The following is a 72,089-nucleotide window of genomic DNA, read 5'->3' on the forward strand; positions in this document are numbered from 1 at the left end:
CAGACTTTGATAGATCCCTGTTCTTTAAATAAAACAGGGTACCCACTCACACCTGATTGTCATCCCATTGATTGAAAACACCTGACTCTAACTTCACCTTCAAATTAACTGCTAGTCCTAGAGGTTCACATACTTTTGCCACTCACAGACATGTAATATTGGATAATTTTCCTCAATAAATAAATGACCAAGTATAATATTTTTGTCTCATTTGTTTAACTGGATTCTCTTTATCTACTTTTAGGACTTGTGTGAAAATCTGATGATGTTTTCGGTCATATTTATGCAGAAATATAAAAAATTCTAAAGGATTCACAAACTTTCAAGCACCACTGTAACCTACTATTTTACTTAACATACCTACTTAATACTACTGTTATATTTCAAGTAACTTTCTTTGGCGGATCCTAATATTGTAGGTGATGTCAACACTTGTCAAATAGAACTTTGTGTCATTTTTATGAACTATTTAATATTAATACACTTGATTTGTAAAATTTACATCAATAATTCTGGTATTACTGATACAATGTATATTAAATAATTAAGTTTATAGTTCAGTAATTCTCTTTAGTAGATAATTGTTTACTTGACTGTCCATATAGTCCTTTTTAATTCAGTTTTCTCTCGGATCTAAAATTTCTTTTTATTCAGTACATGCTTATTTGATCCCTTTCACTTGATGCAGTGTGATAAATATGCCTATTACAATAGGAGTGAATAATGTGGAATAAAACAATCGGTGCTTTGGATTATATATTGGATTTTTTTCTCATGTATAAGGGCTCATGGGTGTATGTAAGGGAAAAGTACAGATTTTATAAGGGCATGGGTAACTAAAGGTTGACATGTCCAGTGGCATGCAAAAGTTTGGGCACCCTTACTGAAAATGTCTGTTACTTTGAATGGTTAAGTGAGCAGAAGATTAACTGATCACCAAAAGGCATAAAGGTAAAGACGACACATTTCTTTTCAGCGTTTTCTGCAAGATTTGTGTATTATTTTTGTTTTGTACAATTGGAGAGTGAAAAAAAGAAAAGGAACACCATGCGAAAGTTTAGGCACCCCAATACATTTGAGTTCTCAGGTAACTTTTACCAAGGTTCCAGACCTTAATTAGCTTATTGAGCTGTGGCTTGTTCAAATTCTTCGTTAGGAAAGGTCAGATGATGCAGATTTCAAAGCTGTATAAATTCTCTGACTCCTCAAACTTGTCCCTAAAATCAACAGCCATGGGCTCCTCTAAGCAACTCCCTCGCATTCTGAATAATAAAATAATTGACGCTCACAAAGCAGGAGAAGGCTACAAGAATGTAGCAAAGTGTTTTCAGGTAGCTGTTTCCTCAGATTGTAATGTTATCAAGAAATGGCAGTTCACACAAACAGTGGCGATCAAGGTGAGGTCTGGAAGATGAAGAAAACTTTCTGAAAGAACTGCTTGTTGGATTGCTAGAAAGGCAAATAAAAACCCCTGTTTGACTGCAAAAGACCTTCAGAAAGATTTAGCAGACCCTGGAGTGGTGGTGCACTGTTCTACTATGCAGCAACACCTGAACAAATATGACCTTCGTGGAAGAGTCATCAGAAGAAAATCTTTCCTGCATCCTAGCCACAAAATTCAGCGTCTGAAGTCTGCAAATGAACATCTACTGTAAATAAGCCTGATGCATTTTGGAAACAAGTCCTGTGGACTGATGAAATCAAAATAGAACTTTTTGGCCACAATGTGCAAAGGTATGTTTGGAGAAAAAAGGGGGCCAAATTCCAGGAAAAGAACACCGCTCCAACTCTGAAGCAGGGGTGTGGATCGATCATGCTTTGAGGTTGTGTTGTAGCCAGTGGCACAGGGCACATTTCATTGGTCGAGGGAAGAACGGATTCGAATAAATATCAGCAAACTCTGGAAGCAAACATCACACCATCTGTAAAAAAGTTGAAGTTAAAAAGAGGATGGGTCCTACAATAAGACGATGATCCAAAACACACCTCAAAAACTACAATGGAATACCTCAAGAGGCACAAGCTGAAGGTTTTGCCTGGGCCCTCACAGTCCCCTGACCTAAACATCATTGAAAATCTGTGGATAGATTTCAAAAGAGCAGTGCATGCAAGACAGCCCAATAAGAAACTTGTAGAACTGGAAGCCTTTTGCAAGGACGAATGTGCAAAAATCCCCCAGGTAAGAACTGAAAGATTATTAGCTGGCTACGAAAAGTGTTTACAAGCTGTGATACTTGCCAAAGTCAAGTCAAGTCTATTTGTATAGAGCTTTTCACAATAAGCATTGACGCAAAGCAGCTTTACAGATTTTGAACGACTTAAAACACGAGCTAATTTTATCCCTAATCTATCCCCAATGAGCAAGTCTGTGGCGATGGTGGCAAGGAAAAACTCCCTCAGACGACATGAGGAAGAAACCTCGAGAGGAACCAGACTCAAAAGGGAACCCATCCTCATTTGGGCAACAACAGACAACATGACTATAACATTAACAGTTTTAACATGAAGTCAGTTTCGTTGATGTTATAAACTCTTCATTGATGGAAACTTGAGTGCAAAACTGTTTATGACAACTGCAGTCCTAAAGTTAGCAAGTCAACTGCAGTCCTCAGCCATAAAAGCATTACTGTAAGGGCCTCTGCATGCTTTTGCGACAAGGCTTTCACAGATAGCTTTTCGCAGACAGTTGTAATTTATCGTTGAGCGGGGAGTATAGGCGTGTATAGGCGTGCACGATGTTATTCACCACCACAACACAAGGGGGCGCGAAGTCGCGAAATCGCGAGGAGTAGTTGGTGGGTGTGGTTAGTGGAGTGTTTATCCTCCGGTTACTTATAATTACGCTTACAATGACTAGAACTGGAGTCGTATAGATGTACGTACTTCCTCACTTCCTTGATCAACCGCTCTTCGTGCTGCTCCATCTTCACTCGTGTTTTTAAAAATGGTGGTCATGAAAACAAACCAAACTGGGAAAGTAAGGAAGCGGAAGTGCGTGTACAGCGGATGTAGAGTGGACCAATCAGAGCCCTCTTGTCTGCGATGCTGTCTGCGGTGGTCACAATTTTTGGGAGGTGCGTGCAGAGCGTCTGCGAAGGGGGGGAGGCTTCGCAGACGCTATCTGCGACGCCATCTGCGAGGACTGGGTTGTCAGCATAAATTGGCCTTAAGAGTCCAGAGTGTCCTCCAGGTCTGACTTTCAACTGTCCTCATGGGGCCGTCCTCCACAGGAGCGATGCGATGAGACTCCAACCAGACACAGGGCACCAGGATGGATCAAGCAGGTCCGAGGAGCAGAAGAAGTCAGCATCTCGATCCCAGGACCGACATGTAACTCAGAATGACAGATTTGGGAGGGAGAGAAAACACAGGTTGTTAGGTATGCCCAATGTCACCTCAATAAGTAGGAACAGTATACGTATTGCACTGAGTGCAAGCAGGGACTCCGGCAACTAACTATGACAGCATAACTAAAAGGGGAGAGCCAGAAGGTAACACAGGCATGACGGCACCCAGGGACATAAAGCAGCCAGCCACTACACCGTCAACAAACTCGAGTGAGCAAGCGAGTGGGGGACTGACAGCATCCATACATCCCAGTTTACCAAAACATTACGTCTGAGGACCCTCCAGATCTACACCTTTACCTCATAAACACAAGGCTTGACTAAACAGGTATGTTTTCAGCCAAGACATAAACGCTGAGACTGTGTCCCATTCCCAAGCATTACTTGGAAGACTGTTCCATAACTATGGGGCTTTGTAAGAAAAGGGCAAGGGCAAGGGCAAGTTTATTTGTATAGCGCATTTCATACACACAGGCAATTCAATGTGCTTCACAAAAAATAAAAGCATAAGAACAGTAACAAAGAATTAAAGTAAAAGTGAAATCATTAAAATCCAAAATTAAAAAGAAATTAAAATAAAGAATTAAAGTAAAATCATTAAAATCAAAATTAAAAGAAATTATGTTAAAGGAAATTAATTACACTTTAGGTAAAAATTAATCAAGTGAAAGCATCTGAAAACAGCTTTGTCTTGAGCCTGGATTTAAAACTAACAACAGTAGGAGCATTTTTGATCTCATCTGGAAGTTGGTTCCAAAGCTTAGCAGCATAGCAACTAAAGGCTGCTTCACCACACTTTATTTTGACAGCTGGTATTACTAGCAAGTTTTTCTCCTGTGATCTTAGAGACCTAGTTGGTGCATATAACTGAAACATATCCAGTAGGTAGCTGGGTCCCATCCCATTTAATGTTTTAAATAGAATAAGTAATGCCTTAAAGTCAATTCTATAGCTCACTGGGAGCCAGTGCAGAGACCTTAGGATTGGAGTGATATGGACTACCCTTTTTGTTCTTGTAAGAACCCTTGCTGCTGCATTTTGGATTAGTTGAAGCTCTATTGCCGCTTTTCCACTACCAACGCGGCTGAGCCGTGCCGTGCTGAGTCGAGCTGAGTGGGGCTGTTGGAGTTGCATTTCGACTACAACCGCGCTGAACCGTGCTGGCTGGAAGTGGGTGGACACATTGGGTGGAGTTATCGAAAGTGGGTGGACGTCAGGTGATGTCGTTAGGCGGCGCAAACAGTGACATCAGTGATCTTTTAAGCGGTAGTCTCACAACCCGGAGAGTAAACAATAAACATGGAGGACATGGAGTCGTTAGTGTCGCTGGTCTTGGTGCTGTGGCTTGTTGTCACCGACAACGCCAACAGATACTGGCAAGAGCATATAGATGAGGCGAGGCGCATAAGGCTTCATAATTCTCGTAATTCGTAATTCTCCTTCTTCCGGGTTTGCGGTGTTTACAGATCCCAGCGTGCTCGCGGGGCGTGTGTGGGCATGTAAGGACACTCCTCCTCACCAATCAGTGCACAGGGGAGTGTCTCCTCACGCCCCCAGCCTCACTCGGCTCGGTTTGGCTCGCTTCAGCCCCACTCCAAAACGGTGCGAGTTTTGGGTGCTAAGCAGGGCTGAAGCGAGCTGAGTCGTGCTGTTTTTAGATAGTCGAAACGCGAGCCGTGTCAGGCTGAAGTGAGCTGAAGCGAGCTGAAGCGAGCTGAAAAAGGGTAGTGGAAAAGGGCCATTTGATGGTCTTTTTTGGAAGACCTGTGAAAAGGCTATTGCAGTAATCAACCCTACTGGAGATGAAAGCATGAATAAGTTTTTCTAGATCATGCTTTGACATGAGACCCCTGAGTTTAGAAATGTTTTTTAGGTGATAGAATGCAGACTTTTTACCACTTTCATATGACTGTTGAAGTTAAGTTCACTGTCAATAAGGACACCAAGGTTTTTGACAGTATCCTTTGCTTTAAGCCCCTTATGGCCCTTTTCCACTACCCTTTTTCAGCTCACTTCAGCTTGCTTCAGCTCACTTCAGCCCGACACGGCTCGCGTTTCGACTAAGAACAGCACGACTCAGCTCGCTTCAGCCCTGCTTAGCACCGAAAACTCGCACGGTTTTGGAGTGGGGCTGAAGCGAGCTAAACCGAGCTGAGTGAGGCTAGGGGCGTGAGCAGACACTCCCCTGTGCACTGATTGGTGAGGAGGAGTGTCCTCACACGCCCACACATGCCCCGCGAGCACGCTGGGATCTGTAAACACCGTAAACCCGGAAGAAGGAGAATTACGAGAATTATGAAGCCTTATGCGCCTCGCCTCATCTATACGCTCTTGCCAGTATCTGTTGGCGTTGTCGGTGACAACAAGCCACAGCACCAAGACCAGCAACACTAAAGACTCCATGTCCTCCATGTTTATTGTTTACTCTCCGGGTCGTGAGACTACCACTTAAAAGCTCACTGATGTCACTGTTTGCGCCGCCTAACGACATCACCTGACGTCCACCCACTTTCGCTAACTCCACCCAATGCATCCACCCACTTCCAGCCAGCACGGTTCAGCGCGGATGTAGTCGAAATGCAACTCCAACAGCCCCACTCAGCTCGACTCAGCACGGCACAGCTCAGCCCGACTCAGCCGCGTTGGTAGTGGAAAAGCGGCATAAGTTTCAAGAACAGTGGCAATCCTAAGCCTTTCCTCCTTTTTGCCAAATATAATTACTTCAGTTTTATCTGCGTTCAGCTGAAGAAAATTGTGAGACATCCATTTGTTAATTTGGTCAATGCATCTATGAAGAGACTCAAGAGGGGCATAGTCATTAGGTGGCATAGCTAAGTAAAGCTGAGTGTCATCTGCATAGCTATGGAAGTTTATTGAGTTATTCTTAATAATTTGTCCACGTGGGAGCATATAAAGGTTGAATAGTAATGGTCCCAGGATTGAGCCCTGGGGAACCCCACAGTTCAAAGACACGGGTGATGAACTGTGGCCTCCAATGGCCACATAAAAAAATCTTTGTTGTAGGTAAGATTTTAACCAGTTGATTACTATACCAGTAAATCCAACCCAATGCTCCAGTCAATGTAACAGTATGAAATAATCTACCGTGTCAAATGCAGCACTTAAGTCTAAAAGCACCAAGACTGATGTTTTACCAGCATCAGAATTAAGACGTAGGTCATCCATGACTTTAGTAAGAGCTGTTTCAGTGCTATGATTGGCACGAAAACCTGACTGAAACTTATCAAAACATCTGTTTGATGTCAGGAAGGCAGTTAATTGATTAAAAACAATTTTTTTCAATTATTTTACCAACGAATGGCAAATTGGATATGGGCCTGTAGTTGTTGAGTACTGAAACATCCAGGTTATTCTTTTTCAGTAGGGGTTTTACAACCGCTTTTTTCAGAGATGAAGGAAACATGCCAGTTTGTAAGGAGGTGTTGATAATCTGAAGTACCTCGTCTGATATTAGGTGAAGAACAGATTTGAAAAAGACTGTAGGTAAAATGTCCAGTTCAGATGTGGAGGAGCTGAGACTTTGTACTGTTTTTCTCAGAGTCTCAACATCAATTAAACTAAATGTTGACATTGTATTACGACCCCCTCTCTTGTTATCCAATGGTTCCAGATTTTGAAGTGTTTGCACCTGTGTGGCTATATTCATACATATTTTATCAATCTTTCCTTTGAAAAAAGATGCAAAGTCATTGCATGTATTAACTGAGAGAAATTCAGAAGGCATTTGTCTTGATGGGTTTGTTAGCTTTTCAACTGTAGAAAATAGCACACGGGCATTGTTGATATTCCTATTCATAATGTCAGCAAAAAAAGACTGTCTTGCTTTAGAAATTTCTAAGTTGTGTTTACATAACATCCCTTTGTAGATTTGATAATGAATCTGGAGTTTAGATTTACGCCATTTTCTTTCAGACTTTCTACATTCCCTCTTTAACATTTTAACTGCTGGATTTAGTTTCCAGGGTGCTTTTCCTTTGTCTATGACTCTTTTGGTTTTAAAAGGAGCAATAGCATCCATAATATGATTCATTCTTGAATTAAAAATTTCCATTAGATCATCTGCACAATCTAAAGATTGACATGGGAGTTCTGAGAGTGCCTGCTCAAAAAGAGCTGCTGTGCCATTGGTAATTACCGTCTTTTTTACAGTCACAGACTTGTTTTGAAAGTGATGGGAAATGGAAACATCAAAGAAAACACAGAAATGATCAGATATACCCAGGTCCATGACACTAGTAGATACATTAAGACCCTTAGTGATGACAAGGTCGAGGGTGTGGCCATGGGAGTGTGTTGGCCCTTGTACATGTTGTGTTAGGTTGAAGGCATCAATCAGTGTAAGAAATTCATTTGCATACGTGTTATCTAGATTATCAACATGGAAGTTAAAATCCCCAGAAATAATAAGATTGTCAAACTCTAAACAAATATTTGACAACAGTTCCCCAAACTCCTCTAGGAACAGTGGTGCAGAAAGTCTTGGTGGTCTGTAAATAGTCAACACTAATATGTTAGAAGAACATTTTAGGATTGCACTTAGGTATTCAAAAGATGTAAAGTCACCAAGAGTTGTCTGTTTGTACTGAAAACATGCCTTGTATATATTTGCTATTCCTCCTCCCCGTTTATTGGCTCTTCCAACACTCATAAAATCAAAGAGTGGGGGAGTTGCTTCAATAAGAGTAATAGAGCTGCTTGACTGTTCAAGCCAAGTTTCAGTAAGAAGCATAAAATCCAGTTTGTGTGTACCGATGAAGTCATTAATTAAAAAAGGCTTATTAAGTGATCTTACATTCTGAAGAGCTAGTTTTACAGTGAATGTGGGGGTAATTTCCACAGAAGCGTTCTGTGGTTGTTTTGGAACTGGAAGGAGATTTGACGAGTTTACCCCATTGATAGGATGTATAAGAACACCTCTCCTTCTTGTTAGCACAGGAATAGAAAAATACGTCGTGGGTCCCAGCTTATTTTCAAAACTACCATCTGGACCCAGATTATATCAGTTCGTTCCAACATGAAGGTCATCACTGCTGCCGGTGAACTGTAGCTGTGCACATGGTCCTTGAGTCTTATCTGTAGTCACAGGGGGAGGTGGTGCCCTCCGTTTCTTGGGTGCTGTAGCAGTTGGATATGTCATTAAAGATGTTGGGGTACACAAGGCCTGACCATGAGACAGCTCTGTGTACGGTACTTGATTTGAGTGTCCTCTTGGGCTTGCCAAAGACACTTGGCTAAAAGACAATAGTCTCTCCATTTTCTCAGGAAAACGCAGTCTGGGGGGTGAAGGAGATACAGAGGGGCTTGGGGTTACATCCACTGTTGTTGGTGGTGATTGCCTATTGCCAGTCTCAGGAGGTTGTGGTGATGCTTGTTTATCTGGTTGTCTTTCTGATAGTTCTGCCAGCTTACCCGTTAGCTCAGATATCATGTTGCTAGCCTTGGAAAGTGACGGGGATGTGTGTGGTGATAGATCCACCCTCTGATCATTTTCCTGAATTGTATTGGGGGCAGATGATTCAGCATGATCCTCTGTAGTTGCTGGGGGCTTAGTTGCCTTCGTTGGTGACAAGGAGTTTTGCTTGACTCCACTGAGAATGGGAACTGAGATTGGACATTTCCCGGAATGTTGTGAATCATCTGTGTGTTTGATGTTGTTTATCATTTTTTCAGTTTGTAATCCATCAGAGTGAGCGTTAGTCCTGCTTCTTTCTGCCTGCAGATTCACTGTTACAGAGTGTTTCGTGTCATAAGCCACTGCTTGAGTTTGAACCTCAACAGTGTGTTTCCGTACTGTTTTTGAGTCTTTGTTGATGTCCCTGAGAGGTTCAGTTTGTACCCAAACAGAGTTCGTATCACTGTTGTTAACTCCTTTCAGTGCAGCTACAGAGCGCTTATCAGAGAGTGTACCCAAGGTCGGCATGGAATGGTGGACAGAGTATTGATAATGGTCTGCCAAGACTTTGGCACCAGTCCAGCTGAGTTCTGTGCTATTTGGGCTGAAAAAGGCTTTGCGTTTCCAGAAAAGGTTGAAGTTGTCAATAAAATTAATGCCAGAGGAAAAACATGTCTTTGCAAGCCAGGTGTTGAGATTGAGCAGTCGGGAAAACCCGTAATTGCCGATCACAGATCCTGGTAATGGACCACTGATAAAAAAAGACATTCCAAGTCCGTTTAGGGCAGAAAAAAGGTCTTTGAAAGATTTCCTCACAGTGAGCTGTTCCCTGAAAACATCATTTGCTCCAACATGCACAATAATGCGTTTAATTGATTTGTAGTTTGACAGCATTTTTGAAATGTTGTCTGTAGTCTCTGAGATGGAAGTGTGAGGAAAACAGCACACAACCATGGACTCTCCTCCAATATTTTTCACAGTGAAATCACCCACAACAAGGGTTGTAGGATTAACAGGTGTTGGCGGCTGCTTTCTACCTCTACTGCGAGCTTTATTTTTGTTATTCAAATTCTGCCACTTTCTAGGAACTACTGGTTCCATGTCTGTAAGGCACTGAAATCTGTTCTGGAGTGTAATGGGCTGTGTATATCTGTAGTTTTCAGCCCGGTGGTATTCGTAGACTGTAGGTCTGATGGCATCAGACCACAATGGAGTTTTTGGGTCTAGCACCTTGTCTTTTCCAGCAATCAGTACTCACATTTTGCTTTGTGAAGTCAACCGATTCATCCAAATTCCCATCATTCAGATGCTGAACATTCCCCGCATTCCCCTTAGCGGTATCGGCTGCTGGACTCCCTTCAATCCTTAATAGACGGGCATCAATCATAGATTCCAGGCTAGAAATTCTTTTTTCAAGCTCAGTCCATTTGTTCCTAGAGTTCCTTGGTTTCCCCATTTTACAATAATCCAGTCTTCTGTGTCAGTTGCTTTGTCTAACTTCTAGGTTATTTTGTATAAATGGGAGAAAACATCTGTCCCTTGCTAAACTTCTTGAATGTAAGTAAAAAGAAAGCAAATAAGAAAAAATAGAGAAATAGTGAAAAAAGCGGAAAAGAGGAGTTCAAGCAGGAGCAAAGCAAAAAGCATCCTACTCGCTTGAGTAGGAGGAGCAGAAAAGGCTGATGTAGCCTTCACTATACGAGGTACAAGCAGATAGCCTGCACCTTTTGATCTAAGTAGGCGTGGCAGGTCATAAAGGACCAGAAATTCACTCAGGTACTGTGGTGCGAGCCCATTTAGTGCTTAAAGGCCCGGTCCCACTGCACTTACGGATGCAAAGAGGATGTAAAATGTAAAAAAATCTTTGCCATCCGTTGGAAAACGCTATGCATCCGTTGTGTACTCATTGCATACGTGCTTCATACGCTCTATCCATTGAGCATCCGTCCACTGTGATTTCATCCGCGCAAAAAGTTTTGAGCTGCACAAAACTTTTAGAACGGATGAACTTTCCGCCGTGTACGATGTAAATCCGCGACATATATGAGCAACAAACGTTCTATGTCCGTTATCATCCATTAAACGTCTGCTGTATCCTCTCTGCATCCTCTGGGCATCCTCGCAACTCACATCCGCTGCAGCTGAAAACGGAAAGAGGGAGGAAAGATAAGGTACATGAAACGTCTATTCATCGTTAGTAGCACGGAAATAGAAAGGATGTAAGCGTATGCATCTCGTATATAAAGTATTCAAAACGGACAAAGCGTTTATATCTGGGATGTATCTCATATATTTAGGATGTCTGGAGTATGTCTAGAGTATGTAGAAGGACACCTAGCGGACAATCGATATTTTGTATAAAAAGGGGGAGAAAATCATCTGGATCTCTCGATGTAGCCGCCAGCACGTCTTTCCGCTTTATGCTGACGGCGTGCGTGCTGCATCCCTTTATATCCGCGGAGCAGACGCAATTCATACCCCCCGCATGCGCAGTGAACGGTCTGCATCCGATACACAACCGCGCAACATCCCCTTTGTTTCCGTTAGGCGTACGTGATGCGTCCCCTTCATCCGCTATGCATCCGCTCTTTCTGCTATGCGTCCGCTTCTCAGTTATCACCGGTAACCCCTTCGGAGCTGTCGTCCACTTCCATCCGCTTTCATCCGCTAGGCTTCCTATGAACATGCGTTTAACATCCCCGCTATATACTACCCACGTCCGTTCTTTTCCGTTCTGTTTTCGCAAATTTTCGCCAATTTTGTCCATTTCTGGAGCGGATGAAAACGGATAGAGCCACCCCCGAAATTTTGCTCGTCCGCTGTGTCCTTTTTGCATACGTTTTGTGTCCATCGGCCAGTGGGACCGGGCCTTAACCAAAGAGTTACTAGGTACGAACCATGCAGGGTGCACAAGCTTCGGGCCCTTTTCCTTTTTTGTCATTTTGACAATGTAAAACATGAAAATTTTTCTAAAAAATATATAAAGGTAACGAGGGCGGCACGGTGGTGTAGTGGTTAGCGCTGTCGTCTCACAGCAAGAAGGTCCAGGTTCGAGCCCCGTGGCCGACGAGGGCCTTTCTGTGCGGAGTTTGCATGTTCTCCGTGTGGGTTTCCCCCACAGTCCAAAGACATGCAGGTTAGGTTAACTCAGGGGTTTTCAAAGTGTGGGAGAGTCAGCCCTAGCCTGGGAAATCCCATGCTGCTTTGCACAATCGTTCCGATCTGAAAAGACAGCATGGAAACTATGGTCTAAAGGCTCGCCTGAGTTAGGGAGCCAATCAGAGAGTGGGGAGGGGTGGAAAGACGGTGACGCGTACTACTCGACAAACGGAAGCTTGTAGTTTATTTGGGACTGTTTACGGATCACATTTAACATGGCGGCAAGCGATACGAACCAAACTTTCGATCAAGCTTTGTCTTGCACAAACGGCAGTAATCGTTCGGTGCCATTGTTTTCCTATTTTTGTTTTGCCTTCTCTTTCTCTTTCCTTCTCTTCTTCGCCTCTTCGTCTTCTTCGTCGCTCTAACTACGTCACCGGGTACAACTGCCATGATTGGCCATGGGCTACGTATACGCCAAATGATAGACATTCGCAACGTCCAATAAACGGCCGTTGACAATCGTAAACCACACCTCCCCTACAAGAAATTCAATAGGCGGATTCCAGACCATATTTCACTTCCGATATGGTCTGGTGTTAACCAGACTAAGTCAGCCCCCCCTCAGAGAGCAAATAAACAACAGTACCCCCCTTACAATTTTTGTTGTTGCTATACTTAATGTTCCATTCGTATTTAAAAAAAATGGTTGTTGTAGACATTTTTATTTTTTTCTTTTACACATTTTAAAAATCTGTGCTTTTTTAAAACATCTTTTTTTTTTACGCATTTTAAACATCTGTGCTTTTTTTTCCAACATCTTGTTTTACACATTTTAAACATCTCATAGCATCATTAGCTAGCACCTCTTGGCAGACAACACACTGTGGCAGTGGAGCATCTTCAGATCCAGTCCATGAAAATCCAAACTTTAAATAATCCTGGTCAGACTTCCTTCTTTTTTTTGCTTGGCCCAGACTCTGTCTCCTCACTCACTGTAGCTTTAGGTACTAAAAATCGATCCATTTTGTCTCTGGCAAAGGCTAGCTGAAGTTTGCTAAATGTCCGCAATAGTAACTTATTCTGGTTTATTTTTCCTCACGTTGCGCCCCCCTGAAGAACTCTGGCGCCCCCTAGGGGAGGCGCTTCCCACACTTTGAAAAGCCCTGGGTTAACTGGTGACTCTAAATTGACCGTAGGTGTGAATGTGTGTGTGAATGGTTGTCTGTGCCAGCCCTGTGAAGACTTGGCGACTTGTCCAGGGTGTACAGGGTGTCCGCCTTTTGCCCGTAGTCAGCTGGGATAGGCTCCAGCTTGCCTGTGACCCTGTAGAAGGATAAAGCGGCTAGAGATAATGAGATGAACACATGCAGCCACACCAGAGCGCCGTCAGGGGTCAGGTACCTTGCTCAAGGGCACCTCAGCCCAAGGCCGCTCCACGTCAACCTAACTGCACGTCTTTGGATTGTGGTAGGAGAACATGCAAACTCCACATGCAAGTTCCAATGAACTCCAGATCATTTCATCTTCGACTTGTTCACAGGAACAGCAATTTTGACCAGACTTTTGCATCCCACTGGATGTTCCCAAGAATAAAGAAATAAAGCTGTGTTCACATATATACCGGTACGATAGTGGTATAACTGTATCGATACAAAGTATACCGGTACAGTTTAGTGCATCTGTCCACACTAGCGAGAAATGTTTGTGGTTTTCTTTCACGGTAGTTGAAATGCGCGTGCACGAAATGTTTCCGTGGTTACCGAGTAACTTCCTTCCGAGAATATGGCGGATGAACCAACGTGTGTGCTTTTTGTTGTCAATGTACAGTCTGTATTTCTGGTGGTCATTTATTCAGTCGAATCGTATAAAATGCGCGAGGCAGTTGAGAAAGAAACAAAGAAAACGAATCTCCTGTTCCAACTGTTCCTGGCATCGCTCGTCTCCCCAAAGCTCCAACAAACACATAACTTCGTCTTTGCTCCATGTAGCTCCACGGTCGTTTTGAGCCATTTTTACCCCTTTTCCACCAAATCAGTTCCAGGGCTGGTTCGGGGCCAGTGCTGGTGCTGGTTCACAACTCGTTCAACTTGCGAGCCAGCTGAGAACCAGTTTCCTTTTCCATAGCTCGCGGTGCTAAGGGAAGCCACGTCATTACGCCGCTGTATACGTCAGTTACGTCGCTACGTTTGCATAAACCTTGGCGCGAATATCGAAGCAAAAACAACACAGAAGAAGCAGCAGCAGCAACAATAATAATAATAATAATAATAATAATGGATGACTTCGTGTTTGTACAGCTGCTGCTTCTCGTCGCTTAAAAATGGCGATCTTTCGTGGTCTTGTTATTGTTGTTGGTCTTAACAACTCCGCCCCCCCCGCTGACATAAGCGGTTCTTTCCTCTGGCCCAGCAAAGAGTTGGTGCTACCCTGGAACCGGTTTTTCTAGCCCCAGAGCCAGTTCTTTGTCAGTGGAAACAGAAAACCCGGTTCCAAACTAAGCACTGGCCCCGACCAGCCCTGGAACTGCTTTGGTGGAAAAGGGGCATCTGACGTTTTATTTACAGCTGGAAAGCAGGTGCGTATTGTATTGTATGTATAACCCGGAAGAAGTAGGAATGGTTCATTGCGCATGCGCATTATATTTGTATCAATACAGAACCGCTTCATCTGTCCACACTACAGCGAAGTGCTACAGTACCGATACTGTACCGGTATGAAACCCATATACCCTGTCCACACTAGGGATTTTGTACCGATACGATACTACTTTCGTACCGCAACACCTGTCCACACTAGCAACTATACCGGTACTGTAGCGGTATAACTGTATTAGTACGAAAGCCACAAATGTATGGGTTTCATACCGGTACAGTATCGGTACTGTAGCGCTTCGCTGTAGTGTGGGCAGATGAAGCGGTTCTGTATCGATACAAATATAATACGCATGCGCAAAGTCACACACCTCAATTGATGTCTTCGCTGAATAAAATAGCGAAGAATGGAGATTCGTTTTCTTTGTTTCTTTCCTGTTTCTGCCTTGCGCGTTTTATACGATTTGACTGAATAAATGACCACCAGAAATACAGACTGTACACTGACAACAAAAAGCACACACGTTGTTTCATCCACCATATTCTCAGAAGGAAGTTACTCGGTAACCACGGAAACATTTCGCGCACACACATTTTAACTACCGTGAAAGAAAACCGCAAACATTTCTCGCTAGTGTGGACAGATGCACTAAACTGTACCGGTATACTTTGTATCGATACAGTTATACCACTATCGTACCGGTATATATGTGAACACAGTGGTACATTTGTGGGTTTCATACCGATACAGTTATACCGCTACAGTACCGGTATAGTTGCTAGTGTGGACAGGTGTTGCGGTACGAAAGTAGTATTGTATCGGTACAAAATCCCTAGTGTGGACAGGGGATAAAGCTGTGTTCACATATACACCGGTACGATAGTGGTATAACTGTATCGATACAAAGTATACTGGTACAGTTTAGTGCATCTGTCCACACTAGCGAGAAATGTTTGCGGTTTTCTTTCATGGTAGTTGAAATGCACGTGTGTGAAATGTTTCCGTGGTTACCGAGTAACGATACAGAACCGCTTCATCTGTCCACACTACAGCGAAGCGCTACAGTACCGATACTGTACTGGTACGAAACCCATACATTTGTGGGTTTCGTACCAATACAGTTATACCACTACAGTACCGGTATAGTTACTAGTGTGGACAGGTGTTGCGGTACGAAAGTAGTATCGTATCGGTACAAAATCCCTAGTGTGGACAGGGTATGTATGGTACAGTATTGGTACTGTAGCGCTTCGCTGTAGTGTGGACAGATGAAGCGGTTCTGTATCGATACAAATATAATGCGCATGCGCAAAGTCACACACCTCAATCAATGTCTTCGCTGAGTAAAATAGTGAAGAACGGAGATTCGTTTGTTTCTTTCTCAACTGCCTCGCGCGTTTTATACGATTCGACTGAATAAATGACCACCAGAAATACAGACTGTACATTGACAACAAAAAGCACACACACGTTGTTTCATCCGCCATAGTCTCGGAAGGAAGTTACTCGGTAACCACGGAAACATTTCACGCACACGCATTTCAACTACCGTGAAAGAAAACCGCAAACATTTCTCGCTAGTGTGGACAGATGCACTAAACTGTACCAGTATACTTTGTATCGATACAGTTATACCACTATTACCCTGTCCACACTAGGGATTTTGTACCGATACAAAACTACTTTCGTACCGCAACACCTGTCCACACTAGCAACTATACCGATACTGTGGCGGTATAACGTGTGTGTGAATAAATGACCACCAGAAATACAGACTGTACATTGACAACAAAAAGCCCACACGTTGTTTCATCCGCCATATTCTCGGAAGGAAGTTACTCGGTAACCACGGAAGCATTTCGCGCACGCGCATTTCAACTACAGTGAAAGAAAACCGCAAACATTTCTCGCTAGTGTGGACAGATGCACTAAACTGTACCGGTATACTTTGTACCGATACAGTTATACCACTTTCGTACCGGTATAAGTGTGAACACAGCATTACATTTGTGGGTTTCGTACCGATACAGTTATACCGCTACAGTACCGGTATAGTTGCTAGTGTGGACAGGTGTTGCGGTACGAAAGTAGTATCGTATCGGTACAAAATCCCTAGTGTGGACACGGTATGTATGGTACAGTATTGGTACTGTAGCGCTTCGCTGTAGTGTAGACAGATGAAGCGGTTCTGTATCGATACAAATATAATGCGCATGCACAAAGTCACACGCCTCAATCGATGTCTTCGCTGAATAAAATAGTGAAAAACGGAGATTCATTTTCTTTGTTCCTTTCTCAACTGCCTCGCGCGTTTTATACGATTTGACTGAATAAATGACCACCAGAAATACAGACTGTACATTGACAACAAAAAGCACACACGTTGTTTCATCCGCCATATTCTCGGAAGGAAGTTACTCGGTAACCACGGAAGCATTTCGCGCACGCGCATTTCAACTACAGTGAAAGAAAACCGCAAACATTTCTCGCTAGTGTGGACAGATGCACTAAACTGTACCGGTATACTTTGTACCGATACAGTTATACCACTTTCGTACCGGTATAAGACTACGTTCAGACTGCACCCTGAAACGACCCATATCCGATTTTTTTGCCCATATGCGACCTGTATCCGATTTGTTATTGACAATCTGAACGACACAGATCCGATTTTTTCACATGCGACCCAGGCCGCTTGGATATGTGGTCCTAAATCTGATGCATATCTGATATTTTCACATGCGACTGCAGTCTGACCGGACAGGTCACATTCATGCGACCTACACGTCATCAACAAGAGACAAACGTCACTATTCTGCGTTGGCTAATCCCACCTCTTTGGTGGAAAACAACAACATTTGTACAGTTTTCAGAATTTAAATAGACTTTTATAGAATTGATCAAGCTAATGGTGGATTTGGTAGGGACCTGGATGTTGATCTGTTAGCCTGATTAAATAAAACAGTTTCTATAACTGATTTATAATTTAAACCATCCTGTATTACAAGATTATAAGATTGTTCTGGAAATTTCCAGTAATTTGACACCTTCGGTCTCATTACTCTGCTGCCCACATTAATCAGATTATTGTGTGAGTTCCGCCGCCACCACAAAAACCACATGGCCAGGTCTCGCCTCATCTCCGTAGCAAACTGCACTGGTGTTTCTGCACCTTGAGCCAGCGCTGAGAGAAGTTGCAGAATTCAGCTGGCTATAAATAATCTAAATAAATATTTATAAAAATGTAGAAAAAGTTTATTAATATGACGAAATAAATATGTGCAAATTATTAAGCCTGAATTAAGAGTTTGGTAATACAGCGGCCGTATCCCAAATGACTGCCTACTGAAGCTCGAGTGCACTATATAGAGTTTAAAAATCCATTACTTCCTAGTAACATGTAGTGCACTTATATAGAAATTAGAGAGACATTTAGGAGTCAACCCTCGTTACCAGGCTACACGTTTTCATTTCAGTTCAGAAACAAAAACACACACGAGACCTCACACTTTAACCAGATAATTAAACAAACAAACAAAAAAAAAGAAATCATTAAACTTGAAGAGTGCGCTTTTTTTTTTTGTTTACGTATTACGTAGATGTGCTTATTACGTGTCAACCTGCGCATCCGGGACACTTTTGGGTCGTTTTCCGTTCATATTGGAGATCGCATACAAGTCTCATATAATTGGTAATGTGAACGGCCTAACAAAAAAATCAGATTTCACAACAAATCGGATATGGGTTGTTTCAGGTTGCAGTCTGAACGTAGTGTAAATGACCACCAGAAATACAGACTGTACATTGACAACAAAAAGCGCACACACGTTGTTTCATCCGCCATATTCTCGGAAGGAAGTTACTCGGTAACCACGGAAACATTTCGCGCATGCGCATTTCAACTACCGTGAAAGAAAACCGCAAACATTTCTCGCTAGTGTGGACAGATGCACTAAACTGTACCGGTATACTTTGTATCGATACAGTTATACCACTATCGTACCGGTGTATATGTGAACACAGCTTTATACCCTGTCCACACTAGGGATTTTGTACCGATACGATACTACTTTCGTACCGCAACACCTGTTCATACTAGCAACTATACCGGTACTGTAGCGGTACGAAACCCACAAATGTATGGGTTTCGTACCAGTACAGTATCGGTACTGTAGCGCTTCGCTGTAGTGTGGACAGATGAAGCGGTTCTGTATTGTTACTCGGTAACCACGGAAACATTTCGCGCACGCGCATTTCAACTACCGTGAAAGAAAACCGCAAACATTTCTCGCTAGTGTGGATAGATGCACTAAACTGTACCGGTATACTTTGTATCGATACAGTTATACCACTATCGTACCGGTGTATATGTGAACACAGCTTTATACCCTGTCAACACTGGGGATTTTGTACCGATACGATACTACTTTCGTACCGCAACACCTGTCCACACTAGCAACTATACCGGTACTGTAGCGGTATAACTGTATCGGTACGAAACCCACAAATGTATGGGTTTTGTACCAGTACAGTATCGGTACTGTAGCGCTTCGCTGTAGTGTGGACAGATGAAGCGGTTCTGTATCGTTACTCGGTAACCACGGAAACATTTCGCGCACGCGCATTTCAACTACCGTGAACGAAAACCGCAAACATTTCTCGCTAGTGTGGACAGATGCAGTAAACTGTACCGGTATACTTTGTATCGATCCAGTTATACCACTATCGTACCGGTGTATATGTGAACACAGCTTTATACCCTGTCAACACTAGGGATTTTGTACCGATACGATACTACTTTCGTACCGCAACACCTGTCCACACTAGCAACTATACCGGTACTGTAGCGGTATAACTGTATCGGTACAAAACCCACAAATGTATGGGTTTCGTACCAGTACAGTATCGGTACTGTAGCGCTTCGCCGGTAACCACGGAAACATTTCGCGCACGCGCATTTCAACTACCGTGAAAGAAAACCGCAAACATTTCTCGCTAGTGTGGACAGATGCACTAAACTGTACCGGTATACTTTGTATCGATACAGTTATACTACTTTCGTACCGGTATAAGTGTGAACATTTCGTACCGATACAGGTGTAGTATCGTATCGGTACAAAATCCCTCGTGTGGACAGGGTATAAATGACACTTAAACCACACCCAGTTTCAATGAACTGTTTTGAAGCGCCTGGGTAAATCCAAAATGGCTGCGTGTTGCACTCGGTAGTGAACAGGACGCTGTTGTTGTCACGTCCTATGTAGTCCGCTGACGTAGGGATTCCTGAGGCGTTCTGGATGCGGAATCGCTTTGGAATGAGCTGAACTGGGTCGAAAATAGATTTAAACACAACGTCCAGCGTGGAGAGAGTTCCACAAACCACGAATTGTACAATAACTATGGACGGTCAAGGTCGACTTCCGGGTTTGGGGTGATTGTGCGTGCGCGCGCGTGCTGACGCAGCTGAGGTCGGAGTTGCACAGTCATGCTGATGTGGATCGGGTTAATGGCACCGAGGTAAACAGCTGGACATGAAATGCACACTCGGGTTGTTTGGTTGGTTTTTTTTTTTTTCCTTTCTTAACTCCTCCTTCTGATACAGCAGTATTGAAGAAAGACTCACTTCCGGAAGTGCGCGTGCCCGAATCGGATTAAAAAGTAGCGAGTGTCGCGCGCGCAGTAAGTTGTTGGTTCTGGTTCACACTGTCGTGTCTGGGTTCTGCAGGAACGCTGGGGAATGAAGTCCTCTGGATATATTTTCTGGATTTTGGTGAGTTGTTATTATTTATTTATTTATTTTTTTAAAGAGTCGAGGAACTCCTTCACTACAGAAGTTTGGGTAAAGTATAATGCAGCATCAAAGGGCTTCCATTCCAGAAAAAACAACAAATACAGATTATTGCAAAAATAATAACAACCACATCCTGTATAAACTAGTATATAAATGCATATATACTACTGGGTTACTTTTTGCATGAATGCATTCTGTGCACAAGTTCACCATTTCAGAGCAATTCCAGCGTTACGGACGTGACACTTGAACTCAAAATGGCAACAAATGACCCAGTGCATGTTTTATTGTCTCCCAGTATTTAAACAGGTGTTGCATATTTTAAGGCTGTACCATACTGGAGAAGTGATAGAACAAGAACAATTCCCATAGTACATCTAGGGCATGCCGGAAAACGCTAATAAAAGATGCGTTATGGATGTGACAGAAAAAGTATCACTTTTCTTGGGTGACTGTACATTTTTATCAAACTCTGTGAAATCGTAAACCTAATGTTGAAATGGAGATATCCGTTTGATAGAGGGGTCCAAGGTGAATATTAAAAAAATCTTTGTTTAAAATATTTTGTATTTCATGCAGAGTTTCGGAAGGAAAAGTCAGCGTTATGGATGTGACAATTCCGTTATGGATGTGACGCGTCTGAAATAGACATGGCATATGTTTAGAAAATCAGCAATTTAACCACCATAACCCTTTGAAAAACTCTCTAAATATCAGCTAAAACTATCAAAGTTCTTAAATAATATTTAGGATGGCTATTGTTTTGTGGATTTTAGCATACATTTCTGTGGCTTGTGGGAATAATATAGAATTGTACATGATCAAAGTTGATTTTAGCTTGGGGTTTACATTATAAGTGACATATATTAAGGCGAAGGGAACGATTCTTGTGACAAATTGGTTCAACTTATTCACATCTGTAAAATACAGGCCTAGGTGATATCTTTGGGAGTGGTTTTGATGAATTACATGTTGCTTTAGTTTTGCATGGTGAGGTTGACATTTACATGGAATTGCCCTGTACCGATACGATACTACTTTCGTACCGCAACACCCGTATCGGTACTGTAGCGCTTCGCTGTAGTGTGGACAGATGAAGCGGTTCTGTATCGATACAGATATAATGCACATGCGCAATGAACCATTCCTACTTCTTCCGGGTTATTCATACAATACAATACGCACATGCTTTCCAGCTGTAAATAAAACGTCAAATACCCTGTCCACACTCGGGATTTTGTACCGATACGAAACTACTTTCGTACCGCAACACCTGTCCACACTAGCAACTATACCGGTACTGTAGCAGTATAACTGTATCGGTACGAAACCCACAAATATATGGGTTTTGTACCGGTACAGTATTGGTGCTGTAGTGTGGACAGATGAAGCGGCTCTGTATCGATACAAATATAATGAGCAAGCGCAATGAACTATTCCTACGTCTTCCAGGTTATTCATACAATACGCACGTGCTTTCCAGCTGTAAATAAAACGTCAAAATGGCTCAAAACGACCGTGGAGCTATATGGAGCAAGAGAAGGGGGGAGGGAGGGAGGGAGGGAGGAAGAGGGGGGAAAAAGGAGGGGAAGAGAAGGAAAGCGGGAGAAAGGGAGATTGGTTTTCTTTGTTTCTTTCTCAACTGCCTCGTGCGTTTTATACGATTCGACTGAATTTCGCGCACGTGCGTTTCAACTTCCGTGAAAGAAAACCGCAAACATTTCTCGCTAGTGTGGACAGATGCACTAAACTGTACCGGTATACTTTTGTATCGATACAGTTATACCACTTTCGTACCGGTATAAGTGTGAACACAGCAAAAAGGCTCAAAACGACCGTGGAGCTACATGGATCAAAGACGAAGTTATGTGTTTGTTGGAGCTTTGGGGAAACGAGCGATGCCAGGAACAGTTGGAACAGGAGATTCGTTTTCTTTGTTCCTTTCTCAACTGCCTCGCGTGTTTTATACAATTCGACTGAATAAATGACCACCAGAAATACAGACTGTACATTGATAACAAAAAGCACACGTGTTGTTTCATCCGCCATATTCTCAGAAGGAAGTTACCAGTCCAGTATCGGTACTGTAGCGCTTTGCCGGTAACCACGGAAACATTTCGCGCACGCGCATTTCAACTACCGTGAAAGAAAACTGCAAACATTTCTCGCTAGTGTGGACAGATGCACTAAACTGTACTGGTATACTTTGTATCGATACAGTTATACCATTATCGTACCGGTGTATATATGTGAACACAGCTTTAGTGTGCTTGCAAAAACACACTATTGTTCTTCTTAAGTTTTATTTTTATTATTCGTTTTCACCCGTTTTTTGGATCCACTCCTCCTCCTAGGGCTTTCGAGATAGACACCGTTCCAACGCTGAAACATAGGGCCCGATCTGGAATGGCGTGCTTGTTTTCAGCTTTTGGATCTGTTCTTTCGTTCGTCTTTTTTTTTTTTTTTCCCCCATAGAGAATGAATAGGGCTCACGAATCGGGCCAACTCCCCAGACACATATATGCATTCGGTTCTGACCCGCACTCATTATTTACTTTCTTTTCATGCCCCACTTTTTCATCCATTCACTTCCATTCATTTTTGGCCCCGTTGAAAATGAATGGCGTTTCGGGGGGAAAAAAAAGCTTTCACTCTCCGTCAAATTTTTTAACTGAGTGACCAAACTTCAAGAGACTTCATATGATGCCTCAGGGCAAGTCCCCACACATCCATCCCCTCATCTGAGTCTTTTTCTTGGTTTTCACACATCCTTTTTTTCCCTCCATAGGCTTCCATTGATTTTTGGCCCCATTCAAATGAATGGAGTTTTGCTCAGTAACACTTCACCACATATCCACTGGTGTAGTGTGCTTGGATCCAGCTTTTGGATCGACACACCCGTTCTGTCGTCCTTGTCATTTTTCTGTTGTTTTTTCCCCATAGAAAATGAACAGGACTCACAAATTGAGTCGTCCTACTCAGACACACTCCATTGGAGATGCACCAAACTTCATGTGATATTTCAGACCAACTCCCCTGACACATTCATGCAATCGTCTTTTCTTTTTTTTCCTTCTTTTTTTTCTTCTGTTCTGCTACAGCTCAGCAAGCACACTTTGCATTTTCTTTGCGGAAATGCAGTCTAGTTAACGTTTAAAAAAAGTTGCAAACGACATCCATCCATTATCTGTAGCCGCTTATCCTGTCCTACAGGGTCGCAGGCAAGCTGGTGCCCATCCCAGCTGACTATGGGCGAGAGCCGGGGTACACCCTGGACAAGTCGCCAGGTCATCACAGAGCTGACACACAACCATTCACGCTCATATTCGCACCTACGGTCAATTTAGAGCCATCAGTTATCCTCACCTGCATGCCTTTGGACTGTGGGGGGAAACCCACGCTGAGAACTCCACACAGAAAAGCCGTGGGCTCGAACCCAGGACCTTCTTGTTGTGAGGCGACAGTGCTAACCACGACACCACTGTGCCTGCAAGTAACCATTTATTCTTTTATTTGACGTTGTTTGCTTTGGCATGCACTTACAATACATGATTGCTTTTGCTGACTAAGGCCTGGTTTAGGCTTTTTACTTTGAACAACTAATCCTACCTGACAGGTTTCTATAAAGCAGTCATATTGGTTGTTTCCTTAGTTCCTTACCGCAAATAATGCTTTATTCCCTTTATGTTAATCATTATTTCCTTATTTGTCAAGTCTGTTTGTGTGTATTCTTTATTATCGACATTGCATTGGCTTCCAATCAGATTTTGTATTGGTGATAAAATGCTACTATTGGCCTAGAAAGCACTGACTGGTCTTGCACCGTTCAAGAAAAGGTGCAGGCTATCTGTTGGTATCTCATATAGTGAAAGCTACATCCAAGTCCCACGGTTCTGGAACAGCCTTCCAAGTAGCGTTCAGGATGCCGACACAGTCACAGTGTTTCATTCTAGCCTGAAATGTCTTTTTAGTCAAGTCTTTTTTTTTTAATAGCTTTTTATTAGGTAAAAGAGTCGATCTGGGTGGCACGGTGGTGTAGTGGTTAGCACTGTCGCCTCACAGCAAGAAGGTCCGGGCAGGGATGAGAATTTTCCGCCGATCGGCGGATTTCCGACTTTTTCAGACCAAAATGATCGTTTTTGAGATTGATGTAAATCCGTTGAGAAATTTTCGGGGGGTATAGTTAACGATCTGTGGTCACTTTAAAACGTCTTGATTCTTGGTGGGCTCCGGGTAAACATACTCGAGTCTTTCGACATGTCGTAATTAACGTTCACTTTTGCGACAATGTTCGACTTATTTGCGGTAGAATTTTCGGGAAATCCCATCACCTGCAATGTATAAACACAAGTACACATGCTCTCCACGCGTGGCTTGCAATCGCCGTTCGCCAACCGTATACACTGTTTGACGATACGCATTGGTAACATCGGAAAGACGCACGTATTCAGGCGGGATATTTTAGCATATCGACAATGGCAAAAGTCCTAGATAAGAAAGAAGAGGATCGAGCGAGGGAGATTGATAAAGGTGCAGGAATAAAGAACTGTTTTCGATGGGCTTGGTTAGAAAGAACACTGAATGTCGAGATCGACAAGCAGACCGTCACAACGAAGCTCGGTGATCACATACGGAAAATAGACGTCCCAGGAAAAGTACTTTGCTCATTGTGTTCTGACATGATAAACTACGCTAGTAGAGGGGCAAGGACTATCGAACTTCACATATACACCAAAAAACACAAAGGTAGGTCGAAATTATTTTGCCTGTTCAAAGATTCATTATATTATTTATCATGTACATCGCATGAATCAATGCCATTGTGTGTGTAATACATGTCATATATAAGTGTGTATCTTTTATAAATGGGGTTAGCTTATCTAATACCCTGTCCACGCTAGGGATTTTGTACCGATACGAAACTACTTTCGTACCGCAACACCTGTCCACACTAGCAACTATACCGGTACTGTAGCGGTATAACTGTATCGGTACCGTAGCGCTTCGCTGTAGTGTGGACAGATGAAGCGGTTCTGTATCGATACAAATATAATGCGCATGCGCAAAGTCGCACACCTCAATCGATGTCTTCGCTGAGTAAAATAGTGAAGAACGGAGATTCGTTTGTTTCTTTCTCAACCGCCTCGCGCGTTTTATACGATTCGACTGAATAAATGACCACCAGAAATACAGACTGTACATTGACAACAAAAAGCACACACATGTTGTTTCATCCATACGGAAGCAGAGAGAGGCCCTTCATATAATCCTTTTTTTTTTTTTTTTTATTCACCTTGTTATCCCGAGATAACGACATAATTAATTCAGGATCTCGAGAAAACAACACAATTATTTCATGATCTCGAGTAAACAGCTGAGAAATGGTTCATTCAGGTGCGCCAAGAGACTTGTGATATGCTGACTTTGGGGCTATTTCTCATTCTGTATAGACGCAACTTTGGTCATTAGAATGTCTGGAATAATCGATCACCTAATAAGGCAATATTTTGATCAGGGGTTGACACAGGGAGAGATTGCATTAAGTCTTTTAATAAGGGATCATTTCAAAATTAGTCCGCGGCACCTCCGCAGAAGACTGGCCCGGCTTCGTCTCTACCGACGGAGATACAGTGATCCAGCTGAGATCGTGAAATAATTTTGTTTTCTCGAGATCTCGAAATAACGGATGCCATATATTCTCGGAAGGAAGTTACTCGGTAACCATTTCGCGCATGCGCATTTCAACTACCGTGAAAGAAAACCGCGAACATTTCTCGCTAGTGTGGACAGATGCACTAAACTGTACCGGTATACTTTGTATCGATACAGTTATACCACTTTCGTACCGGTATAAGTGTGAACACAGCATACTGTAGCATGTTGGAGAATCATAGTATCATATCAATATTTCTGATAAAATTTTAGGTATGATACCAAGTATAACTCTCCTACTTGTTGCTCATTTCATAGGGGGACGGGGGGACTTGCTGGCATGTGCCGCGCGGGAGCGTCTGCCCAAATTTTTTAAGCCGAGATGAACTTTTTTTTTTTTAAATCAAAAACTATTCCAATATGTAATGCCAATTGTACATGCCTGTTCTTTAATTCAAAATCACCATCTTGATCTTCAAATTGACCATATGGTATCTGTATTACATTATATTACACAACATCCTGTCCAGATAAAACCTCGTTAGTACACAACAGTTGTAAGGGAAGTGATGTTGAATGTTGCCTGCTTAATATGCAAGACCTCCTGCTACCATGATAACATCAGAAGAAAGCTTAAGAGAATTATATGATAGAACTTTTTTCTGGTTTGCACTTCATTTTAAAGGATGAGAGTACATCAACAAAGAACATAAATTTCATATGATACTGATGAGGTCATTTTAGACAGACTGAAACTTCTGAGGACAAACTACCAGTTACCAGCATCACTTCAGACTAGTGATAGTAGCAGTGCATCTCCTATACATCAACCACTGGTGAAAAGCACAGATGGCCACCACTGTAAAGCCTCTGAGATCAGTAGCTGATCGTGTGAATAATGCTCCGGTATTTTATTGATATATTGTAATGTAATGCTTATGAATGTTTGATATAAACTTTAATTTTGTATAGAAACTGTACAGAAACACAGAAAAGTATTGTAACCTTATCACTATTATGAAAAGAACTTCAGAGAAAGCAGCCCAGTCTCCATTTGGTAAGGTATTTTATATATTTAAAAAATTATATATATTCATTCATTTACATTGATATCCACATTAGGCTTGGCACGGTTATGGGAAAAAAACCGAACCGTACGATACTCCTGTTGCGGTGCAATACGCGTATAATACCCCTATTTAAGACATTCGCCAAAAAAAAAAAAAAGCCGAATGCCCGTATGAAACCACGTGGTTCTCTTTCGCGCGAACAGGGGTGATAGCGTTCCGGCGCTGCGCCGGATTTCCGGCATACCGCGGCGCCGGGAAAAAAAAAAAATCTAGTTCGCCCATTATCCTGTGTCATTCTGAGATGCGCAGATAGACAGTAAAGGGAATTCGGAATTCCCTTTACTGTCTATCTGCGCATCTCAGAATGACACAGGATAATGGGCGAACTAGATTTTTTTTTTTTTTTTTTTTTCCGGCGAGGGGAGGGGAGGTTTGTTTTAAACAGTGCAGTGATTGGTTTTATTGCAATATTTTATATTGGCCGTGTGTGTATTTTGTTATAAATCGTTCTAAGAATACAGTGGCACTTTAAGATTAGATAAGAAATCCAGCCACACGTTTCAAAACACCGCACTTTAATTTCAAGTGAAAAAATCCATCCTCACTCTCAGGGATTAGAAGAGTTTTTGATTCGGTTTTTGTATATAGGTGGTTGGTTGGTCGCCACATAAAAGTTTAAGTTTGAACACACACATCTGTTCAAAAGTAAGCTTTAAGAACTCATTTTTATTTCTTCCAATTATGAAAACTCTGTATGTGACAAAAGACACCTGGTTCCTCTAGATGCCACAACATGGCAGCAAACACTCCTGACACTTTGTATAAATACTGTAGTAAATAAAAAAGCTGTTGAAATCATCCATGTCTTCCCTCTTGCTGTTTCAAAATACTACCTGGCTTTTCATCAGAGATTGTTCATAAAATGTGCTTATGTCAACTCAAACTCAGTTTGTGCATGATTATTTCATTGTAACTATAATTTTAACCTCTCTTAAATGCTGTATCCTAAACTATGTTTACTTAAGGTAAATAGTAGGCTATATGCCCAAATACAGAGTACTTAAGATTTAAAAAAAAAAAAAAACGCAATACGTACCGAACCGCAGACCTCAAACCGCAATACGTACCGAACCGCGACTTTTGTGAACCGTGCCACCCCTAATCCACATGTTAACAAAGACATGAATAGCAAAAATGCAGAAATATAATACTGTAGAGCTCTTGTTTATATTAAAAGGTGCATTTTTTTTTTTTGAAATCTTCAAATGTGAATTGATTAAAAACAAGGCTCTTGTACCATATTAATCATTTTCACTTGGTAGTCCACCAAGAAGGGGAATTTATTTCCAAATACATTGCAACTTTTTGCTGATAAAATTAATGGTTTCTGCCCCGGGCCCTGCTGGGTGCCTGCGGCCCCCAAACCCCCGGCATTTTTCAGACTTTTTAAAATATTTTTCCTTCTCATCCCTGGGTCCGGGTTCGAGCCTCGTGTCCGGTGAGGGCCTTTCTGTGCGGAGTTTGCATGTTCTCCCCGTGTCCGCGTGGGTTTCCTCCGGGTGCTCCGTTTTCCCCCAGTCCAAAGACATGCAGGTTAGGTTAACTGGTGACTCTCTAAATTGACCGTAGGTGTGAATGTGAGTGTGAATAGTTGTGTGTGTCAGCCCTGTGATGACCTGGCGACTTGTCCAGGGTGTACCCCGCCTTTCGCCCGTAGTCAGCTGGGATAGGCTCCAGCTTGCCTGCGACCCTGTAGAACAGGATAAAGCGGCTAGAGATAATGAGATGAGATGAGATGCTGTTGCACCCCCACTCTCACTCATTCCTTGTTTGTCCCTGCAAGAACACAAAATAATGCTGGATACTTGCAGACTATAATCTCTTTAGGTTGTTTTTTATTATTATTATTATTAGTAGTAGTAGTCGTGTAATTTTGTTCAGTGCAACAAAAGTCACTGTTTCATCTCCAAGACGTATTTGTGAATAAATTTTTATTAGCTATAGGCTCTAAAAATCACATCGTTTGGAGGAAGGAAAAAAACCCCAAGACTTCTGAATAATCTCACATTTTTCTTGCTTTAAATATAAATAATTAAAAACAGCAAATTAGAAAACACAATGATCCCATGTGTAAAGATAATTTAAATGATTTCTAACTTGATTTCTACATGTAATAAGTTTTTTGTAGAGAGAGACCGTAATCCAGTTTTGTTTCTGTCGCAGTATACCACAATATTATTACTGACTTTTTCCCAATAAAGGTGTTTTTTTTTTTTTTTTTTAAATAAATAATGACGATGTACATTATTGTACCAAGAGTGTTGCTTTTATTTTCTGAGACTGAATGCATCACCTGGAAACTTTGTTCGAGGTCAGTATAACAGATGCGTTATCGGTTTTAAAAAAAAAAGGGGGGGGGGGGGGGGGCACAGTACATTTTACAAAAGCATTGGTGTGTGTGGTGTTTTTTTTTTTTTTTTAAATATAATATAATTCCAGCAGCATCATTACAGGATAAGGGCAATTCCATGTAAATGTCAACCTCACCATGCAAAAATAAAGCAACATGTAATACATCAAAACCACTCCCAGAGATCTCACCTAGGCCTGTATTTTACAGATGTGAATAAGTTGAACCAATTTGTCACAAGAATTGTTCCCTTCGCCTTAATATGTCAGTCTTTCTTTCTTATAATGTAAAACCCAAGCTAAAATCAACTTTGATCATGTACAATTCTATATTATTGCCACAAGCCACAGAAATGTATGCTAAAATCCACAAAACAGCAAAACAATAGCCATCCTAAATATTATTTAAGAACTTTGATAGTTTTAGCTGATATTTAGAGTTTTTCAAAGGGTTATGGTGGTTAAATTGCTGATTTTTCTAAACATATGCCATGTCTATTTCAGACGCGTCATATCCATAACGGAATTTCGTCACATCCATAACGCTGACTTTTCCTTCCGAAACTCTGCATGAAATACAAAATATTTTAAACAAAGATTTTTTAATATTCACCTCTCTATCAAACGGATATCTCCATTTCGACATTAGGTTTACAATTTCACAGAGTTTGATAAAAATGTACAGTCACCCAAGAAAAGTGATACTTTTTCTGTCACATCCATAACGCATCTTTTATTGGCATTTTCTGGCATGCCCTAGATGTACTATGGGAATTGTTCTTGTTCTATCACTTCTCCAGTATGGTACAGCCTTAAAATATGCAACACCTGTTTAAATACTGGGAGACAATAAAACATGCACTGGGTCATTTGTTGCCATTTTGAGTTCAAGTGTCACGTCCATAACGCTGGAATTGCTCATAAACAGAGAATAGAAAATGGAGAACTTCTAGATAAATTAAGTATTTACATGTACAAATGTATCAAAAAACGATATGAAAAAAGTCCAGCAGGAGAGGTATTGCACATTGTCCAGTATTTGTTTTAAAGGAATGGAAATTTGGGAGTCGCTGATTTTGCTAAATCATTAAAATGGTAAAAATCCATACAAGATGTGTGGGTTGTTGTTTTTTGCCTTTTTTCTTTCCGTGTTCATTTATTACAGAGTACATTTTCAATAAAAGATCCTCAAACTACCTGGTTTTATACAATTTCACTCCTGTTTTATTAGCAGGCCTAATGATCATGATGCATTTCATGTATTGCAATATATCTGGGAATGCAGCGAAACACAACACCCACAGTGACTTGACCTGGATGTTATCAGGTGATTTTAAAGTCATGACTGATTCTTAAAAAAATTAGATTCATAGACATCATTTCCCTGAAGGGGAGCAATTCATTCTTGATAACACAATGACCCATTATTCCAAGTTACTGTGACCAGAAATTCACTATGCTTGCTTGCTTGCTTGCTTGCTTGCCTTTCCTCAAGTCAGCTTGTAAGTTATAAATTAACTGTGCTGTTGGAATATTTCAGATGTTCATATAGGGTATAAACATATGTTGAAGCAATGTTGCATAGCTTTTCTTAAAGAAAGACGAAAACCGTGCACTCCTAATTCCATAATGACTGTTTTGTTTGTTTGGTTCTTGCAGAGACTTGCCAATGTTTTCTGAGTCAGCGATGATATGCTTTGGCATAACTGGTTTCTTGCTTATTGCTGCCATTGGAAGTGTACTTGGCTGTAAGCTATTCTGTTGTGTTTTTTTTTTTTTTTTTTTTCTTCCATAATTAACTTCTTATTCATCCAGGATTCCAGAAAGGAAAAATTGTCATGAACAGACTCTGCACTTCCTTTTAAAGATCCTCAAATGTATTAAGACTCTCTTTATTTGTAAATACAGTTCATGTGTACACATTATTATCGCGCTTAAATTGTTACGTAAAATGATAACCATTAAAATTTCAAGGCTATTTTTGTCTTTTATTTATTTAATTTTTTTAAGTTTTTATTTATTATTTTTTTTAATACCAAAGTTTGTCCCTGTTTCAAATAAATCCACTTTATGGCCAAATGTTTGTGGACAACTGACTACCACACCCACATGCGGTTCTTCCCCAAACTGTTGTCATGATGTTGGAGGGACACGGTTAAACAGAATGTTTGCTTTGTTTGCTGTAGCGTTACAATTTCCCTTCGCTGGAATGAAAAGGCCCAAACCTATTCCAGCATGACTGTGCCGCTGTGCACAAAGCAAGCTACATGAAGAAATGGTTTGCCAAGTTTGGAGCTTGACCACAACCGGACTTATCACCTTTGGTATGAACCGAAACACCGACTGCACCGTGACTGCCTGACCTCACGAATGCTCTTTTGGCTGAATGAGAACAAACACCCCCCCACCCCCCATGCTCCAACATCTAGTGGAAAGCCTTCCCAGAAGGGAGGAGTTGTGATTTATTATAAGAGCAAAGAGTGGATTAAATCTGGAATGGGATGTTCAAAAAGCACATGTGTAATGGTCAGATGTCCCCAAACATTTGGTTATATAGTGTATGCGGTGTATATAGTTTTATCTTACTTGTTTCATTATAGATGGTTTTAGATGTATATAAACCTGTTGCTGAATGACCAGACTTAGGATTGGTGTCAGGACTGAATAACAAATGTATGAATGGTTAAAAACCTCAAAATCTGGACGTTTTGCAATATTAAATTTTTGGTGCACCAAGTGTGACACAATAATCCAGTAAATCTTTTATACTTTCTGTTCCAAAAACAAGTGTAACCTCCAGGTAGTTAACAATAATCCCACCTTGCATATGCAGTGCGTATCACGTATCAATGTTGCCTTTTAACTTTTAAGCGCGTATGACGCAGCAAGGTCACACTTTTGCAGGAGGCCAGTGGTGTGTGGTGTCGTCTCATGATAAGCATGCTTCAAAATAAAAACTGCATTTGGAATGTTTGGTTCAGCAAACAAACCAGTTTATTGAAAAGCTGTACAGAAAAAAAAAATGTCACAACCATGACAGCAATGGCATCAGTTGTGCTATTCAGGTAATTGCAAGAACTGTTCTTTGTGGGAGTGACTTTTTGGAAGGTTTGAAAAGGGAAGTGAAACATGATTCAGCAGAGTATATATGGCTATTTGCATGCACAGTTTGTAGGCCATTTGGGCTCTACTCTACCATAAATGAAGATCTTTCTACTGTTTTTCAGAGTTCCTCTGTGGCAGCTCTCCGCATCTCATTTGACTTGTCAACTTGGACATGAAGCAAACTCGTAAAGTTCTTGCTCATTTTTACTTTCTTTTTCAGCACACTGAGAGCATGGAGGCATAATGCAAAGTCATACTTGAAGAAAAAGAACTCTACGTGAGAAGATTTTGTGTGGATTTCAGACGTCTGACAGACATCTAATTTTTTTTGACGCCCTTTTGAGGCAATTTTGTTGGTATCTATGTAATATTCGCTCAATATTTGATCTGGATTATTAAACAATGCCTATTTGGTCTGCAAGAGACCACAGTCATGATGGATTTACAGTCAGACAAAAAAAATATGGCTTCTTATCTCCCAGTGACTACCAGTTGTGTCTGTATTACTTCATGATACGTGGTTGGATCTAGACTCTTGTGCCTGCCCTATATCCTGTGAAACCGAATTACAACCCAGGCTTGGAAAATGATATGTCCAAGGAAGAAGAGGCCCATCAAAGATGAGGATTTTTCAGCCATTGTGGTTCCCTCCATGAAAGGCTATGGCTACTTGGACTACACCATTGAGAGTCACCCTTCCAGAGCCCTTCAGCTCATGGACGAGTTGCGTCAACACGGGTTGCTCTGTGACCTGGTACTTCGAGTGATGTACAAAGATACGATGGAGGATTTCAAGGTGAGAGTTTTCATGGGTGAATCCACAAGAAAGATGAGTCAGCACCGTTTAACTTGGGTTAGAAGAACTTGTTTGGCAATGTTTGATGTGTAGTATGCTTAGTATCACTGTATGTACAACATTTGGAAAAAAAGTTTCTCCCAAATTATCTAAAATCACTAAAAGTAGTTGCTCCCGGTTATTCATTCGAAGGTATACTATACAAACCCCCAAAGTGGTAACACTTAAAGGTAGTGAGAAGTAAGTATCATGAACTGGTTTCTATTCCATCTATTGCTCCTAGCTTTTCAACATTATGAGCAAGACTACCATGGTGCACGTTAATCACCACTTTTACCACCACCAGAGTTTACTATGCAGTTAGACAGCACTTGAGCATTGCATGGGCTTTGAATCTGGAAAGCTCATGGACACCAAATGGGGTATTTTTGGGCCATCTTTAATTTGGCCACTTTGATCTTGTTATGCCCGTCACGGACATGTCTATATTATCCAGGTGCACAAACTGGTACTGGCAGCCTGCAGCCCATACTTCAAAGCCATGTTCACCAACAACTTCAAAGAGTGCCTGGCCTCAGAGGTGACTCTCAAGGATGTTTGCCCTCAGGTGATCGGTAGGCTGGTGGACTACGCCTATACCTCCCGCATCACAGTAGGGGAAAAGTGTGTGCTGCACGTCCTGCTGGCTGCCATGCGCTTCCAAATGGAGGATGTGGCGAAAGCATGCTGTGACTTCTTGATAAAAAACCTAGAGCCCTCAAACGTCATTGGGATTGCCCGGTTTGCAGAGGAGATCGGCTGCATTGAGCTGCATCACCGGTGTCGAGAGTATATCAACAGTCACTTCAGTGAGGTAGATTCTTCTAGTGATTGCAATGAGAAGTTGTCCTGATTTTGACAGTTCTATGGTAAACCGAGAAAATTATGTGCTGTTTGTTCCAGGTGACCAAAGAAGAAGAGTTCTTCAGCCTGACGCACTGCCAACTGGTGGAGCTCATCAGTCAGGACAGTCTGAAGGTTTTGTGTGAGACTGAGGTATACAAAGCCTGCACTGACTGGGTGCGCTGGGATGCAGAGGCTCGCTCCCAGTACTTCCATGCTCTGCTCAATGCTGTCCGTATCTATGCCTTGCCAGCAAAGTTCCTCAAGAGGCAGCTACAGTCATGTCCCATTTTGAGCAAAGCTAACTCCTGCAAAGACTTTCTCTCCAAGATCTTTCATGACATGACCCTCCGCAAATATTTGCCCCCTCCTCCAAATCGGGGTACAAAGTTGATCTATGTGGCTGGGGGTTATAAGCAGCACTCACTGGCCTCCATGGAGGCTTTTGACCCAAGAAACAACACGTGGCTGAACCTGACACCGATGACACAACCCTGCAGTGGCTTGGGGGCCACTGTACTGTTTGGGCTCTTTTACACTGTGGGGGGTCGAAACCTCTCACTGCAGAGCAACGCAGACTCTGCAACACTGTCCTGCTACAACCCCATGACCAATCAGTGGACCCAGCTAGCTTCACTTAACACAGCCAGAAACAGAGTGGGTACTGGGGAACTTGACGGGAGCATTTACGCTGTTGGAGGATCCCATGGATCCACTCATCACAACACAGTGGAGAGGTAAGTTTACATAATTTTTGTGGTGTCATTGTTATCACTGCCTCCTTTCGTAAAGCATTTCAGCTCATTTAGGGCTATGACGGTGGAAGATTCACTGGGTCACCACCATTACACACCCATTATTCTGTAAATTTTGCATTATCAGGGTTTGTTTTTTTTTTAAACCCTTTCATACTATTTATTCAGACTTTCTTTTTGGGCGTTTGGTTACATTCCTTAAATATAATGAAGCAATTAAAACGTCTTTTTCAAAATGAACAAGGGTATAAATAATTCATGTGGAAACAAGTGATTTGGCCAGTAGCAACTTGTGAATGAATGGGGGGTGGAAACCAGCATGAGCTTCTTTAATGTGTCCAGCAAATCTTTTCAAATGTTTTTTGCAGATGTATTCAAACCACTGCACACCTGAGCAGGCAGTTACTAAAGATGAATTAAAGGACTCGATCAAGGCATTGCATGTTAATGAACATGCTTTTTCTTTATCTCTAGTACCAACTAAGAACCAACACCCCCCCCCCCCCCCCCCAAAAAAAAGCAAACTAATCCCTATTATTTTCTGTATTTATTGTATCTGTTTTGAACACATTGATTATTCCAAATGATGTATTTATATTCTGTTGCATCCCTATTTTGTACCTTACAGGATTAACAAGAATCGCATTTGCCATGGGTGAGCACATTTTCACAAAAGCTGTGGCATTCAGCATTGTGTTTAAACATGAAAGAAAAATGGTGGTTAAGTGTTCTAAAATATTTTGACTTGGCATGTGCTCCCTCAAACAACAGACAAGGCCTGTTCTGATTCCGAGAAGTCACTTAGATGAACAAACTTATCCCATAGCTAATGGCGAGCTTTAGAAGAGCATTGCCAGTTGTAATGCCATGCCTAATAGGTGCTATAACAGCAGTTGTATTAGTCACTTTTACCAACCTGCTCTCCTGCCTCCAGTCTTTGTTCTCTTTTATTTGGTGACACAGAAAGCAAAAATAGCATTGTTTTGTCTTTTGTCCGTGCTTGTAATATGCATCATTATCTCCAGCATGCTGTGCAGTTTGACCCAACACTGATGCAACATTGCTCTGAAAAGGGTGGTGGAATATGCAGGACAGGTTTTTCCTAAGAAGAACTTCGCAGGTTGCTTTTATTTGTGAAATGCACAACTCGGAAACTCGTGTTCAGAACTCGCTAGCGTGCATCTTGCAGGCAATCATTCTAAAATAATAAATCATTAACACTGAAAGTTGGCCCTAAAGTCACCTGGAAGTCAGTTTACGGAATCCAAATCAGAAACGTGTTTGGTTTGCTTGCTATTTATTTATTGTGGTTTGGCTTCACATTAGGGTTGGGCGGTATTACGGTAAGAAGGTATCCCGAGGTATCCAAAAGTACCGACGGTATCGGTCTCATTACCGTCATTTTAAAAAAATATATAATATCTAAATAAATATGGAGTACATGAGGTCATAATATAAAATAATAAATTGAAGATCATCCCGAATAACTGTGTGATCGTATTTTCACTAATTCTATCAATTTCCTAAAGAAGTTTTCATCGCGTGCAGGGTTGTTTGTCGTTACCATGGCAACCCTGCGTGACATTTTGGAGTCTGACAGAAAGCTTCGCAAGAGACTGAGCCCGGGGGTGTCATGGCTCAGATGGCTAAGGCACCGTACCATAAATCCGGGGACCCGGGTTCGATTCCGACCCGAGGTTATTTCCCGATCCCGTCTCTCTCTCCCCCGCTCATTTCCTGTCTCTCTATACTGTCCTATCTAAAAAAAAAAAAAAAAAAAAAAAAAGAGACTGAGACCGCGGTTGAAAGATGGCAAGTCAAGATAACGAGTTAGTGGCAAAAAAAAATACAACGTCGGCAGTGTGGCAGTATTTTGGTTTCAAACCAAACGAAAAGGAAGAGCCAGCAATAATGTAAATGACCGCGCAAAATCGAAAAAATTCTAATATGTCCCCTAAGGCACACCATAGCCTGGGGTACTCCACTTCCACGAGATCTCTCCAATGAGTTGTGTTTTGAGTAGGTTACATGAGTAACAACAAGGTAAAATAATATAACGTATGACATTTGGGATGTGGGTAATAAACGTTTGAAATGTCATCTACTGAAGAAACGGAAGAAAACATCGTAGCGTAAACTGTTAGGTTTCTGGTGGGAATTAGCAATGCGCTTGCTATCTTTGTTGGGTGTGTTAAACCGTATGGATTTAAGTGGAATAATTGTAAGGAGTTATGTGATCAAGACAACGTTTTAAGCAAGGTAAGGCCATTTGATTATTAATTTCCCCGCCATGGCATGACGTGGGCCCATATGATTTTGCCTTGTGCAGCTATCACGCATTTGAATTAGGTTCGCCTCATTTGCGCTGAAGAATATGGTTTATCGCGCAGTCTAAACGGACTTGGGTGTTGGTTGATTCTTTTTCTTTTTTTTATTTACCATGCTTGAAAGGGTATGATCCTGCTCATCGTGTACTTTTTTTTTTGACGGAGTAGGTGAAATAGTGCTGCACATGGCGTTTCAACGCAGACATGTGTAAACGACAGTTGAATGCTATTTTCAAGATGAAGGAAGAGTTGCGTGATGCTTTGAAATATCTCTTAATCCATTCATCAATGCACAAAATTCGCTTTGCTGCTTAATCCATACCACAATGCACATAATTCGCTATGCTGCTTTTAAATAGTACATTTGAGGCATAGGCGCACGTTACACAGTAGGCCGAAACAAAATATTATTTTTTTCTCGGTAATACCGTATACCCCGGGAAAACACAGAGACGGTTTAAAGGTATCAAAATTTGGATACCGCCCAACCCTACTTCACATTACATTTATGGACTCTTTCACACCTGTTTGATCTGTGGAAAGTCCAAATCGGAGCAAAATTGATACTTTTGCAGGGTGCCCGCTGGCACTCGTTACGTTCGTCATTGACGAACATAATCCATCAGTGACCAAGAGAAAATCACTAGCAGTCGTCACAGTGACGAATGTATTTATCATTATAATAAGACATCTTTTCTAGAAATCCTTCCACAAATCCCTCCGTTTGCTGAAATCCAACCTCAGTGAAGAGACGGCGGGAAGCCAGAGTGTAAACAGTGAGCATGTGCTTGTGACCAATAAAAATCGACTACACATAATGACCAAATGAGCACCAAGCTTTTGACCAATTGCAGTGCATCTTAATCGGCCTGGTGTGGTGGTGTAATTATCTCTGCGTGAACCAAACAATGGCGCAGTCTAAACTGGTGAAGTTTTTTTGGGGGCTTCTTCAAGCACTGAAGATGATTTAAGGGCTGAAACAGCCACAGGGGAAGCACACTCAGAGTCCCGACCGTCCCTGAGCACATCAGACAGTGTCAGTAATACAGGGGTCGGTTTAAAAAAAAAAAAAACACACACAAAGTGAAAGTGCTGTCAGCTGGCAAGCAACTGAGGGGAGCTCTGTTTTGGGGGGGGTGTGGCGTGTTGAGTCCCTGTAGCTAACTGATGTTCGTCCTTTGGGGTCAAAGATTACCATGACTTCAATTTGGTGGGTGGTAGTTGTGGGTCTGGAGGTGACTGAGGCCAGTCTGGGCTTTGAAAGTATGCCCATGTGTCGGGCATGTGTAGGTAGGCGCTGTAGTGGTGGTGGCGATTAGTTTGAGCCTTCCATGCAGCTCACTTCTTGTGGGCCTCGGTGATGCATTTCATCTGTTGTGGGAGCATAAGCACTAAACAACATTGCGTTCTTGCCTCCAAGTGGGAGCTGAAGTGTCATCAGGCGATTGTTGATGATGCTCTCCAGGAGTTTGGTAAGTTTCTGGGCGAGGTGGGACTTTGCAGCAAATCCATGCCTGCCTCTCACCATTCAGTGCTGCTACGACCACTCCAGAAGATGGTCTAACCACCACCATGTTCCATGAGCTGGCCCTTGTCCACTAGATGTGTTTTGCTGAGGGCAGTTATGTCCACATTGTAGCGAGCTAGTTCCCTGGTGACTAATGCAGTTGTTCTCTCCAGCCTGTCTGCTTTGAAGTTATCCAGTAGTGTGCGCACGTTCCACATGCCAATGTTGAGTACCTTCACTATCTTATTTTCTTATTTGTTATTTCGACCACAGAGTGGGATCCCTGCCAGCCATGGTGTGCTGGCTAGGGTGAGGTGAAGCAGACTGTGTTTTGGGACACCTTTTCTAGCCCCTTCCTCCATGGAGGTGAGCAGAGTAAATCTTATCCAGGGCTGCTCAGACACCCAGGGGGCTGCTGAACTCCGCTGCTGCTTCGTTCCAGCAGAGAGCGACCCTGTGCCCTGGGCTGCCCGTGTGTAGTTTCGTGACTACAGCTTCTAGTGTTTCCACACCTGCTGCTTCACCACTTGCCCATTACCACAGGACTTGAATTTGAAGTCATGATTTGGATTAGAAGAGTGAGGGAGAGTTGTGTAGCCGTCAGCCTCACTCTCTCGTCCCGAATTAACTGGGTCCAGGGGCAAGACAGAATCAAGATGGCTGGAGCTAGGTTGGGATGCAGTAGATGGCCAACAATGTTCTACATGTTTCACTCTGCCCTGATCGCGCTCCACAAACGCTTTGCTGGGTCCACCTTCCTGCACATTGAACCACCAGGTGGTGGTCTCCACCGTCCAGTCTTCAGTCATAACTCTGACCAGGGGAGCGAGGGGTTGCTAGTGCTTACTCAAGGCACCACCCCAGGCTAGTGGAGGGAAGGAGATGCCTTACTACTCCATTGCATGGTGGTCAAGGATGGCACATGCCCACTGCCCTAATACAGGTTCTACATCACCCAAACTGGCACAATTCTAACGTATGATGAAAAACGCAGTGTCGTTCTGTGTGAAATCGACAGGAAATTCGAATTCTGTTCCAAGATTCTTCTTGACTCTGTTCAATTGTAAATCAAGTTTTCTGTTGACGTAAAGGGAATCCTAATTCCATGTTAAAATAACCTTAAGTAAGCTCAAACTAAAGAGCTTTATTTTAGCTTGATGGTGCACAGTCTGCCCAAAATCAAGTCTTTCTTACTAGAGGCTGGAGTGAAGCCAACATTTTATATGCAATAGAGACCTGGATCTGTACAAATATGAGTTGTGCCAGTTTGGTTGGTATAAACCTGTATTAAGTCCACTTTGATAAATTGGTAACTAAGAAAAAATACAGATTAAGTGAAGAAAACAAGTAAGGGAAGAATACTTTGACTTGATTTTTCAAGGAAAAAAGTGGAGAATACTTTTCAGAACCCAAGGGGAACCCTGCTTTTGGTTTGTTTGCTATTTGCTTTGGTTTATTTGGGGTTACAGGATATTCTGGGCTAGAAACATATACTTGTGAAACAACTTCATTCTTTGGTCAGAAATATGGTAATGGAAAACCTTTACCAAGTGTATTCAGAACTCCCAAAATCACCCAAGTGCTGACAACACGGAGCTGGCACGAAGTAATTATAGAAATGATGATGAGTTTGAAAATGGAGTAAATCACATCCAGTATTTTTCTTTTTATTCATCTGTCCAAATCTCCAGAACACATGGCATTTCTATTCTGTCCTTTGACGAAGTTGAACCTCACAGCTCCCTTCACTTCAGCAGCTTACATCTACCCACAAATAATACATGGCAGGTTTGATCCACTTCCTGCAGTTGAGTCAATTCAGGCTCAAATCACTTTCTCAAAGCAATCAAATCTCACTGGAGTTCATTTGGACCTGAACCAAGACCTTGTGAATGAACCAAAAAGCAAAAAACATCTGCTTAAGGGTGTGTGGTAAGGGGTGAGGCTGAAAACATGCTCATAAATATCCTATTTACTGGTCTGAAATACAGCAGTGGGTCTTTGGTCTGGATATCCTCAGTTTGCACATTTGTGCATCATTTTAGCAGCTGTCATGAAATGCCTGAAATCCACCTCATGTTTGGTTCCTGGAGTTATATCAATTTGGAGTCAACCTAGAAGCCGCTGCCTCTTGCAGGTGCTCTCATCTGCCTAAATAAAACAAACTGAAAGATGTAACTGAACAAAAGTTTGTTTTCAGTTGATTTAACTTCTGCATACATGGAAGTACCGTAAGATTGAAGACCTTTTTTAGTTTTGTCCCTTGATTGGCACCAGATTAAAATCTTTTATATAAGGAAGTGGCAGCCAACATGTACTTCCATGTTGTTGAAAGTGTTTGTTTGACTTGGACCATTTTTCTGTGGATCATGTAATATGGCTGCAAGCTACAGTAATCCTGGGGTCGGATATAAAGTTCTGTGACAAAATATTTCAGGTCAGGACACAGTTTTACAGGATATTGGTTGTATGTATCCTATTATGTAGAAGACACTCTTTCATACATGGATATATCATACTGTAGTCATGAGATGACAAGTTTGCATCAGAACCATAAGTGTGAGTCCATGAGAAGATCATTTGGTCCTTCCCTCTGGGTGGAAGTTGGCACTCCTCCTTCAAGTGTGTTCAGGCGCTCTGTGGGGCTTTAAAAGCAACAGTTAATTTTTCCAAGATAGAATAAATTGACAGGCACTGTGGCCTGAGTTCCAGGGTCTTTGGTTTGACCCTGAGCTCAAGTTGAGGAATCTGTATGGATTTACTCAGGGTTCTCTGGTTTCCACCCACCTCTCAAAAATGTGAGATTCGCTACGCTAAATTGCCCCTAGATGTGAATAACTCTGTGTGTGTGTGTGGGGGGGGGTGTACATAGTGCACTGTGATGTACTCCAGGGTGTATTCCCACCTTGATGTTCATGGTACAAGTTCCAGATCCACCAATCATGATAAAGCACTTACTGAAGATGAATGAATGAGTTCTGAATTGCACGTCTTTATCACAGATACGATCCAGAGACAAACAGGTGGACATATGTGGCACCAATGTCAGTGGCACGCCTGGGAGCTGGTGTGGCAGCGTGCGGGGGAGCTCTGTATGTGGTGGGGGGCTTTGATGGCCAAAACCGGTGGAGAACAGTGGAACGCTACCAACCAGACACCAACACTTGGCATGATGTAGCGTCTATGAACACTGCACGAAGTGGCTTAGGTAAATGGTAACCTTTTTCTTAATTCCCCACTGTTTTTATTTTTGTTGTTTTTGCAAACCCAGATATCCCATTAAAAGTGCTTTTTTACCTATTTGGGGAAAAGGCTGTCCTCCTTACTCGTTCATGCAATCATGCAGAAGCAGTGCAATGCATAAAGTAATACAGATACTAAAACTGGACTGTTGAAAAAGGCTAGGTGATGTTTTTCCAATCTTCAAATGTCTAGTTTATTTAAATGGTGACCACTATAGACTCAGATTCCTGTTTATGGTTGACAGGAGTGGACCCCAAGATGGTCTTTTGCTTTTGTAGCCCATCCACCTCAAGGTTCAAACTGGAGTGGGTTCTGAGATGCTTTTCTGTTCACCACGGTTGTAAAGAGTGATTTGAGTTGCTTCAGCCTTCCTGTCAACTTGAACCAGTATGGCCATTCTACTCTGTCCTTTCTTATTAACAAGGCCTTTCCGAATGCAGAATTGACACTCGCTAGATGGTGGTCTCCTTTGCATGAAAATTCCAGGAGGTCAGCAGTTCCTGAGATACTCAGACCAGCACATATGGCACCAACAACATACCCTGGTCAAAAGTCCCTGAGATCATGTTTTTCCCCTTCATGTTTGATGCGAACTCTTATTATCTGAAGCTCTTGACTTGAATCTGAATGATTGTATGCATTGCGCTGCTGCCACATGATTGGCTGATTAGATAATAGCATGAATGACAAAGTGGACAGTGGGTGTAAATGGCTTGCTAGCAAATGCTTATAAACTGAAGATTGTGCCATGTTTGCCAGTACCTGGCTAATGCTAATGATTCACCAGGACTACTGTTAGGGTTATATTGCATGTTAAGCAACAAAACCATGTGATTTTAATATAATGGTTTGGCATCCAAATGGGTGGAAAATGGTTAATTGCAATTTACTGACCCAAGATGATTTTTTGAACCAATGGTTTTTGATTCTTGCACCATGCAGGAGTGGTGTGTATCGATTCTTACCTGTACGCAGTGGGTGGTTATGACGGCCAAAGGCAACTCAACACTATGGAGAGATATAATGTAGCCAGAGACGTTTGGGAGCCCATGGCATCCATGGCTCACAGTCGAAGTGCCCACGGAGTCACTGTCTACCACGACAAACTTTTTGTCTTTGGTGAGCATACAAGATTGAACAGTTAATGATGTAAATGGTTTTCCTGATATTTCCAGGGATCTCTGCACCTTATGCAAAAAACGTACATAAAATATGGTGACGAACAGTGACATTCTGTTTCACTGTTGGTTATTTACTGAGAAAATGGAGACTTTGTGTCTTGATTGTATTTGCTCGTTGAAGCGGCAGGGCTCTCATTACAAGGCCATTTCCGTGTTAGCGGGAATACAATGCGGAGTCATTCACTTAATCAGCACTTACACGTAATAAACCAGCACTTTGTTTAAAGTAATACCAACCAAAAAAAAGTAGTATTAAATTCAGTATTAATTATAAGCACTTTTTTTTTTTTTTTTTTTTTTAAATTTCGCCTAGTTTACGTTTTATATTTCCTATACAGATTTACTTTGCTAAGTTAAAGGGTCATTTGAACTTTAATTGCATTAATATCAGTGTTAAATCTCCTTGTGTATCCACAATCCTAGTCTTCTACTAAGAGCTATAATATAATCAGTTTTTTATTTTTAAACTCTTCTCCTGCACAACATGAAATTTCTTTGAACTTCTCACACCAGTATGTGCTTAACACATTGATGGCAGTCCTTAACCTGATAATGATTTAATTATTGCAGTCCAACCTTGCTTGGGAAATCCATGAGTAATGAATAAAACATTTCAGGACATGCTGTTACAGGAAAATAATTAACCACAGCTTGGTGTGATGTGGCCTGATGCAAAGTTAGAACATTATGAAACAGGGTCCTATTTTCACTTATTAGCTATAAATACTTATTCACCAAACGTTGTAAAATCTTGTCGTAACCTTCTGACCAATCAGAATTAAGAATTTAACAGTGCTGTGATCATAAATAAGATCGGCTACTTTTGGGAGTTGATCACTATCTTAAAGAAGAAAACTAATGAATGTTTTCTGTTGCTTCCATCAAGGTGGTTTCAATCAGAGTGGTTTCCTGTCCAGTGTGGAGAGTTATTGCACAGGTAGTAACCAGTGGACGTATGTGACTGACATGCCGGTGGGTCGAAGCGGGATGGGAATGGGTGTAACCATGGAGCCGTGCCCAGGCTGCCTTTCTGAGGAGGAAGACGTGGTATGATGCAGACTTTGAACCTTGCATTGTCACCCAGAGATCATGTCTGGAGCGGATGCAAGGCAGGTTTCCCAGCCACAATGATTTTGATCCATTGTGCTATGGCAGTATTTAACAAGACTGTACATTGTGTATGTTATTTTGAAAGGAATCACTGGACTACTGACATAGCCTGATGAGTCTGGATTACTCTGTAAATAACATCTGAATAAAAGTTTTGATCTGTATATTTGCTTTTTATTATTATTTAAAAAAAAAAAGTTGAACCTCAGACTTGTCATTTTATTGAGTTGTAGCTTTAAGCATGGCCGCTAGGTGGAGGGATTTGACTTCCACAGAGCATGTGAATGCTTTATATTATGGGATGTGTCCAATTCTTCAGTCAGTTGTTTTTTTTTTTGTTTTTTTTTTTTTTAAACCAATAATTTTATTTATTTAGGCATTCTCACACCTAAGGGTGCTGTGCAAATGAATATATAACTAACAAAAACCAGAAAAGTAAGCATTAACATTGCAGAAAAACATTAACAGGCAAGCAAACATTAACAGTCACGGATTATCAAAAGAGACGAATGAACAAGCAGGCCTGCTGAGTAACATGATTAAGCAGTGTAAAATGGAGGAGGGTGCTGCATGACATAATGAGATCTAAATGTACTGCAAATATGTGAAGAGATGCATTTTGACGACTGAAGGCATGTGAAAGGGATAGTATTTTTAATTATTTTCAGAAAAAAAATTAAATTTTAATTCATTAAAGAGATTTGCACACTCATGGTGTATAGAAGTAATTTTTCTTTGTTTGGAGAGAGATATTGTGACATGTAGCATAATGAGTGCAAGATCAAATCACTGGACTGTCAGAGAACCACTGTTGGTCCTTAGGTAAAACCCTTAACTGCTCCAGCTACATGCTTAAAATATCTTCCAGAAACAAAAATGTTATGACTATTATAGAAGATACGTTTGGATTATACTAGTGGACGACATGGAGAGATGGACATCGACTGTTAGCTAGCTAACGCTACACCACAGCGCTGTTGGATTCTTAATCCTGATTTATTGTTGATTATGGTGAAGTTTTCTGTGAGGAGGCTTTTATGCATCATTTTTGGAAGGAGTCTGAGTTGTCCTTAATAAGAAAGTCTTCAGGACAAGTTAAATTAACTGATTAAGGCCCACCTCTGTGCCATCAAACCGCGAGTTGGCTTAGTGGTTAGCGTGTCCGACTCTCGACCAGGAGATCGCAAGTTCTACTCGCAGTAGAGTCATATCAAAGACCATCATAAAAATGGTACCTACTACCGTCTGGCAGGGCACGCTGCAATACAGATGCGAGTGGGGAAGTCAAACTCTTGCAATTACCAGAGAACCAGCCCCCCACTGTAACCCTAGCTGTATAGGCGAGAGGCTGAGGGCTATGGAAATGGAGCTTGGCGCCGCACCCATATGCCTTAAAGAGCTGGTTTGTGCTGGGACAGGATACTGCCTGGGAAGACCAGATTCTGGTGTGAGATGGATTTTTGGCTTTTTTCTGTGCCATCAAAGCATCACGTGATCTGTGATGTCAGTATAAATATACCTACCTGTTAAGAAAGGCCCCCGAGTCTGCAACACCACTAAGCAAACAACATGAAGGCCATAGAAACCTCCAGACAGGTCAGAGACAAAGTTTAGGAGAAGTATAGATCAGGGCTGGGTTATAAAAAGAAGTCCCAATCTTTGAACATCATTAAATCTGTTATAACAAAATGGAAAGAATATGGCACCACTACAAACCTGACGAGAAGGCCGCCCACCAAAACTCTCAGACCAGGCAAGAAGGGCATTAATCAGAGATGCAACAAAGACACCAAAACCTAACACTAAAAGAGCAGCAGACATCCACAGCGGCGATGGGAGTATCTGTCCATAGGACTACTTTAAGCCATACACTCCAAAGAGTGGGGCTTTATGGAAAAGTGACCAGAAAAAACTAATTGCTTAAAGAAAAAAAAAATATGAAAACATATTTGGAGTTTGCCCAACGGCGTGTGGCAAACTCCCCAAACATGTGCAAAGTTTTCTGATCAGATGAGACTAAAATCTAATTGTTTGGCCATCGTGGGAAAGGCTGTGTGTGGCGCAAACCCAACACTTCCCATCACCACATAAACACCATTCCCACAGTGAAGCATGGTGGTGGCAGCATCATGCTATGGGAATGTTTTTCATCCCCAGGGACAGAAAAGATGGTCAGGATTGAAGGAAAGCTATATGGCACTTAATAAATACAGGGCAATTCTGGAGGAAAACCTGTTTGAGACTGGGATAAAGGTTCACATTCCAGCAGGACAATGATCCTCAACAAACTGTGAAACATACACTAGAGTGGTTTAAAGGGAAACATTCAAATCTCTTAGAATGGCCTCGTCAAAGCCCAGACCTCAATCCAATTAAGAATCTGTGGCATGACTTGAAGATTGCTGTACACCAACACAACCCATCTAACTTGAAGGAGTTGGAGCAGTTTTACCTTGAGGAATGGGCAAAAATCCCAATGGCTGGATGTGCTAAGCTAATAGAGACATACCCCAAGAGATTTTCAGCTGTAATTGCAGCAAAAGGTAGCTCTACAAAGTATTGACATCAGGGGGGCTGGGGGTGGGACTTGAATACTTATGCATACTCAAGGTTTCTGCTTTTGTGTTTTCTTTTGGTTTTAATTATTGTTTGTGTCACACACACAAAAAAAAACCTTTTGCAAGGTATTGCAAGTCATAAAATGATCTGAAACCATGAATAGTGTGGATCTTAGAAGCACTCAAATCATGTTTTTCTGGACTCCAACAATTGGACATGCAATACGGCCTTATCACCATTTGGCCGGTTTGGTGTTTCCACGAGCACTTGCCAACATGCCCTTATTTTCTCAATGCTAATTGGAGCTCAGTTTCTCATGTGATGTCATGACATTAGTCACCCAGCACACATCAATAAGTCTCCAGCAGTTCTGGCTTGATGCCCCTTCACTAATATTATGCAACCCTTTGTGGGATAATCAGCATCTCTGTAGAGGGTGGAATTACGACTTGATTTGGCTTAAATTTTAAAACATTTGGATAAAATACCACTTCTGGTCTCTCCGTATGCCAGCATTTACAGATTTACAGTGTAGGCTGATTTGTTTTTCCATTCAGTACTAAATGTTTGAGGCTATGAATTCTCTCCACTGGACATGGTCTCATGCCTACTGTCTTATAAAAAATATAGTTATGTATAGTTATGAGTTATTAGATTTATAAATGAGTTATTAGGTTTATAAACTAAGTTTTACATGGAACCATCTATTAAAGGGAAACCCTTTCTATTGTCAAGAATGAGGGTTTCTCAAGAGGATCAATGGAGATGGAACCTTTAATGCGTAGGCCAAACAGTCCATTAAGTGCACCAGACTTTCACAATGTATACTTTCCAAAATTGTGTCTTGGCGGGATTTTAAAAAAAAAACCACTCTTTTAAAAACACACACTCTGAGACTGATAGCTTGTGTGCACTAAAGCCCTGAAGGCTTCTTGTGCTTGATGTATTTGATTGGTAGGGGAGGGTGGGGCTCACCGTTGAGCTTTTTGCCATGACTCACATACCAAAACATATGACGCACTGGAGCTCTCTCACTGTTTATCTCTCTTTTTCTCTCACGTCAAGATCTCTCTGTGCATGATGTGTCATGCAATCAACTTCAGTACCGTCTAAGTTTAAGCAAAGCAGCTCGTATCCCCAAACTCTGGAGCATCTAAGCATAATCAGATACTCCGTTTTACATTTAACAAACAACAGTGTTCCTTCAAAATAGTCGCTGTCAGCTCTTGAGATAAACCCTGCCCCGTTTTAAAGGCAACAACAAAAAAGACAGCTATCTTTCCAGGTTCTTCTCCGAGACGGTGATTCTCTTCACCACTGGTGAATTTCATGTATGTTTCAAGAACTGCTGCACATACTGAGGACCATGAAGCTACCATTTTCATTAACATCTGGATTAACATTCATATTTAAATGAACACTTATTAAAATGAACAAGAACAGATGCTGTTGTTTTTTTTCCCCCAAAACAAGACTGTGATAATACACCATGATTTAAGTCAATTATAATGCTATAAAAATGTAATATTGGAACAAGCCCTAAGGCATCAACAACATGCAAGCACCTCGTTCAAAAAAAAAAAAAAAGAGAGCAAAAAGAACAGAGGAATAATAGCCCCTGTTGACTGATGAGCCATTCTCGATGTCTCATACCGGAAATGACACACTCCACCATGACCAAGATAGGAATGGCTCACTTTATTGGTTACAGTTTATCAGCAAGCTCTCCAAACACAAGCTGCATTTCAAATGCAAAATGCTTGGGTAAGCAATGTTTTGCACTCTTAGATTTTTTTTTTTCAGATAATGAAAGGTTCTTCGCATCCTAGTGCTTCTCTCACTCTCTCAGATAGAGAAACCCTCTGCTTCTCTCTTTTCAGGTGAAAGTAGCTAAGGCCTGTTTCAAAAATCGGCAGGACTCAGGAGAAAAACCCCCAAAACGTCAGGCTAATTTGCATATTGAAAGAATAATCAGAATATAAAAATAATAGATTCTTTCTTATAGGAAGGAGTTTTGTTTGGTCATGAAACTACAAATAAATTATGTATTTACAAAATACTATATTACCTATCAAGAATGCAGACAAAAAAAAGTGGCAGTGAGTAGTTAAGGAATAAATATGAAGGAAACTGTTACGGATGGAGTAACATATTTATCACTTGTAAATATCACCAAGAAGAGAGGTTTAAAACAAAAGAAGCCTTTTTCCTTTGTCACATGTACACTCAAGCACAGCGAAATGCCTCCTCTGCATTTAACCCATCTGAAGCAGTGAACACACACAAATGAGCAATGAGCACACACACATACCCAGAGCAGTGAGCAGCTATACTACAGCGCCCAGGGAACAGTTGGGGGTTAGGTGCCTTGCCCAAGGGCACTTCAGCCATGATACAGGGAGATGGGAAAGTGATGTTCATTCACTCAACTTCCCTCACATTTTTCCTGCTGGTCCTGGGAATCAAACCGGTGACCCTTTGGGCACAAGGCTGCTTCTCTAAGGCTACATCCACACGACAACGGCAACGAGATTTAAAAAAAAAAAAATCGCGTCCACATGGGCAACGGATCAGTAAAATATCAGGTACATATGGCAACGCAACGCTTGCTGAAAATGATGCAATACACATGCCACACCTCTAGGTGCGCTGTAAGACGGTCCCTTCGGAGACACCAGAATAATAGAAGAAGTAAGGACGCATGCACATAAACTATTATGCACGAGACTTCATATTAGCCACAGTCAGAAAAATCTGTTCGTAAAATTACGTTATAATGACCAAATACAATGAAAAGTATTTTTCCAGTCTCACCTGTGAAAGGTAATCCCATGTGATCTCGTTTGGACGGCAAACCTGTTGGTACAGTTAAACGCAGCACATGAATGAGGCATCTTTATTCTCCGCTTTGACCTATCCAATATGGCGGCGAGGATGACATATGATTCTACGCGGAAGGCGGCGTCTTTAATGGTCCGGAATAAATTGAATGCTACACGTTGATGGATTAATTTGTTCTTCTACGCCCTTTTTGAGGAATGTATTGTAGGACTTAAACCAACATCTGAAGAGGTGAGATCGCTCCTTTTTTTTCCCCTATTTTTACTGGCGGGATTGACTCTGCCCTAAGGGCTATTCTCTCTCTCTCTCTCTCTCTCTCTCTCTCACTTTACACCATTACACAATAAATATTCACAGTGAAAATATTTTGTAAGCGCATTTCATGAACCAAGTTATAGGATTTGTTGACAACTCGCATCGAGTTAGTTACACTTCTACCCGGCGTGAAGCACATGTGGCTGTGATGTCATCGTAAACAAATCCGTTCTACTCATCCAGACGACTTCGCAATGGCGCTGTTGCCAGATCTTTCCACTCTGGAACCCATTCTCAAAAGATTTCGTTTTGGGGCACCCAAAACGCCGGTGCCGTGTGGACGCCAGGCCGAAACGATAAACAATTTAATCAGATTCACCTGAATCCGTTGCCGTGTGGACAGGGCCTAAGATGTGTGCAGGTGAGACAGTGGTGATCAGTGACTGGTCATTGGAAACAAGGGTGATCAGTGATTCATCTTTAAAAACAATGGTGGTCAATGATTGCCAGCGATTGGCCATTGTTTAACAATGGTGATCAGTGATTGTTTGCTGGTAAAAATGGGGATGAGTGATTGGTCATTGCGAAACAATAGTGATGACCATTTGGTGATCACTACTGGTAAAAATAGCAATCAGTGATTGGTTGTTGTTAACCCTTTGGGGTTTGAAGGTATTTTCGGGCACTCTCATGATTTTGGTATACTCTAATGTCAATTTCAACAAATCTAAGCAGTATTTTCAAAGTCATGTGACTTTTTTGTGTTCAGCTACAATAATACCTATGTAGTACGTATGTCATGATTGTACTTTAAAAAAAAATAACAGATAAATGAAGATGTTGTAAAAAGCAGTTTTAGAACTGTGTTGGAACGTGTGAAAAAAAACATGACCTTACCCATTGTGACGAACCATTTTGATCACTTGATGTGATTCTGTTCAGTCTTAGAAATGGATCAAGCACAAAAACTTAAATCTGCTCCACTGATTTGGACAATTTGGCCATCAAAAAAAATTATGTCCTATTGTTTTGGGATAAAGGGTTGACAGTGGGAGGGGTATTCAAAGAGAAGAGTAAAAAATTCCATTCCATTCAATGAGAAAAGTGAAAAGCCCTCTCACTGCCCATCTCTTTATCCCATCAGGTCAAGTGATCAAAACGGTTCATCACAATGGGTAAGGTCATGTTTTTTCACACATTGCAACACAATTCTAAAACTGCTTTTTAGAACATCTGCATTTATCTGGTATTTTTAAAAGTACAATCATGACATAAAGACTACATAGAGATTATTGTTGTAGCTGAACTTGTGCTGGATACTAAAAAGTCATATAACTGAAAATACTGCTTAGATTTGTTGAAACTGACATCAGAGCATGCCAAAATCATTACAATGCCAGAAAAAGCCAAAGAAGAAAAGAAAACAAACAAGTGGCAGTGCACATTTTATATACTCATGAAGCATGCAAAAATTATGCACTACAGCGCATGCATATCAACCGATATGCTCATAAGAAATAGAATATTTACACTTACTTGATCTTCGGTTGGATCAAGTCGAAGTTCAAAATGACACCTCTTATTATCAGTGTCGCAGTTCTACAGATTGAACTGAATCGCTGTCCTGAATCATCCAAAGCGCCTCCTGAGCATCAAATTGCCATGCCATCTAGCAACAAGTTTTACCTCCAAACAGGTAGCCTAAAGTATGGCTGATATATTTTATCCTGTTTACGGTGGGCATTCCCACCGCAAAAGAGAAACCAACTGAAACCGAAAGAAAGTGATTATTATGCTGTTACCATATGAATAGTCTTTTATGACTGCATAAGTGGGCGCTCAACACGCCGACTCAGGTGTGACTGAGTAAGGTGACAAGTTTCATCTAATTTAAAAACTATAATATTATTTGGCAGTGGGCACATAGGAAAGTGTAAAGCATAAAGTTTGTCAATATGTTTATCCTGCTTGTATGATAAAAACTCGCAAAGATGTTAATCTAAATGCATAACCTTCTCATTCTAAACCTGCAGAGCTTCGCCAGTGAAGCTTTCAGTGCCAGGGGGTTAAAATAGGTGATGAGTGATTTAGCACCGGGAACAATGGTGCTCTCAATTGATTACTGGAATACAATGGTGATACAATGGTTTTGACTTTGGTAACATTGGCTTATGCAAGTGTAACTCAGCCAGGCTTTACACACTGGTGGTGATCCAACCGGACCTACTTTCTCAACTCATTTAGCCAGGAGCTTTGATATGAGCTGGAGAGCTATATCAAGTGCCATCCGTACCATCTGCTCAGAAGGAACTTTTTTCTAAAAGTGTATCTATGAACATCTCACTGCATGGAATCCATGCTTAAAACAAAGTTTATAAGATCACTGGTTGGACCATGTTCTTGGTTCAGCATAAATAACTTATCTAAAACATCACAGTGTGGGCTTGCGTCTAACGGACTCGGTGTGGATCAAACGCCTGTTAAAATGGAAGTGTATCTGTTGCACGTGTATTTCAGAAATGTGGAACTTCATGTATTCATCAGCCCCGGGCCAAGCATTAGCTTAATGCTGCCCTGTCTACCACAGAAGTTCTCAATCCCAGTTCTGAAGACTCTAATCAATCGCACATTTTTGTTTTTCCTGATCCAACACAAACGACTGAGGTCATGAAGGCTGATGAGTTCAGTCTTGTGTGTTGAAGAGGTAAAACAGGTTCTAGAACTCTGTTTGAGAAATGTGTGCAGAGTAAAAATATTCAGATTATAGAATAGACAGTATTTGCAAAGGTGGATTAGTTTTTTAACTAACATTTTGGAAGGAGTCTCCAGTTTCAGAGCATGTTCTGGTTTCCCAATAACATAAGCTCTTTTTTTTTTTGCATTGGATGGCTCTGTTGTTGATTAATTTCTGCTAACAGCATTCCCCTGTCATGTTTTATTCCTTACACATTTTTCAGGAGTGAAATTGTGTCACTCTATTAAATCAAATACTGTAGCATTCAGTTCAACTTCTCTTGAGTCACACTTTGGTGTAATTAGGTTATGTCACATCACTGATGGATCTAAACGACATTACACAAAGCATTTTTTTTCATGAACAAATAGATTATATTTAGTTATCCCTTTCTCCTCTCCTTTCCTTCAAAAGTTCAGGTTTTTGGACCAGTAGATATTAGATACCATGTCTAGAATTTAAAGTTCCATGTAATTTTTGCAAAACATTTCAATTCAGACTACAGATTTTTAGATCATGTATAAATCCAGAAACCAAAAAGGCCACAATAAAACAGAACTTGGTGGAAGCATGTTGGAAACCTCTGCTTTACCCTCTTGCAGATGTAACCTATTTTGGGGGTTAATACAGTGGTGCTTGAAAGTTTGTGAATCCTTTAGAATTTTCTATATTTCTGCATAAATATGACCTAAAACATCATCAGATTTTCACACAAGTCCTAAAAGTAGATAAAGAGAACCCAGTTAAACTAATGAGACAAAAATATTACACTTGGTCATTTATTTATTGAGGAAAATGATCCAATATTACATATCTGTGAGTGGCAAAAGTATGTGAACCTTTGCTTTCAGTATCTGGTGTGACCCCCTTGTGCAGCAATAACTGCAACTAAACATTTCCGGTAACTGTTGATCAGTCCTACACACCAGCTTGGAGGAATTTTAGCCCATTCCTCCGTACAGAACAGCTTCAACTCTGGGATGTTGGTGGGTTTCCTCACATGAACTGCTCGCTTCAAGTCCTTCAACAACATTTCGATTGGATTAAGGTCAGGACTTTGATTTGGCCATTCCAAAACATTAAAGGAAATATGCAGAACCATGGCCTTACTTTCATTTATAAATGCCTTGAGACCTCAAGAATGGCACAGGAATAGTTTTAAGTGTTAACCATGAATCTAATATAGTAATTTTTATGATTAAAGTGATTCATATAGGTAGCGGTCTGAGTGAATGACCTTGACATCCATAACGTCACAACAGGATGTCTATCAGTCTCATCGCCATTTCCGCTATACTAAAAAACAGAGCTGACGACAACTCCAATCCTCCACTTTGAACCAATTTATCACCATGCCGTGTAGATGTGTTCCTGGCCAGTGCAGTAAGACGACAGAAGGGGGATTTACATTGCATTCACAACCCAAGAATGTTCAAACTGCAAAGATTTGGACGTGTTTTGCGAGAAGCTCACGGGCACATTGGGCGCCTTTGAAGTGGTCTCTCCTCTGCTCTGCACATTTTACTGAAGACTCGTACAAAACTTCTGATGTTGAGGAGCATTGGCTATAAACCTATATTGAAAGAGGATGCAGTACCAACAATTAAATAAAACTACAAGAAAAGGAAAGTATTTATTAAATTTTTTATTTTTTTTTAAAGTAAAGTAAGTTCAGTTGCACCAGTTCTCCCGGAGTGTGAGCTGAGGGTTGTTGGTAAAACCCGGGACGGAATGGGACGTGACCTATTATTGCTTGGGCAGTGACCTCCCCACGGTTGTTACTAAAACTGGTGACGTCCCATTTCGGGTTTTCGTAATTGCCTGAGCCAAGCAGTAATGACAGAGTACTCAGTATGGAGAAAATGGAGAATGAGTGGCCCAGCCGTCTGATTTCTCCGCTGGATATGCTTGCCTCAGCAGCAATATCTTGCCCTTACGTGGAAGAAGCGAATGAACAGAGAACTGAACAAACAACTGAAAGTCAGATCGTTTCAAAACAATCGGCCACAAGATCGACCTTCGAGAAGCGAGAACACAGATGGGTAAGCTCTGACTCTCATTTGGATACAAAACAACACATTATTTCCCTGCATTTAGATTAATACATGTAACTTGTATTGTGTGTTTAAGTTACCGGTGTAAGGTTATTTAATTTGCTTCAGAATGTGATTGTCTCAGTTCATCTGATTATTTAATTATCCTTTTACATTTTATCAGAGAAAATGCATGCATGTACATGGATGTTGCATAAGTTATAACACCTATCCTGTTTTAATGAGAGTCAACCCACAATCAATGAAGTCAAATCAGTCTTAGTTGAGTTCATTACTTTCGCCATAAATTTTTATTTAGATGACTTTGGTTGATAGCTGTCAAAGGCCTTGGCCTTAAAACCGGTTCCTGCTGTGATGTCACGCACCCAGGGCTGGCTGGTTCAACGGGGCAGCTCGAATGCCAACTTTGCAGTCGATTTTAACTCTCAAAAATATATTTTTTTAAATTCCCATTTATGCAGCATACAAGAGTCAAGGATGGAGATACTATCCACTCAGAAATTTATTTAAAAATAAATGTTCTGCATATCTCCTTTAAGTTTATTCTTCTTTAACCATTCTTTGATAGAAAGACTTGTGTGCTTAGGGTCGTTGTCTTGCTGCATGACCCACCTTCTCTTGAGATTCAGTTCATGGACAGATGTCCTGACATTTTCCTTTAGAATTCGCTGGTCTGATTCAGAATTCATTGTTCCATCAATGATGGCAAGCCGTCCTGGCCCAGATGCAGCAAAACAGGCCCAAACCATGATACCACCACCACCACCACCACCATGTTTCACAGATGGGATAAGGTTCTTATGCTGGAATGCAGTGTTTTCCTTTCTCCAAACATAACGCTTCTCATTTAAACCAAAAAGTTCTATTTTGGTCTCATCCATCCACAAGACATTTTTCCAATAGCCTTCTGGCTTGTCCACGTATTCTTTAGCAAACTGCAGATGAGCAGCAATGTTCTTTTTGGAGAGCAGTGGCTTTCTCCTTACAAACCTGCCATGCACACCATTGTTGTTAAGTGTTCTCCTGATGGTGGAACATTAACATTAGCCAATGTGAGAGAGGCCTTCAGTTGCTTAGAAGTTACCCTGAGGTCCTTTGTGACCTCGCCGACTATTACACGCCTTGCTCTTAGAGTGATTTTTGTTGGTCGACCACTCCTGGGGAGGGTAACAATGGTCTTGAATTTCCTCCATTTGTACACAATCTGTCTGACTGTGGATTGGTGGAGTCCAAACTCTTTAGAGATGGTTTTGTAACCTTTTCCAGCCTGATGAGCATCAACAACGCCTTTTCTGAGGTCCTCAGAAATCTCCTTTGTTCATGCCATGATCATAACACGTTTGTGGAAGTGTAAGATCAGACTTTGATAGATCCTTGTTCTTTAAATAAAACAGGGTGCCCACTCACACCTGATTGTCATCCCATTGATTGAAAACACCTGACTCTTAACTTCACCTTCAAATTAACTGCTAATCCTAGAGGTTCACATACTTTTGCCACTCGCGGATATGTAACATTGAATCATTTTCCTCAATAAATAAGTGATCAAGTATCATATTTTTGTCTCATTTGTTTAACTGGATTCTCTATCTACTTTTAAGACTTGTGTGAAAATCTGATGTTTTAAGTCATATTTATGCAGAAATAATAGAAAATTCTAAAGGGTTCACAAACTTTCAAGCATCACTGTACATCTTCGCGGGATTCAGAATCTTCCATCAACCATGATGCACTGGCCATGAAACGATATCAAACATGCAGATGGTGTGCATGACTACAGCGTTCAATTTTAGCACACTTTTCTAACTGTAGTTCAAATGACACCTGGTGAAGTTCAGGCACTGCATTTTAAATGCTTCCTTCATGAAATCCTTCCAAACAGCTTGCTGTTTTAAAACTTGATAACCCCATGAATCCCCAAGAGGCTTAATCGTTGTTTTAACTGCCCATGTAATTCTTTATATTCATTACCTAACTTGTGCAGGTCAACAACCGTCTGTCTCTTTTATGGTAAAGCCCAATTTCATGATTAGCTTCTTCCAGGTGTCTATAGCTTCTGTAGAGAATTTACCTCCGACTATGAAACAAAACCATCCGTTCAAGATACTGATTTCTGGGTTGTTGTTTTTTTTTATTTCTGCTGGCTGATTCAAGTTGGGCAGGGCTATATTTGGTGTAAGTGACAACAGTGCTACCAAATTAACATTCAGAATTAGTCATCTGCTTACTACTGCCCTTTAAAAGCACTGAATGGTCTTGCACCACAGTACCTTAGGCTACATCCACACGACAATGGCAATGAGATTTTATTAAAAAAATATCGCGTCCACATGGGCAACGGATCAGTAAAATATCAGGTACATATGGCAACGCAACGCTTGCTGAAAACTATGCAATACACATGCCACACTTCTACGTGCACTGTAAGATGGTCCCATCGGAGACACCAGAACAATAGAAGTAGGACGCATGCGCATAAACCCCTTCTTCTACCCGTCGTGAAGCACTCACAGGAACAAGCACACAACAACAAGAAGATGGCTGCGACTACGCGAGGAAATCGTGCCTTCTGTGTGTACAAATTAGTTTTATTAGTGTGCATAGTTTTATATAACTTAATTTTCTTATTGTGTGTGAACATTTTGAAAAGCATTTTTATATAATTTATATAACTTTTTAATATTGTGTGTGAACATTTTGAAAAGCAGTCTTATCCAATAAAAAAAGAAATTCAAGAAATGGTTCAGTTGTTTATTTAAAAGAAAAGCTGTATACAAAAGTGAATGCAATGCAGTGGTTCATACAAAACAGCGAGAGTGCTGCTTGTTCTAGTCATGTGGCTGTGACGTCATCGTAAACAAATCCGTTCTACTCATCCAGACGACTTCGCAACAGCACCGTTGCCAGATTTTTCCACTCTGGAACCCGTTCTCGTTTTGGGGCCCCCAAAACGCCGGTGCCGTGTGGACGCCAGGCCGAAACGATAAACAATTTTATCAGATTCACCTGAATCCGTTGCCGTGTGGACAGCCTCTTAGTGAACTTCTGGTCTTTTATGACCCACCACGCCTACTTAGATCAAAAGGTGCAGGCTATCTGTTGGTACCTCATATAGTGAAGGCTACATCAGGGGGCAGAGCCTTTTCTTACAAAGCCCCACAGTTATGGAACAGCCTTCCAAGTAGTGTTCGGGACTCAGACACAGTCTCAGTGTTTAAGTCTAGGCTGAAAACATTTGTTTAGGCAAACCTTTTGTTAATAGTTTTTATTAGATAAAAGGAGTCAATTTGAAGGGTTCTCAGGCATAGAGTGTTTTGGTAAACTGGGATGTATGGATGCTGTCAGTCCCCCACTCATGGTTGTTAACAGTGTAGTGGCTGACTGTTTTATGTCCCAGAGTCCCCTCATGCCTATTACCTTCTGGCTCTCCCCCTTTAGTTATGCTGTCATAGTTAGTCTTGCTGGAGTCCCTGCTTGCACTCAGTGCAAAATGTATACTGTTCTTACTCCTTAGATGACATTGGGCATACCTAACAACCTATGTCCCCCACCCCGTCTGTCTCTGAGTTACATGTTGATCCTGAGACACCAGGAAGATGCTGACCTCTTCTGTTCCTCAGACCTGCCTGATCCATCCTGATGTCCTACATCTGACTGGAGTCTCATCACGTTGCTCCTGTGGAGGACAGCCCCATATGGACAGTTGAAAGTCGCACTTGGAAGACGGCTCTGGCCACTTACAGACTTCAGTTGACTTGTCAACTTTAGGACTGTGGTTGTCAGGAACAGTTTTGCACTCAAGTCTCCATCAATGAACAGTTTATAACTTCAACAAAAGAGACTTCATGTTAAAACTATAATGATTTTTCTGGTTTCACAGTTATACTTTGTGACTCTATAGAAAACAGTTATAGAAGCAAGTTATTTATGATCACATTATCTGTTATAACCCAAATGAGGATGGGCTCCCTTTTGAGTCTGGTTCCTCTTGAGGTTTCTTCCTCACATCGTCTGAGGGAGTTTTTCTTGCCACTGTCGCCATAGGCTTGCTCATTGGGGATAAATTAGGGATAAAACTAGCTCATGTTTAAAGGCTTTAATTTTCTGTAAAGCTGCTTTCCGACAATGTCCATTGTTAAAAGAGCTATACAAATAAGCTTGACTTATGCAAGCACCATGTTTACCCCAACCACAGATACAGAACTGACTTTTTTCCTGGTCACACAGCCACTTTCTGCCCCGGTATAAGCAAAACTTTGTCTAATTACAATTTTTACCATTTTCTATACACAGCTTGATTGTAGGAGCAGCACAGTGGGAGTGTTGTAGTCAAGACCACCGAAACCAAGACCAGAGTGTTTCAAGACCAAGTGATGACCATAACCAAAGTGTATCGAGACCAAGACAAGGCAAGACCAGACCAGTGTGTGAGAAGGGGGGGGACGGCCATTAACAGGAAGAAAATTTTCAAATTGCCAACAAGTCACATTATTGGTTGCATTTGCAACAGGATGTTTTACATCCAGTCACAGTAACGATATTAAACAAATAAACCAGACAATACACAGGCAATTTAGTAAAATCCCCATGGTTGTGTGCCTGACCAGTCTTGAAATAAAATCCTAAGTCCTCAATTTCTGAAATCGAGACAAGACCGAATAAAAATGCAGTCAATTCCGAGACTAGACCTTCAAAAACTGGTCTTGAGACCGATCTCAAGAACACTACTACAACACAGTGGGTCAGTCAGTAGTGTTACTGCATCACAGGTCCAGGGTCCTTGGTTCAGTCTGAAACTTGTTTTACTCTGTGTGGAGTTTCGTGTTCTGAAGTGTCTGCATGGGTTTCCTCCCACCATCCAGGGTGTATCCTCAGCTCACACCCAGTGTCCCTGGGGCTTGGGATTCACTGCAATACTGACTTGGAATGCTTTCATGTTTTATGTGGTAATGGTGAGTAATTCTCCAAAAGGTTTTTTTTTTTTATTGGTGAAAGCAATGAGACTTAGAGTGACTACACTGTGATTGAGATAATAATGGTCTACATACAGTAATAAGGCAGGCAAGCTATATTTTCATCTAATTCCATTTTGCTAATACTTATTACTCACACAAGAGTACATTGGAAAGCCAAGGCTACAATTTCAGACAACATTTTTAATGTTTGTATAATAAAATCTCAATATTTATCAAAGAGAACACATGACAGTGTTAATCTGATCTTGCCAAGCTTCACCAACAAAGCTCATGACTATAAATGGTAAATAAGCTGCTCACCAACACGTAATAGCAGGCAGCTAAGTAAAAGCAAAGGAAAGCTTTGTAATTTTAATCAATTTTATGAAACCAGACACGATACGAGTATGCCTGCTGTGAACACGTTGTACTGCCATTCTCTTGATCGAGTTCATGTTTTTAAGGACTGTCTGCAGTTTGCGTACCGGACAGGTGTCGGTGTGGAAGACACCATCCTCTACCTGCTACACCGAGTCCACTCACATCTGGATAAGGGAAATGGCACAGTGAGGATCCTCTTCTTGGACTTCTCGACTGCCTTCAACACCATCCAGCCCCTATTGCTTCAGGACAAACTGAACAGGATGCGAGTGGACCTCTGCCTGGTCACCTGGATCTCCAGCTACCTCACCGACAGGCCACAGTACGTCAGGCTGAAGGACATCACGTCTGACACTGTGATTAGCAGCACCGGAGCACCCCAGGGCACAGTGCTGGCCCCTCTTCTCTTCACCCTGTACACCGCAGACTTCTGCTACAACTCGGAGCTGTGTCACATTCAGAAGTTTGCCGATGACATAGCCGTCATTGGGTGCATCAGTGATGACAGAGAGGAGGAGTACAGGAGCCTGGTGAGGGACTTTGCTGTGTGGTGCAACAGGAACTATCTGCAGCTCAACACCTCGAAGATCAAGGAGCTGGTCATTGACTTTGGGAGGTCCAGACCAAGGTCATGACCAGTTCTGATCGAAGGACTCGAGGTGGAGGCTGTGGATTCCTACAAGTACCTCGGGCTGTGGCTGGACAGCAAGCTGGACTGGACTTGCAACACCAAACACTTATACAGGAAGGGACAGAGCAGGCTATATTTCCTTAGGAGGCTGCGGTCCTTTAACATCTGCAGGAAACTCCTGTAGATGTTCTATCAGTCTGTGGTCGCCAGTGTCCTGTTTTACACCATGGTGTGCTGGGGTGCAGCACATCCAAGGAGGACACATCCAGGCTAGACAAACTGATCAGGCGGGCCGGCTCTGTGGTCGGCGTGAAGCTGGACTCTCTGGTGACGTTGGCAGAGAAGAGGTCTATGGACAAACTACTGAACATCATGGACGATGCCAGTCACCCTCTGCACACCGTCATCAGCAACCAGAGGAGCCCATTCAGTGACAGAATGCTCCTTCCCAAGTGCAGGACGAACAGACTTAAAAACTCCTTTGTCCCTCATGCCATCAGACTGTACAACTCGTCTCTGGGGGGGAGGAGGGGTAACAGGAGGACAGAGGATGGGAAGGAGCAGTAGCCTAGCCTGACAACAAGCAATACTAGACAATGTGCAATATAATGTGCAATATCTCTCCTGCCGCCCCCCCTTTCCCCCCTCCTTCCCCCCTCCCAATATCTTATTCTTTTTATATTTGTACAGTTAGGTCCATAAATATTTGGACAGAGACATTTTTCTAATTTTGGTTCTGTACATTACCACAATGAATTTTGAACAAAACAATTCAGATGCAGTTGAAGTTCAGACTTTCAGCTTTAATTCAGTGGGTTGAACAAAATGATTGCATAAAAATGTGAGGAACTAAAGCATTTTTTAAACACAATCCCTTCATTTCAGGGGCTCAAAAGTAATTGGACAAATTAAATAATTGTAAATAAAATGTTCATTTCTAATACTTGGTTGAAAACCCTTTGTTGGCAATGACTGCCTGAAGTCTTGAACTCATGGACATCACCAGACGCTGTGTTTCCTCCTTTTTAATGCTCTGCCAGGCCTTTACTTCAGTGGTTTTCAGTTGCTGTTTGTTTGTGGGCCTTTCTGTCTGAAGTTTAGTCTTTAACAAGTGAAATGCATGCTCAATTGGGTTGAGATCAGGTGACTGACTTGGCCATTCAAGAATACTCCACTTCTTTGCTTTAATAAACTCCTGGGTTGCTTTGGCTTTATGGTTTGGGTCATTGTCCATCTGTATTATGAAACGCTGACCAATCAGTTTGGCTGGATTTGAGCACACAGTATGTCTCTGAATACCTCAGAATTCATCCGGCTGCTTCTGTCCTGTGTCACATCATCAATAAACACTAGTGACCCAGTGCCACTGGCAGCCATGCATGCCCAAGCCATCACACTGCCTCCACTGTGTTTTACAGATGATGTGGTATGCTTTGGATCATGAGCTGTACCATGCCTTCGCCATACTTTTTTCTTTCCATCATTCTGGTAGAGGTTGATCTTGGTTTCATCTGTCCAAAGAATGTTCTTGCAGAACTGTGCTGGCTTTTTTAGATGTTTTTTAGCAAAGTCTAATCTAGCCTTTTTATTCTTGAGGCTTATGAGTGGCTTGCACCATGCAGTGAACCCTCTGTATTTACTTTCATACAGTCTTCTCTTTATGGTAGATTTGGATATTGATACGCCTACCTCCTGGAGAGTGTTGTTCACTTGGTTGGCTGTTGTGAAGGGGTTTCTCTTCACCATGGAAATTATTCTGCGATCATCCACCACTGTTGTCGTTTGTGGGCATCCAGGTCTTTTTGCATTGATGAGTTCACCAGTGCTTTCTTTCTTTCTCAGGATGTACCAAACTGTAGATTTTGCCACTCCTAATATTGTAGCAATTTCTCGGATGGGTTTTTTCTGTTTTCGCAGCCTAAGGATGGCTTGTTTCACCTGCATGGAGAGCTCCTTTGACCGCATGTTTTCTTCACAGCAAAATCTTCCAAATGCAAGCACCACACCTCAAATCAACTCCAGGCCTTTTATCTGCTTAATTGAGAATGACATAACGAAGGAATTGCCCACACCTGCCCATGAAATAGCCTTTGAGTCAACTGTCCAATTACTTTTGATCCCTTTAAAAACAGGGTGGCACATGTTAAGGAGCTGAAACTCCTAAACCCTTCATCCAATTTTAATGTGGATACACTCAAATGAAAGCTGAAAGTATGGACTTTATGTCCATTATATAACTATAACTTGAATATGTTTCAGTAAACAGGTTAAAAAAACAAAATTTGTGTCAGTGTCCAAATATATATGGACCTAACTGTATATGTAAATAATTTATTTTACTTTATCTAGAAGTTTTCTCTATTTCTTTTCTCTGTTTATCTGTAATGATGCTGCTGGAATCTTAATTTCCCTGAGGGAACCCGCCCAAAGGGATCAATAAAGTTTTATCTAATCTAAAAAACCAGCGAAAACGAGGATGTAGCAGTGGCGTGCACACACGCTGCAGTCTTACCTGACTTTGTGACTTTCCATGAGCCAGGAATATTTATTTCTTGAATCCACTATTGGTAAATACATGTTTCGTGTCGTCAAGGATGTGAAAAATGTTTATTTTTTATATCAAACTTCCTTAACTGCTTTCTCGAGAGCAATCGAGCATGACAATTTGTTTGCTTTCATTTTAAGAAAGATAATTTGGCCAAATGGATTTGAGTATATTCTATTACTTACTCTTATTGGTAATGTTTTATTTCTCTGGTAGTTCCTTGTATAATGCTATTTAGTTTTGTCTTGATCTTGTGCAATGCGGAAATGTTACTGGATATCTTGAATTTCCCTCTGGGATTAATAAAGCATCTAAGTTGTGAAATATTAAAAAAAATAAAAAACTGATTTTGGGTTGTACCTGACAAACCTTGGGTTTTCCAAACCTTTCCACTCAATCACCACCAGCAAAGTGTCAATGGTGTGTAATACCACTGTCTTCATACAGGGGGAGCTAAGCAACTTCACTTTGGTACTGTAGTTTGTGTTGTGTTTTTTTTTTTTTTAGTTGTGGGGTTTTTTTGGATACCAAGAACCCAAAACTGATTCCAAAGTGGTCAGTTCAGTATACCTGTGAGGAAAAAAAATGGGTTTCGATCAATGTCAGTCTTGATTATTGAACAGAAAGCAAAGCCGTCTGCACAGAAAGCTTGCTCTTTATAGCATTTCATGTATTTAAAATTTAATGAAACCTCATAAACCGACATTATTACGTCATGTACTCTTACCGTATCTTGATACACCTTGACAACAACCTGTACGTATGTATTACCACTTTTCACCATCCAGGTGAACTGCTTCCACAAATCCACCCGAATGACCTTGACGGATGATTGACAGCTGAGAAAATACCCTTGAACATCTTCATACCTTCATTCATGGATGTTTAAGCAGATTTCATGCTCATGTCACTGAAGACCAGCGAGTTTCTCAGGTATCTTATGGGGTAGTCACACTAGAGGCAGAATGAGCCAGAATGCCGTCGGAATGAAAATTCTTCATATATTCCGGGATATTCGAAGTACATTCTAAAAATTCTGACTGCATTCCAAACATTCAGGCCCATTCTTGTGGCTGGCCCGAATGTTTTGCTCATGCTCAAAACATTCAAGGTGCATTCGAAAAGGAGAAATATCGAACAGCATTCAAAGTGTATTCTAATTGCACTCTAAATATAGCCTTGGTCACAACCGGCCGTACGTGCTCCTATGGCCGGACTATGTGCAAAAAACGCACGGAGGGCGCGCGTGTGACGTGCTGATTTTCGAGCCGTAGACTGGCCGCAGAGGTTCTTTGTCATGTCAAACAAACTCTACGGGTGCTTATGTTTTTTTTCAGGTTGCAAGACAAACTTACGGCCAACATGCGTCTTTCTCCACGAACAAAAAAAAACACAGCGATTTGGGAAACGCCAAAAATCGCACAGCCAAAAAATCGTACGTCCGGTTGTGACCTAGGCTTATTCTTACGGCATTCCAACAGCATTCAAAACATTCTGATCACGTTCAAGGGAAAAATCGAAATGGCAAGCCACTTCAAATCCTGCCAGAATGTCCCGAATGTGCCTCGATTGAGCTAGAATGCCGTCGGAATGAAAATTCTTTGTATGTTCCGGGATATTCGAAGTACATTAAGTATTCGAGCTGCATTCTCTTGGAATTCTTAGCTGTTCAAAACATATTCAGCGGCTATTCTGGGAGCGTTCTGACTACATTTGAGGTGAATTCGTACAGCATTTGAGGCACCTTCCGACCAGACTTCGGGTGGTATTCGGGCAGCAATCGAACGGCACTCGAAGTGCATTCTAGGTATTCCTACTGTGTTCCAACTACATTCGAAAGCTAATACACCTGGAATGTGCAAGAATCATTTGAGGCGGGTTTGAAGCGCGCTCTAAGTATTCGAACGGCATTCTTACAAAGCTATAAGAATGTTGGTCAGTTTGAAATTCCCATCCGAATGTGGCACGAATTTTGAAAAATTTTTCCTTCTGGCTGGTTCTGCTTGATTCCTGCTAATTCCGACAGGGCCTTAAAGGAACAGTCCACCGTACTTCCATAATGAAATATGCTCTTATCTGAATTGAGACGAGCTGCTCCGTACCTCTCCGAGCTTTGCGCGACCTCCCAGTCAGTCAGACGTGCTGTCACTCCTGTTAGCAATGTAGCTAGGCTCAGCATGGCCAATGGTATTTTTTGGGGCTTTAGTTAGATGCGACCAAACTCTTCCGCGTTTTTCCTGTTTACATAGGTTTATATGACCAGTGATATGAAACAAGTTCAGTTACACAAATTGAAACATAGCGATTTTCTATGCTATGGAAAGTCCGCACTATAATGACAGGCGTACGAACACCTTCTGCGCGCTTCGGCAGCGCATTGATATCTGAGCTCCGTATCAACGCGCTGTCGAAGCGCGCAGAAGGTGTTAGTAGGCCTGTCATTATAGTGCGGACTTTCCATAGCATAGAAAATCGCTACGTTTCAACTTGTGTAACTGAACTTGTTTCATATCACTGGTCATATAAACCTATGTAAACAGGAAAAACACGGAAGAGTTTGGTCGCATCTAACTACAGCCCCAAAAAATACCATTGGCCATGCTGAGCCTAGCTACATTGCTAATAGGAGTGACAGCGCGTCTGACTGACTGGGAGGTCGCGCAAAGCTCGGAGAGGTACGGAGCAGCTCGTCTCAATTCAGATAAGAGCATATTTCATTATGGAAGTACGATGGACTGTTCCTTTAAGGGGGTAGTCACACTAGAGGTGGAATGAAAATTCTTCATATATTCCGGGATATTCGAAGTACATTCAGTATTCGACCTGCATTCTCTTTGAATTCTTAGACGTTCGAAACATATTCGGCGGCTATTCTGGGAGCGTTCTGACTACAACCCCGATTCCAAAAAAGTTGGGACAAAGTACAAATTGTAAATAAAAACGGAATGCAATAATTTACAAATCTCAAAAACTGATATTGTATTCACAATAGAACATAGACAACATATCAAATGTCGAAAGTGAGACATTTTGAAATTTCATGCCAAATATTGGCTCATTTGAAATTTCATGACAGCAACACATCTCAAAAAAGTTGGGGCAGGGGCAATAAGAGGCTGGAAAAGTTAAAAGGTACAAAAAAGGAACAGCTGGAGGACCAAATTGCAACTCATTAGGTCAACTGGCAATAGGTCATTAACATGACTGGGTATAAAAAGAGCATCTTGGAGTGGCAGTGACTCTCAGAAGTAAAGATGGGAAGAGGATCACCAATCCCCCTAATTCTGCGCCGACAAATAGTGGAGCAATATCAGAAAGGAGTTCGACAGTGTAAAATTGCAAAGAGTTTGAACATATCATCTATAGTGCATATCATCATCAAAAGATTCAGAGAATCTGGAAGAATCTCTGTGGGTAAGGGTCAAGGCCGGAAAACCATACTGGGTGCCCGTGATCTTCGGGCCCTTAGACGGCACTGCATCACATACAGGCATGCTTCTGTATTGGAAAATCACAAAATGGGCTCAGGAATATTTCCAGAGAACATTATCTGTGAACACAATTCACCGTGCCATCCGCCGTTGCCAACTAAAACTCTATAGTTCAAAGAAGAAGCCGTATCTAAACATGATCCAGAAGCACAGACGTCTTCTCTGGGCCAAGGCTCATTTAAAATGGACTGTGGCAAAGTGGAAAACTGTTCTGTGGTCAGACGAATCAAAATTTGAAGTTCTTCATGGAAATCAGGGACGCCGTGTCATTCGCACTAAAGAGGAGAAGGACGACCCAAGTTGTTATCAACGCTCAGTTCAGAAGCCTGCATCTCTGATGGTATGGGGTTGCATTAGTGCGTGTGGCATGGGCAGCTTACACATCTGGAAAGACACCATCAATGCTGAAAGGTATATCCAGGTTCTAGAGCAACATATGCTCCCATCCAGATGACGTCTCTTTCAGGGAAGACCTTGCATTTTCCAACATGACAATGCCAAACCACATACTGCATCAATTACAGCATCATGGCTGCGTAGAAGAAGGGTCCGGGTACTGAACTGGCTAGCCTGCAGTCCAGATCTTTCACCCATAGAAAACATTTGGCGCATCATAAAACGGAAGATACGTCAAAAAAGACCCAAGACAGTTGAGCAACTAGAATCCTACATTAGACAAGAATGGGTTAACATTCCTATCCCTAAACTTGAGCAACTTGTCTCCTCAGTCCCCAGACGTTTACAGACTGTTGTAAAGAGAAAAGGGGATGTCTCACAGTGGTAAACATGGCTTTGTCCCAACTTTGAGATGTGGTGTTGTCATGAAATTTAAAATCACCTAATTTTTCTCTTTAAATGATACATTTTCTCAGTTTAAACATTTGATATGTCATCTATGTTCTATTCTGAATAAAATATGGAATTTTGAAACTTCCACATCATTGCATTCCGTTTTTATTTACAATTTGTACTTTGTCCCAACTTTTTTGGAATCGGGGTTGTACATTCGAGGCATCTTCCAACCAGACTTCGGTTGGTATTCGGGCAGCAATCGAATGGCACTCGAAGTGCATTCTAGGTATTCCTACTGTGTTCCAACTACATTCGAAAGCTAATACACCTGAAATGTGCAAGGATCATTTGAGGCGGGTTCAAAGGACATTCTAAGTATTTGAATGGCATTCTTACAAAGCTGTAAGAATGTTGGTCAATTTGAAATTCCCGCCCAAACGTGGCGCGAATTTTTAAAAAATTTTAATTCCTGCTAATTCCGAATAAGCGTGATGGGGCCTTTAATGATTTCGTTGTGAATTTGTGAACGTTTACACTGAACAAGTGTGCACGCTGTTTGGAAAGGTTTGACAAAGTTAATTTCTCATCCTTTTCTTAGACTTATCAAGTGTTTTTGGATTTTGAACACATTCGGCGGCTATTCCGGGAACGTTCTGACTGCATTTGAGGCACCTTCCAACCGGACTTCGGGTGGTATTCGGGCAGCAATCGAACCGCACTCGAAGTGCATTCTTAATATTCTTATTGCATTCTAGGTATTTCTACTGTGTTCCAACTACATTCGAAAGCTAATACACCTGGAACGTGCAAGAATCATTCGAGGCGGGTTCGAAGCGCATTCTAAGTATTCGAACAGCATTCTTACAAAGCTGTAAGAATGTTGGTCAGTTTGAAATTCCCGCCTGAACATGGCACGAATTTTGAAAACCTTTTCATTCTGGCTGGTTCTGCTTGATTCCTGCTAATTCCGAATAAGTGTGACAGGGCCTTAAGGGGGTAGTCACACTAGAGGCGGAATGAAAAGTCTTCATATATTCCAGGATATTCGAAGTACATTAAGTATTCAAGCTGCATTCTCTTTGAATTCTTAGCTGTTGGAAACATATTTGGTGGCTATTCCGGGAGCATTCTGACTACATTCGAGGCACCTTCCAACCAGACTTCGGGTGGTATTTGGCCAGCAATTGAACGGCACTCGAAGTGCATTCTAGGTATTCCTACTGTGTTCCAACTACATTCGAAAGCTAATACACCTGGAACGTGCAAGAATCATTCAAGGCGGGTTCTAAGTATTCGAACAGCATTCTTACAAAGCTGTAAGAATGTTGGTCAGTTTGAAATTCCCGCCCGAACGTGGCCTTTAATGATTTCGTCGTGAATTTGTAAACGTTTACACCGAACAAGTACGAACAAGTTCATTTCTCGTCCTTTTCTTAGACTTATCAAGTGTTTTTGGATTTTGAACACATTCGGTGGCTATTCCGGGAGCGTTCTGACTGCATTTGAGGCACCTTCCAACCAGACTTCAAGTGGTATTCGGGCAGCAATCGAACCGCACCCGAAGTGCATTCTTAATATTCTTACTGCATTCTAGGTATTCCTACTGTGTTCCAATGACATTTGAATGCTAATATACCTGGAACGTGCAAGAATCATTTGAGGCAGGTTCTAAGGGCCCGTCCACACGAGTACGCGGCCTCACCCAATACGCTGTTGTTTTGAAAAAAATCTCCGTAAACACGGCGTCATTTCCAGAAATATCTGCGTCCACACGGATTCACTGGAAACGACCCAAAACGCTGTAGTACATATGCCAGGCCTGTATGTGGCGCTGTGACTCCGCCACACCAATACACTAAAACCGGAAGAGAAGCCATGGAGCATGCACATGAGGGTCACGCACTGTTTACAAACAAGCTCATAACACGAGAAGAGGACGATCATGGCCAGCGCAACTCTGAGAGGAAGAGGAGAGTCTTTTGTGTGGACCGACAATGAAGTGGAGCTATATGGTAGAAGCCTGTAGTCCGCCATTGTTGTTGTTATGACGCGTCTAGCGGCGGAGGCTGAAGGCCTCTGCATGCTCTTGCGACAAGGCTTTCGCAGATAGCTTTTCGCAGACAGTCGTAATTTATCGTTGAGCGGGGAGTAATAGGCGTGCGCGATGTTATTCACCGCCACAACGCAAGGGGGCGCGAAGTCACGAACTCGCTAGGAGTAGTTGGTGGGTGTGGTTAGCAGGGCTTTGAACCGGTTCAAGGAACGAAAACGAAAACCGGGATTTTTTTCTATTTCACATGGAACAGAAACGAAACCAGAAACTTTATTTTTTATGCTCCGGAACAGAAACGCTTATTAAAAATAATGGTAACCGGTTAATACCGGTTTTTATTTCATTCCTCAAAGTTTCCGTAGCCTACAAATAAAAAAGTCATTCTTCTCCTGCGCAAGTTTCTATGACCCGTTGGGGTTCACTTCCTGTGTGACGTTCGCTGACTGAATGGAGAGAGCGGGAGGGTGGACTACTATCACGTCTCCACATCTTAAATAAGAGGTAAATATTGCAGTCTATCGTTATTCAAAAACGTCAATTTCAAACACGATATCAATATATTTGTCCACGTTAATGAGAGGCTTGCGAACATTAAATGACGTTAACCTCTGTTAGCCTATCAATGCATAGGGCCTGACTAGCCTTTGGTAACACACTAAACGAATTATCTTTCATTTTTGGCACTTTTTCTGTTTGTGTAGATGGGAAGACATACTGAGAATCCAAATCGCCAACATTTGAAATAATAATTGTTTTGAATTATTTCTTGTCTTATTTAATGAAGGTTGTAATAGAATTTGGCTTAAGCTGGATGAGACAGACATATAATTTTATAGCCATTTGTTAAACAGCTGACAGGGAACGTAATTAACCGTTCCGGGAATTAAATGTTTTCGTTCTAACCGGTTCGGGAACGTCTATTTAATGGTGGAACCCAAAACCAGAAACGTTAAAATTCCGTTTCTGTTCGGAACGAACCAATAGGAAAAAAATTCTGGTTCAAAGCCCTGGTGGTTAGTGGAGTGTTTATCCTCCGGTTACTTATAATGACTAGAACTGGAGTCGTATAGATGTACGTACTTCCTCACTTCCTCGATCAACCGCTCTTCGTGCTGCGCCATCTTCGCTCGTGTTTTTAAAAATGGCAGCCGTGAAAACAAACCAAACCGGGAAAGTAGGGAAGCGAAAGTGCGTGTACAGCAGATGTAGAGTGGACCAATCAGAGCCCTCTTGTCTGCGAGGCTGTCTGCGGTGGTCACAATTTTTGGGAGGTGCGCGCAGAGCGTCTGCGAAGGTGGGGGGGGCTTCGCAGACGCCATCTGCGACGCCATCTGCGACGCCATCTGCGAGGACTGGGTTGTCAGCATAAATTGGCCTTGAGGTTAAAGGTTAGAGAGAGGCGGGGCTTATACGTCACCGTTTCTGAAAAAAATCCGCATCCACCGTTTTAGCACTACCTTCACACTGCAGGCTGAAGTGACTCAAATCCGATTTTTTCACCCATATGTGACCTGTATCCAATCTTTTATTGACAATATGAACGACACAGATCCGATTTTTTCAAATCCGACCCAGGCCGTTTGGATATGTGGTCCTAATTCCGATTCCTATCCGATCTTTTCATATGCGACTTCAGTCTGAACCGCCAGGTCGCATTCATCCGACTTACACGTCATCAACAAGCCACAAACGTCACTATTCTGCGCTGAAGTAGGCGGCGGGTCTCTCAAAAAAAGTTACAACAACATGGCGCATGACATCAATGCGACTCCGCACCCACACGTTCCTTTGAACGGAGGTTGCAGTCACTACCCCGCAGAATGCCTAAGCCAAAACCCTTGCCCTCTTCCTTCTCAACCTCCTCCTTAACATCAGGCTATTGTGCATGTTCTGGCTCCGTCGCAACAACAACTGCATCATCGCCAGGTACTCCATACACAGGAAACTTTAGGTTACTTCCGTAAACACTGGCCATGCTCACTGCGTTTGACATCGTCGTATCCTGCAATGCGCATGCGGAACACTTTTCGGTCGCTTTTCGTTCATACTGAGGATCACATACAAGTCGCATATATTTGTTAATGTGAACGACCTCACAAAAAAATCAGATTTCACAAAAAAATCGGAATTGAGCATTAAGCCTTGCAGTCAGCGCTCGAAACTAACGGTGTCCCGACGTCCCGGGGACCATAAAAAATGTCATCGGGACACAAAATTATCATATCTGGGACAATCCCGGGACAATGGAAAAAAATAGATCTAGAAAAAAAGTTCTACATTAATATTATTTACAAAGCCGTAACACATACGTAGACATTCACCTAATTTGTCAATTTTAATTTTAAAACGTTAACAGCGAAAAATACATAGTAGCTACACTTTCGATGCACCTGCATCCGTAGGCTACAGAGCAGCGCATTCTGTTCTAGAATCTTCGGCCGGAGTCCGCATTATATGGACTTGGAATGGAATTGCTACCGCACACGCTGCGCCGACTCTTGCCAGAACAAAAATGC

At 41.7% G+C, this 72,089-nt stretch overlaps 1 protein-coding gene across 3 annotated transcripts; it reads left to right on the forward strand.

Annotated features, from left to right (window-relative positions):
* The first annotated feature begins 19,645 nt into the window (after positions 1-19,645).
* On the forward strand, positions 19,646-44,446 carry keap1a (kelch-like ECH-associated protein 1a). 3 transcript variants are annotated; one of them, XM_060929459.1, is made up of 7 exons: positions 19,646-20,224; positions 32,604-33,277; positions 33,774-34,130; positions 34,220-34,896; positions 41,751-41,956; positions 42,934-43,110; positions 44,059-44,446. In XM_060929459.1, exons 2-7 carry the CDS (start codon positions 33,068-33,070, stop codon positions 44,223-44,225), a joined length of 1,794 nt encoding a protein of 597 aa, XP_060785442.1. In that variant the 5' UTR covers positions 19,646-20,224; positions 32,604-33,067; the 3' UTR covers positions 44,226-44,446. The 3 variants fall into 3 exon arrangements, with proteins under 3 accessions (XP_060785442.1, XP_060785455.1, XP_060785450.1); XM_060929472.1 differs by having other exon boundaries at positions 33,885-34,130; XM_060929467.1 differs by having other exon boundaries at positions 32,702-33,277.
* Positions 44,447-72,089: the final 27,643 nt, after the last annotated feature.

Source organism: Neoarius graeffei, chromosome 1 (assembly GCF_027579695.1).
Source record: "Neoarius graeffei isolate fNeoGra1 chromosome 1, fNeoGra1.pri, whole genome shotgun sequence".
NCBI lineage: Eukaryota > Metazoa > Chordata > Actinopteri > Siluriformes > Ariidae > Neoarius > Neoarius graeffei.

Coding starts and splice junctions, on each gene's coding strand:
- keap1a (XM_060929459.1), top strand. CDS start 33,068: ATGATATGTCCAAGGAAGAAGAGGCCCATCAAAGATGAGGATTTTTCA. Junction 33,278..33,773: donor ATACGATGGAGGATTTCAAG/GTGAGAGTTTTC, acceptor TATATTATCCAG/GTGCACAAACTGGTACTGGC. Junction 41,957..42,933: donor CACTGCACGAAGTGGCTTAG/GTAAATGGTAAC, acceptor TGCACCATGCAG/GAGTGGTGTGTATCGATTCT.